The sequence below is a fragment of the Pongo pygmaeus genome, chromosome 3, assembly GCF_028885625.2.
Source record: "Pongo pygmaeus isolate AG05252 chromosome 3, NHGRI_mPonPyg2-v2.0_pri, whole genome shotgun sequence".
NCBI classification, from domain to species: domain Eukaryota; kingdom Metazoa; phylum Chordata; class Mammalia; order Primates; family Hominidae; genus Pongo; species Pongo pygmaeus.
In genome coordinates this window covers 111,389,202-111,461,290 of record NC_072376.2, presented here as the reverse complement: position 1 = coordinate 111,461,290, position 72,089 = coordinate 111,389,202, and the positions used below count along the sequence as shown (strand labels likewise).

Genomic DNA, 72,089 nt, shown 5'->3' with positions numbered 1-72,089 from the left:
AGTTGTATATCTGCAGAAATGTGACAGGCAACAGGTACAAAATTTAAAAAGGAAAACACTAAGTAAAATTAATAGTGATATCCCAGTTTGCATAATGGTTGTAAGCCATGAGCCTATGCTTAAAGGCAACCAATTGAATAAATCAAATGGCCATGGGAAATTGGATGAGACCTGGTTTTTTCGTTGTTGTTGTTGTTTGTTTTTTGAGATGGAGTCTCATTCTGTTGCCCAGGCTGGAGTGCTGTGGCACGATCTCGGCTCACTGCAACCTCCGCCTCCTGGGATCAAGGGACTTTCCTGACTCAGCCTCCTGAGTAGCTGGGATTACAGGTGCATGCCACCACGCCCGGGTAATTTTTATATTTTTAGTAGACTTGGGGTTTCACCATGTTGGCTAGGCTGGTCTCGAACTCCTGAGCTCAAGTGATCTGCCCGCCTCGGCCTCCCTAAGTGCTGAGATTACAGGTGTGAGCCACCGCACCCGGCCATATGAGACCTGCTGTAACCATGGCTTCTTTTCTTATTTTGTGTATTTGGGTCTCAACTTCCCCAGAAGAATTTATCCTGGTACAGCATGTAGTGTTTGTGTTGATACAGATATCTCTGTTTAGCTAGTAGGTAGCAATCCTGTTATTTAGCATTCCATGACTTGGTTGAATTAAAGCAGAGAGAACTAGCTCAAAAAAAAAAAAAAAAAAAAAAAAAAAGAAGAAAAGAAAAGAAAAAAGGACCCTTAGTATAATATGAACAAAAAGTTGTATTACGGATGTTGCCAAAGTTACCCATTAACTAAAGGATTTCTTAGATCAGGTTCTGTCAAGTTACGTGCAATAGCTACTAATTGTGAAATTTCCATTACACCTGTCAAAGACAAAAGGTAGGCATAAGCAAAGAAAAAATAGGGATAAGAGTCTCATTACGATGGAGAATCTTATTCCATTGTCTTGGGAAAACCCATCTACAGTATGAAACTGTCAAATTCACATACTGGTTTTGGTGTAAATGTTTCTGGTCCTGGCACTGGGTGGTCCAGTGAACTTTTGGGGAAGCCTTTACATTAGACATGAGGTTTGTCCCTTAAAAGTTATTCAGTTTCATCTTATAAGGCCTGAAAAACAGAGCAGTTCTTTTTTTTTTTTGAGATGGAGTCTTACTCTGTCACCAGGCTGGAGTGCAGTGGCTCGACCTCGGCTTACTACAATCTCCGCCTCCTGGGTTCAAACAATTCTCCTGCTTCAGCCTCCCAAGTAGCTGGGACTACAGGCACGTGCCACCATGCCCAGCTAATTTTTGTATTTTTAGTAGAGACAGGGTTTCACCATGTTGGCCAGGAAGGTCTCGATCTCTTGACCTCGTGATCCGCCCGCCTCGGCCTCCCAAAGTGCTGGGAGTCACCGCACCCGGCTAAAACAGAGCAGTTCTTATACTTAGTTGAATAATTGTAGCCAGATATTGGTGGGAATGAGGTGAATTCAGGATCTAATCTAGCCTATAAGCAGATATCAAAAACCCAAAACACTGCACAGGGCTACAGTTTTGTTTTTCAAATTAAGCAGAGGTCAACCATGATACAGGGCTACAATCTAGTCACAGGTGTATTATAGCTTTTTTAAAAAACAACAAAAAACAACAACAACAAAAACACATAACTTTCTTTCCAGTCATCCCAATTTCTACTAAAAACAATCAGAAAAAGACAAAATTATTTGTAAAATAATTTAGTGTCATCAATGTTGGTATGATCATTTACAGAAGTGCAGCAAGAGTAGTTATTTTTCACACAGAAATTTTATCTTTTATCTTTTTTGTTTGTTTGTTTGTTTGTTTGTTTTGAGTCAAGGTCTCGCTCTATTACCCAGGCTGGAGTGCAGTGGCATGATCTCAGCTCACTGCAGCCTCGACTTCCCAGGCTTAAGCCATCCTACCAGCTCAGTGTCTCAAGTAGCTGGACCTAAAGGCATGTGCCACCATGCCCGGCTAATTTTTGCATTTTTGTAGAGATAGGTTTCACCATGTTGTCCAGGGTGGCCCCAGACTCCTGGCCTCCAGCGATCCGCCCACCTCAGCCTCCCAAAGTGCTAGGATTACGGGCACGAGCCACTGTGCCTGGCAGAAATCTCATATTTAAAAACCACTTGAGGCTGGGAAGCCAAACCAAAAGAGACTTCAGATTTTGCCTGCAGTACCTATAAATGATTTTTTTTTTTTTTTTTGAGACGTAGTCTCACTCTGTCACCCAGGCTGGAGTGCAGTGGTGCTGTCTCAGCTCACTACAACCTCTGCCTCCTGGGTTCAAGCGATTCTCCTGCCTCAGCCTCCCAAGTAGCTGGGATTACAGGCACGGGCCACCACATCCAGATAATTTTTGTATTTTTAGTAGAGATGGGGTTTCACCATGCTGGCGAGGCTGGTTTCAAACTCCTGACCTCGTGATCCACCTGCTTTGGCTTCTCAAAGTGCTGGGATTACAGGCATGAGCCACCGTGCCCGGCCTAAATTATTTAAATATAACATCCCAGTCAAAATCTTGCTAGTAAAGCCAAAATTTTCAATTGTATCCTGTTATAAAGAGAGCAGATCTTATTGAACTTATGCAAACTATTTTATTTATCTATCATTTATCTGTTTATTTATTTATTTTTTGAGACAGAGTTTCACTCTTGTCGCCCAGGCTGGAGTGCAATGGTGCGATCTCAGCTCACTGCAAACTCCGCCTCCCGGTTCAAGCGATTCTCCTGTCTCAGCCTCCCGAGTAGCTGGGATTACAGAGGCCCACCACCATGCCTAGCTAATTTTTGTATTTTTTTTAGTAGAGATGGGGTTTCACCATGTTGGCCAGGCTGGTCTGGAACTCTTGACCTCAGGTGATGCACTCGCCTTGGCCTCCCAAAGTGCTGGGATTATAGGCGTGAGCCACCACGCCTGGCCAAAACTATTGATTTAAAAAAATTTAAACTAAAATACAAATAGTTTCGGAATTTTGGAGGAATCAAGTAGGAAGACAAAGTAGATTCTTCCAATTTTATTACAAAAGTATATATTATCAAATTTCCATAAACTATAGCTAGTTATGAGAAAAAGTTTCCTTAAATCTGGAAAACAAAACATTTAAGTAAAGAGCCAACAATGTTTCAAATAAAAGTTATAAAAACATTATCCTTTTCAGTTATACAATCTCATGTAATTAATTTTTGTTTTACTTGGTCTTGATTAACAGTTTCATGAACTCATCAGTTTCTTCATTAGGATTCTGTAAATTTTTACTAGAGTCATTGATTTTAAAGTTATCAGAAACCTGTATTCAAGAGCATTTGCTAGAGTCTTTCCATGAATCTGATTGCAGATGCTCTTATTTTTTATTCATTTTATTTTATTTTAAATAGAGGCAGGGTCTTGCCATGTTGCTCAGGCTGATCTTGAACCTATAGTCGCAAGTGATCCTCCTGTCTCAGCCTCCCAAAGTGCTGGCATTACAGGCATGAGCCACCATACCCAAGCTGAATGCAGATGCTTTTAGTGCAAAATCAAAATTGTGGATGACAGAGACTTTGAATAACCATGGGGAGAAATCTGATGAAAGTTTAGCAATTGACAAGGAAATTCAGTTATATTCAGATTTATAAAAATTTCATATATCATTTTAAGATAACCAGAATCATGACTGACAGCAACATATCAGAACCATCAGACTTTCAGAAATTTTACATAATCTTCAGAACAGTCACAGTGTTAATATATAGAATATCAATATTATATTCGTATAAATATAACTTTAACAAAGATTTAATATCATTTATTTGACAATGCTTCCCAAACAATTTAATACATCTAACAAGCCTAATTATTAACATTTCTACCAGATGAGAAATATATTATTGGAGGCTCTCCAGAGGTCCAAGTGGAAAATCTCAAAGTTAATTGTAGGTCAAGAAAACTTAATTTAGAGCTTTGATACGAGGAAGCCTGCCAAAGATGTCAAAAGGCTTAAAACATCTGATCAAAATGGGATCACATGTCATTGTGAAATAATAGTCATTCACTTAACTGGAATGGTAATTAAAATATTTCAAAGGCAAATACAGAATATTATATAGATGCAAAATAGAAACAAAAACAAAAGAAAACAAAACAAATAAAGAAGCTTTAACTCTTTTAAAGCTCAGTTTTCCTACATAATAAAAAACCTAATAAAAACAATATGATATGCAGGAATTATCTTGATAAAACACCAAATCTTTGTTTCCTAGGCCAATTACCAAAGCGTAAAGAAAAACCTCCTGCATTGTGATTGCTTTTCTTTATGGGAAGCACATTCAGATAACCTGGAAGTCAGATTTGATATAAAGGTGCTTGAATTCAATCAGACACTGGAAGAGTATATGTCCAATGTTATGAGTGTACACTGTGTCATAGAAGTAAACAAGAAAACCAGTCCCTTGAGCAGGGAGAATATATGGCTCTTAGAAAAAGCAGAAGCATGTGAAATTGCCTGGTTACATGGAACAATCCAGATACATCAAGAAAAGCCAAGAGTACAGAATCTAGTTATATTGGAGGAAAGCATTGCTCTCCTAGGCCTTCAAGACAAACATATTCGGTGTCAGGTCACAACAGCAGAGTTAGGACTAGAGAAAAAAGTTACAAGAGCTGACAAAAACGCTGAAGGCAAGAGTCATCACCCCAGCCAAACAAAAAGAGTACCTTCTCAAGGAGAAAAAGAGGAGAAGCAGAAGGTAATCATGCCTGACCTGCAAATCACATGCAGTGAGATGTAGCAAAATTTGAACTTCTGAGATATGAATCTGAAAAGCTTCCAAAGAAAAACTCTATTTTGAGAAATTAAATTACTATTCTCAATGAAGAAGATAGCATTTTTAACCTGGAATTATGGAAATTAAATGGAGACTATAAAACAGAAAAAAGCTTAGTTCAGAAGATGGTTAAAAACTTAAACAGATTTCAGAATTGATTTTAGAAATAAAAACCTCTTACAAATTTTATGAAGAGCAGATCAATACTCCAAAAAAAGTGGTTCTTACATAGGGAACTAAAATTTTAGTTTTGTATCCATAACATATTTATATATATGTATACATATGTAGCTATTTTTATTTAATTATACATATAATTAAATCTAAATCTTTAGAAATATTTATAAATAATTCTCTTCTAATTTTAGCCAACTTCATCACTTTTCAGCCTTTTGGCTAAAACCAAGTGTAATTTCAGCCAACTTGATCACACACAAAATTTCTTTCATAAGAGTCATCTTTCACAAACCTTTTACAACTAGCTCAGACCGTCTGTGACCTGCTCAGACCTTTGGTTTTGTCCTATTTATAGTTGCTCTTTCTTTAACAACCAGTCATTTTACTTTAGGACAAAATTTACTTTTTTTCTTTTGATTTTGACCACTTGAGATTCTCTCTCATACCAAAAAAAAAAAAATCTCTTCTCTTTTCAACCTCCCTTTCCAAAAATACATCTTCATACCTATAACTTTCTGTGCAAGCCTCTCTTCTACCTACTGGTTCCTTTCTGTCTTGCTGCTATCTTCTTTCTAAATTTACTTTTAAAATAACCTTAAATAACCTCTGAATTTAGACAAAACTATTCTTTTCTTTAAAAAAATTCTCATCTTCAAAGTTTTTCTCATCAAAAACACAACTTAATTTCTTATACATCTTGCATGCAGAATCACATACATTAATTAGAATTTTTAACTCTCAGTAACCCTAATTTCTAGTGAAAGCCCAGAAAGCAAGCAAACTCTGAATTATCTGACATACATCAACCTCCTATGAATATGTATTTCATAATCTCTAGAAACATGTGCTTTCTCATAGAACAATTTTCCAATGTGAAACAGAACGTATTTATTAATAAGCCCAAATATCTTTTCTCTTTCTTTAAAACTTAAGAAGCCAAAAGTAGGCCAGGTGTAGTGTCTCATGCCTGTAATCCTAGCACTTGGGGAGGCTGAGGTGAGAGGACCGCTTGAGCCCAGGAGTTCAAAACAAGCCTGGGCAACATACAGAGACCCCCATCTCTAAAAAAAAAAAAAAAAAAAATCAAAGGCTGGGCATGGTGGCTCATGCCTATAATCCCAACACTTTGGGAGGCCAAGACCGGCGGATCACCTGAGGTCGGGAGTTCAAGAGCAGCCTGACCAACATGGAGAAATCCCATCTCTACTAAAAATACAAAATTATCTGGGTGTGGTGGCGCATGCCTGTAATTCCAGCTACTCGGGAGGCTGAGGCAGCAGAATCGCCTGAACCCGGGAGGCGAAGAATGCAGTGAGCTGAGATTGCGCCATTACACCCCAACCCGGGTAACAAGAGCACAACTCTGGCTCAAAAAGAAAAAAATCAAAAAATTAGCTGGGCATGGTGGTTCACACCTGTAGATCTAGCTACTGGGGAGGCTAAGCTGGGAGGATCTGCTCGAGCCTGGGAGGTAGAGGTTGCAGTGAGCTGTGATCATGCATTCCAACCTGGGTGAGAATGAGACCCTGTCTCAAAAAAAAAAAAAAAAAAAAAAAAGGCCGGGCACAGTGCTCATGCCTGTAATCTCAGCACTTTGGGAGGCCAAGGCAGGCAGATCACCTGAGGTCAGGAGTTCGAGACCAGCCTGGCCAACATGGTGAAACCCTGTCTACTAAAAATACAAAAATTAGCTGGGTGTGGTGGCAGGTGCCTGTAATCCCAGCTTCTTGGGAGGCTGAGGCAGAATTGCTTGAACCTGTGAGGGGGAGGTTGCAGTGAGCTGAGATTGTGCCATTGCACTCCAGCCTGGGGGACAAGAGTGAAACTTTGTCTCAAAAAAGAAAAAAAAAGCCAAAAGTAAATTAATTTGAATCTATGTTCAGTAATTAATGTTTTCATATTTTATCTTATTTGGCTATGACCCAGACATTTAATGAATAACTATTACTTATTTAACATAACTTTAAGATCTCAAATTATATGAAAAGTTCATTTATAAATGCTTATTCCCTTTTCATTTACCCAATTTATTTTTTAACCATTATACCTAGATTACTTAAAACACATATTACAAGAGCCAATCATTATTTCAAGTTACCTTTCTGTTAGCCATTTTTACAGCATGTGAATGTTAGATGTTCACCTTAAGAACCTTAAAGTACATGGATATTTTATTGATTACTTAGAAGATACAGCTGTTTTCACTAAAGTAACAATATTAAACCAGTCTTATTCATCAAAAAGTTGCACAAAAATAGGTTGGGCAGGATGGTTCATGCCTGCAATCCTGACGCTTTGGGAGGCTAAGGTGGGAGGATCACTTGAGCCCAGGAGGTTGAGACAAGCCTGGGCAACATAGTGAAACCCTATCTCTATAAAAAAATTAAAAAGAAAAAAAAAGTCCCATCTATTTGGGAGGCTGAGGTGAGAGGATTGCTTGAGTCGGAGAGGTTGAGGCTGCAGTGAGTCATGATCGTGTCACTGCACTCCAGACTGGGAAACAGAGCAAGATCCCGTTTTAAAAAAAAAAAAAGTAGGCCGGGTGTGGTGGCTCACGCCTGTAATCCCAGCACTTTGGGAGGCTGAGGTGGGAGGATTACCTGAGGTTGGGAGTTCGAGACCAGTCCGACCAACATGGTGAAACCCTGTCTCTACTAAAAATACAAAATTAGCCAGGCATGGTGGCGCTTGCCTGTAATCCCAGTTACTCAGGAAGCTGAGGCAGGAGAATCACTTGAACCTGGGAGACAAAGGTTACAGTGAGCAGAGATCGTGCCATTGCACTCCAGCCTGGACAAGAGCAAAACTCCGTCTCAAAAAAAAAAAAGTGACATAAACTGTATTAGTCAGGGTTCCCTAGAGGGACAGAGTAATAAGATACATACATACATACATACATACATACATACATACATAACATACATACATATATATATGAGTTTATAGATATATAGGGGAGTTTATTAAGTATTAACTTATATGATCACAAGGTCCAACAATAGGCTGTCTGCAAACTTGAGGAGCAAGGAAACCCAGTCCAGGTCTCAAAACTGAAGAACTTGGAGTCCATTGTTCAAGGACAAGAAGCATCCAGCATGGGAGAAAGATGTAGGCTGGGCAACTAGGCCAGTCTCTCCTTTTCACATTTTTCTGCCTGCTTTATATTAGCTGCAGCTGATTAGATGGTGCCCACCAGATTAAGGGTGGATCTGCCTTCCCCAGCCCACTGACTCAAATGTTAATCTCTTTTGGCAACACCCTCACAGACACACCCAGGATCAATATTTTGTATCCTTCAATCCAATCAAATTGACACTCAGTATTAACCATCACACAAAGATCATTTTGCTTTTAAGGCTGGAATTATAGTTTTATGACCTGTGTGTCGAATCTTGACACTTTAAAACAACTAGAAAAAATATAAAATTGTCTGAACAATAAGTGCAGGCAAAAATGTACGCTGACGATTCTAAAAACATTTCTATTTTACTGATAAATTTAAAACCAGCTTATTTATCAAAGATTCACTTAAGTCACATAAACGAAAAGGCATTTGGGTTAATTACTACATATTTCAACAGTTTTAGATATAATTTTACATGAATACCCATTTATCTCTAAGCCAATCTAAATAGGCTTCCTTAAGGGATTTCTGGTTAATTATGCCAGATTTTACCATGTAGACACAACATATAACATGCATAAACACATATGTTAACAAAGATCTTATAGCTTTCACTTTTACATGTATTCATGAGACTGTAAAATATAGTAACATAAATTCACTGGTTGGATCTGAGTTACATCCCTATAGCAGTTGGTAAAAAGAAAAAAACCTCTCTTACCTTTTTTTTTAAAGCCTCAAATTTAGTGGTTAGTTTCTCAGGTGTTTTTACATTTCAGCTAGGACTCACTGAATTGTATAATGGCTGCTAAGGCATGCAAAAAGAAAAAAAAAAAGAACTCACCAGAAAATACATGAGGTAAATTTTATAGAAATCAGAAGAGTATACTCTCCAGAAAGATAAAATATCTTTGTACCAGAAAGGATTTGTCAGAAAAAATGTATTTTCTAGTCTCAAGAGAGATACAAGGTCCTTTATTAAGGCAGCCATTATCCAAAACAAATCCCAAAGAAACTCAAAAGAACTCACCAAAATGAGGGAGTTCAAGAACCTGAGAGGAGATTCACCATGACAGAAAAGGTGAGCTGTAGGATTGGAGAGCTCAAAGGGGCTCAATGTGGGAACTTCACGTGATTCCAGGGGTCACCGATCCATCAAGGTGAGCTCACTTTGGTCCCACTTCTTGACACCAGATTATGTCAACCTAAATAACAGGCAGAGAGAGACTCTATAAAAGAAAATGATAGTTTTGGGGATTGAGCCTTGCAATGGGAATACAGGGAGCATGTTCTGGGAGGTAAAAGGGTTTTTCAATGAAAAATGAGGGGTATTACATAACTATTTTGAAACAATTATCTTTGACTACAGAGACCAATAACAAGGATGGTGTCGGTCCAAGGTTGGACAGGGAGTTGCTCAGCACATGTGCTCACAGAAGTATTTTTATTTTTCACAGAAGTATTTTTTGTATGAGGTTGAAGTAGCCTCTGTGTAAGGTCATGTTTTTTGCTGTCATTTGTGATAGTTCTTGTTATTAGGCATACATGCGTGACAACCCTCCTTTCAAGGTCTTCCATTTGCCAGGGTTTTACACAAATGATTCCATTTTCATTCTGACAAGTTTTATTATATAAACTGAAATTACATTGCATATAATATTTCATGAAATTACCAAAGCACAAAAAGTTTGATAACTGGCTGGGTGCAGCGGCTCAAGCCTGTAATCTCAGCACTTTGGGAGGCCGAGGCAGGCAGATCGCCTGAGGTCAGTTAGAAACCAGCCTGGCCAACATAGTGAAACCCCATCTCTACTAAAAATACAAAAGTTAGCCGGGCACGGTGGCCCATGCCTATAATCCCAGCTACTTGGGAGGCTGAGGCAGGAGAATCGCTTGAACCCAGGAGGTGAAGGTTGCAGTGAGCCGAAATCACGCCACTGCACCCCAGCCTGGGTGGCAGAGCAAGACTCCATCTCAAAGTTTGATAATTTATGAATCAGAGTATGAGGCTACCATATGTTGATAATGAGAATGTTAATTCAATCTCTTCCCAGGATATTTTATAATATCTATGAAAATCACATATGCACACCTAATAATTCGTCTTTTTTTTTTTTTTTTTTTTGAGACAGAGTCTCACTCTGTCACCCAGGCTGGAGTGCAGTGGCATGATCTCGACTCACTGCAATCTCCTCCTCCTGGGTTCAAGTGATTCTCCTGCCTCAGCCTCCTGAGTAGCTGGGATTACAGGTGTGTGCCATCATGCCCAGCTAATTTTCTTGTGTTTTTAGTAGAGATGGGGTTTCGCCATGTAGGCCAGGCTAGTCTCGAACTCCTGAGCTCAAGTGATCCACCTGCCTCGGGCTCCTAAAGTGTCAGGATTACAGGCATGAGCCATGGCGCCCGTCCTAATAATTCCTCTTCTCAAGTCTATTCCAATGACTTGTGTATAATGGAAAGTTATGGAACTATTCTTTGCATTAGAAAAAATGTTTTTGTTTTGTTTTAAAAAAAACACACACATAAAAGACTCCAAGATACTGGTTAGATGAATTATTCCTTATCTATGAAATGAAATAATTTGCAGTCAATGAAAAGAATTAGGCAGCTTTCTATATACTTATATGAAAGCATCACCTACAAATATGTAAAAAGAAGTAACACAAAGCATGTACAGTACACTCCCATTTGAGCGTATTTTTTTTTTTTAGTACATACATATATACTCAAAAATAAGTGGTAGTACAGAGATAAGATTGTTTTAGGCTCATGCAGGGAAGTCATCGGCTCAATAGTTAAGGAGTAAAATTTATTCTATCTCCTACTTTACATTCCTTATTTCTCCATTTCCCCCTCCATGTTGACTGCAGCCAGTTTAAGTATTCACATAAAAACAACTTCTCTCAAGAAAAGGCTCTTACTTCCAGTCGACTTTCTCAGGATTGTGGAAACCTTCCCAGAAGCCCTCTAGTGGACAAAACTTTAACACCTTACATTGGCCTGTTTTTGGAGACCAATGAAATAAGCAATAGGATTGCCACAAATAGTTTAGACCAGTAGTTCTCAACCTGAGATGATTTCACTGTCTAGGAGTCACTTGGCAATATCTGGAGATATTTTTAGTTGTCACACCTTAGAGAAAGGGTGCACTGGCATCTAAAGGATAGAAGCCAGGGATACTGCTAAACATCTCACAATACATAAAACAACTTCCACAACTAAGAATTATCTGACCCTAAATATCCACAGTATGGTGACTTCTGACTTAGACTAATCATTGTGAGAGACTCTTGTTGAGAAGTCATCCACCATGACCACTACGATAACATTGACTTGTATAAAGTCAAGTGTCTGCATTCACCCTTTCAGTTATAACTCCTAATTTTCCACCCAGGTCATGTGCCTCCAATAATGGTGTAAGGGGAACCATGAGGCAAGTCCCAGTACAACCACATGGTTAGAGTGAGAAGGAATAGGTCCCCAAAAGATAAGAATTGCAATTATTACAAAAAGAAAGCTGAACTATAGATATATAGATGTCCACTACACTAAGACAGTGAGAATGAAGAGGAGAGGGAATACTTGAGAACATAAAAATATGGCCAGGCATGGTGGCTCACATCTGTAATCCCAGCACTTTGGGAGGCTGAAGCGGGTGGATCATTCGAGGTCAGGAGTTCAAGACCATCCTGGGCAACATGGTGAAACCCTGTCTCTAATAAAAATACAAAAATTAGCCGGCATGATGGGGCACGCCTGTAGTCCTAGCTATTAGGGAGGCTGAGGCACAATAACCACTTTAACCCAAGAGGCAGAGGTTGCAGTGAGCCAAGATTGAGCCACTGCACTCCAGCCTGGGCAACAGAGGGAGACTCTGTCTTGAAAAATAATAATAATAATAATTGCTAAACCTTGCTGATTTACTGGATGTGGAGGATGAGTGACCATCATTGGAGAGATGATGACAAGATTTTAGGAAAAGAGTGACTGGAAGATGATTTTATAATTAACCAGGATAAAGAACTCAGGAAAAGAAACATATTTGGTGAGGTAGAAAGGAGATTAGTACTGTTTTTAGACTTCACTTACCTTCATCAGCATTCATCTAGGAGCAATTATCAGGATTAATTTTATAAGGTTGTCCTTGAGGTTATGTATTTATTTATTTATTTTATTTTTAAAAATTTATTTATTTTTAAAAATTATGTTGCCCAGGCTAGTATCAAACCCCTGGGCTCAAGTTATCTTCCTCCCTTGGCCTGCCAGAGTGCTGAGATTACAGGCATGAACCACCACACCTGTCCTGTTCTTGAGTTTTATAACCTATTCAATAATGATAAGTGTCACTAACTTTCCTAGTCTGACATAGGGAGATACTTATCCCATAAATCAGCTACCATATTTGTATTCTAGGGCCCCGAGTAGTGCAGGCAACACACACCCACATCTTTCTGGACTTTCTTTTCAATGTGACAGGGAGACTACTACCAATTTCCTTTCCTCTGTTAAAGCACTTTTTTAGTTCAGGCAGAATATATTGCAACCACATAGTTTTACATTCCTTGGTTAAAATCACAATCCAATTGTTCTTCCCTAAAATTACACCTCAGTTATATTTATTTAATTTTGGTACTTTCCACTCATTATTGGGGAAGTAGTTTCTGTTGTCGCATTTCCCTTTGAATTAATTAAAAAGCCTAGAAACTTACTAGTCCAAGAGGACTATCCTAATACCAAGCTACTTAGCTGCTGAAGAGAGAATTAGAGAAGTGGACCAGTCTACCAGCAGCTCTAGTTTGCAATTATGCTTTTGCCCATACATTTACATAACTAAAAGCAGCCACTACTGTGATTCTTCTCAGAATAAAAATGTGCTAAAGGGAAATTCTGTCTCCACTTAAAGTAGCAGCTGACAGTTTTTAAATTTGTTAAAACAAATATCAAATTCTACATACCCAGGCAACACATTTTACTTACTAGTTCCATTCACACCTTGCATCATGCCTTGCTTTTAGCTCTGTGAACCACTTGTTTACTCACTCCCTTGCCATTTTTGTTATTATGATGTAAATTATTGGCTACAGGTCTATCTCAAGAGACTGGGCCTTAGAAATATTTTAACTATCTCCAGCCAACTTTCTCTTGCCTCAGATTCCTCTGATACCTTATTTTTCTTTCTTATTTATTTAGACTAAAATGCACTTTGTAATTTCATGTCAGTACCAATTTCACCAATTTCTTTTCTCTCCTTCCTTCCTTCCTTCCTTCCTTCCTTTTCTTTCTTTTTTTTGAGGTGAGTCTCGCTCTGTTGCCAGGCTGGAGTGCAGTGACCCTATCTCAGCCTACTGCAACCTCCGCCTCCCGGGTTCAAGCAATTCTCCTGCCTCAGCCTCCCAAGTAGCTCGGACTATAGGCGCACGCCACCAAGCCCAGCTAATTTTTGTATTTTTAGTAGAAACAGGGTTTCACCATGTTGGCCAGAATGGTCTTGTTGGATATAAAAATATTCTGGAAATAAATGCTCGGTGCCACAAAGTGAAACCAGCACTCAGGCAAAAGTTGTCTCAGCAGGGCAATTTACTTGGGAAGAAAGGTGACACTTGTGTCAATCAAGATCGCAAGAGCACAGAGAATAAAGGAGACCAGGGGTTTTTTATATCCTTAATGCAATCCCTACCTCTTTGTCCCTCCCCGACGGGCTGGGGTTGGACTGTACAATCTGAGCTGACCCGATTGGCTACTTGCAAATATTTTTCTAAATATAGAAGGGAAGGGGGACGTGAGGTACAGTGGTAAAGCATGTGAGACTGTTTGAGACGTGTTCGGGGGGAACAATGGATGCAGGTAGCCAAGGGAAAAGATGTGAGTTATTGATTAGAGCTGACAGGAAGGGGGTAGGCTGTTTTACAGTAACTATGGGCAAGGAGGAACAGGAAAGCTGAGTTTGAGAACAAAGGACAAGGAAGTTAGCAGGCTAAACCTTTGAAGAGAAGTTCAAAGAAATTCATTGTATCTTACAGTCTCGATCTCTTGACCTCGTGATCCGCCCGCCTTGGCCTCCCAAAGTGTTAGGATTACAGGCGTGAGCCACCATGCCTGGCCAGTACCTTACCAATTTCATTAGCCTGGATGTTATTTCTCTTACAGATAGTCTTCTCCCAGAGAGTAAAACAGCTATTCCCTCTTCATTTCAAATCTACAAAATTGGTAACCACTACATTCTACAGATTCTGTGTGGTTTTCATTACAGAAGACACATCTCTTGGTTTCCCAGTAGTTGACCCTTAAACAATGTGTGAGATACGGGTGTTCAGCCCCCCATGCAGTTGAAAATTCACATATAACTTTTTTATTTAATTTTTTTAAATTTTAAAACACTTTTTTTTTGAGACAGTGTCTTGCTCTGTTGCTCAGGCTGGAGTGCAGTGGCATGATCTCAGCTCACTGCAACCTCCACCTCCCGGGTTCAAGCGATTCTCGTGCCTGAGGCTCCCAAGTAGCTGGGATTACAGGTCCACGACACCATGCCCAGCTAATTTTTGTATTTTTAGTAAAGACAGGGCTTCGCCATGTTGGCCAGGCTAGTCTTGAACTCCTGGCCTCAAGTGATCCACCCGCCCTGGTCTCCCACAGTGCTGGGATTATAAGTATGAGACGCCCAGCTGAAAATTCACATATAACTTTTGACTCCCCCAAAACTTAACTATTCATAGCCTACTGTTGACCAGAAGCCTTACCAATAACATAGTCTATTAACAGATATATTTTATGCATTCATGACATACCTTTTTCTTAATTTTTTCAGTATTTCTAGGCTATGCAGTTTGTGAGATTTTTCAAATTGTCCTAAATCTCCAAAAAAATTTGCAATATACTTATATTTAAAAAGTCCATGTGTAAATGTACCCAAATAGTTCAAACACGTGTTGTTCAAGGGTCAACTGTATATAATAGTCTCCTATTAATGTTGCTTAAAAGACGTTTAAGGAATTTTGGACCTTCCATTTTTATTTGCTTTTCATGTATTACCTGAACCCCGTATATCCTCACTTAAACAGGAAGGCTAGGATAGTACTTCAGGCTCTGGGTATCAATGTCAAGTCAAACCCGAGTCTGGCAGTATTAGAACTGCTTGGGTGTTCCCCTTTACAAAGTATACAGTTGCACAAGTAAACAGCCATAGATCATTTTGGGGGAAGAACTGGGGAATCAGTTACCCCATTGCTTGCCACAGTTCCTTTCTCCTCGCACCTAACTTCTTCAGTCAATGGATTTTGGGTCTAAAAATTGGCTCAGGTCCAGGAACTTGGCAGGAGATTTTGATGTTTTATTGGTACAACTGCCTATGGCCTCCTTATCATCCATTATTTATTTTTATTTTTATTTTTTAGAGGCTGGGTCTTACCATGTTGCCCAGGTTGGTGGGCTCAGGCAGTCCTCCTGCCTTGGCCTCTCAAAGTGCTGGGATTACAGGCGTGAGTCACTTCACCTGGCCCTAATTTTTACTTATTTATTTTTTTTCGTAGTATAAATTGAATAGTACCCTTCTTGGCTGCCCATCTATATTGCACCTAGAGACTCCATGTTCTATTAACCATTTCCATAACTCTTCCATATGTGACAGGCCCCTTGGCTACTACATACTTTTCAAAATTACATAAGTATTCTTATCAGTCCTTATTTGTTTGTTTGTTTTGAGACAGTCTCACTCTGTCGCCCAGGCTGGAGTGCAGTGGCACGATCTCGGCTCACTGCAAGCTCCGCCTCCCGGGTTTAAGTGATTCTCCTGCCTCAGTCTCCTGAATAGCTGGGACTACAGGTGCACGCCACCATGCGTGGCTAATTTTTGCATTTTTAGTAGAGATGGGGTTTCTCCATGTTGGCCGGCTAGTCTCAAAACTCCTGAGCTCAAGTGATACACCCTCCTTGGCCTCGCGAAGTGTTGGGATTACAGGTGTGAGCCACCACACCCAGCCCTTATCAATCCTTATTGATTCAAAGATTAACAACTAGAGAATCTAGGTGAAGGGTTTATAAGTGTTTGTTGTATTGTTTCAAATTTTTTGTAGATTTCAACATTTCCAAAATAACAGGTAATGGAACAAAGGTAAATTAAAGGCTGTGAATAAGTAAATATTGAAACCAGCAACAAGAATCATTAACAATACATTCTTTTAATTCCTTTAACACCCAACACTGTTAAGTTGGCTGTGACATCTCATGCCGATACCACACTTTTGGAGAGCAACATGAATTCCATTATGTATAATCAGTCAAAAATATGTATCCTATAAACTAATTCTATTGATGAAAAATTATCCTGAGGAAATCATCTAAATAGGAAAACACATTTCTCATAAATGTATGCATTAGAACATTATAATAATATAAGACTGGAAATTACCTGAATATGTAACCATTTGGAACTGATTAAGGGAACTGTGATATTCAGTAGAATATTCTGAAGCCACTAATGTTACCGATGACGTGATGCACCAGGAAGAATGCAATATTATTTTTGTAGTATTTCTGTCAAAATGACTGAAGAAACTGGCAAAATATGAATATTGATTTTATGATTTTTATTTTAGATAAAACTACTATTATATTTCATGATTTCATTATTTGTATTATGGTGCTGTAAGAAAACGTCTTTATTCATAGCAGGAACATGCTGAAGTATTTAGGGTAAAGGATCATCATGCCTGCAACTTCCTCTCAAATGGTTCAGAAGTAATGAGATTAAGAGAGGCAATGCAACAAATTAATAATTGGTGAATTTAGAAGGGCTTAGAAGAAGAGTTGCTATTACAAGTATTCTGTAAGTTTAAAGTTTTTCCAAAAAAAAAAAAGTTTAAAAACTGTTATCCCATCTACAGGTAATGTCCAAAATGTTTGCAATAAGATGTCATGTGGAAAAAATGTAGAATTCAAAATTGTTTGTGCAGGATGGGGGTGGCTCATGCCTATAATCTCAGAGTTTTAGGAGGCCAAAGCCAGAGGATCACTTGAGCCCAGGAGTTCGAGACTAGCCTGGGCAACGTAACAAGATCTTTTCTCTACAAAAAATTAAAAAATGAGCCAGGCATGGTGGCACATGTTTGTAGTCTTAGCCATCATTCAGGAGGCTGAGGTGGGAGGATCGCTTGAGCCCCAGAGTTAGAGGCTGCAGTAAGCCAGGATTGTGCCACTGCACTCCAGCCTAGTAGTACAGGAATACCCTGTCTCTAAACAAACAAACAAAAACTCTTTGCACTCTATAATTGTAAAAACATAAAATGTTGGCACACGGATATATTAGAATAGCAGAAGAGGTTTCCCTTAAAAAATTTTTTTCTTTACTTTTGCTTTTTCTTGATTTTCTTTTAAAAATCAAGGTGCCTTATTAGCCAGTAGGTAGTGCCTCAGTCTCATAAAAATCACCAAGGAGAGAGTAAACAAAAAACTAACTAGAATAATAAAATAATTTTTAAAATTCCAATTCTGCTCCAATCTTTTAATATTCAAAATTCCTTGGTCATGTTTGAGTACATCCCATGTTTTTAAGCAATGTCCTGAGTAGGTAATGGGAATTGGTGTCTCTCAAACTGTAAAATTAAAATAAGGGTTCGCAGTGGCTCAGGCCTGTAATCCCAGCACTTTGGGAGGCCGAGGCGGGCAGATCACGAAGTCAGGAGTTCGAGACCAGGCTGGCCATCTCTACTAAAAATACAAAAATTAGCCGGGCGTAGTGGCAGGTGCCTGTAGTCCCATAGTCCCAGCTACTCGGGAGGCTGAGGCAGGAGAATTGCTTGAACCCAGGAGGCAGAGGTTGTAGTGAGCCGAGACTGCACCACCACACTCCAGCCTAGGTGACAGAGTGACACTCCATCTCAAAAAAAAAAAAAGAAAAAAAGTGTTTAAAGACAGATGAATGAAGCACTAATCATTAATGCAGGTCAAATACTTCAGTGAGCAAGTTTCAGTAGTTTATAACAATTACAAATAAACCTGTTAAATTTTTCTGGACAATGCTAGTATCTGGATTTTACAAAAATAAGTAAATTTATTATTGATGGCAACTAAATGATATTTATAGTGTTTTTATCATTCAATAGATTCTATCCACTCACTTACTTTTCTGGGTTGTCCTACAGCAAGTACATGTTTTTAATGGTGTCTGTCTTTTGTGCAATTCCTGTAAGTTTGCTATTAAAATACATTAAGGCTGAGCATGGTGGCTTACACCTGTAATCCCAGCACTTTTAGGGGCTGAGGAAGGAGAATCACTTGAGGCCAGAAGTTTGACACCAGCCTAGACAATATAGCAAGGCCTCGTCTCTACAAAAACAATTTAAAAATTAGACAGGTGTGGTGGCACGTGCCTTGTAGCCCCAGCTACTTGGAAAGCTGAGGTGGGAGGATCTTTTGAGCCAAAGAGTCCAGTGCTGCAGTGAGTTATAGTCACGCCACTGCATTTCAACCTGGGTGACAGAGCAAGACACCATTTAAACTCTATTTTAAAAGAGTTCCTAATTCACAGGTCTCCAGTGATATAGTTGGAATGCAAAGAGAGGCTCATGGCAATTCCTGGGGAAGGATGGTCAGTTACCCAGACAACACCTATAGTATAGCATTTCCTCAGAGAATCATCACAGTCTCAGGACTCAGAGAAAATCCAGTCCAGAGGGGTATCTTTCCCTTACCCAAACTCATAGAGGGTAATTATAACAAGCCAACAAACCAGAAAACCGAATACTATTTTTAAAATGGACTCTGAGCAATGTAACTATTGTGGTCTGGATATAATGTTTTCTGATCATCCCTAAATGTAAATCAATATGGGAAGATATGTTTATCATATGGTTGCTTGATAAATCTGGAAGTCAAACAAGGTGAATTAGTTGTACGGTTTGTGTCCTCAAGCAACCAACCCCAACAAAGGCCAATGGACCAGAGATTCATATTTTTGTGCCAAGGCACCCTATCCCTGGGACAATGCTGGAGATGGATTACCAAATATTGTCATTCTAGGTTGTTCTTTTATAGATGTCAAGGAGCCAACTCCCACCTATTAACATATTTCTTTCTTTGAGACACGGTCTTGCTTTCTCACCCAGGCTGGAGTGCAGTGGCACGATCATAGCTCATTGCAACTTTGATCCCCTGGGGTGGAGCAATCCTCCCATCTCAGCCTCCCAGGTAACTAGCACTATAGATATGTGCCACCATGCCTGGCTAATTGCTTTTTATTTTTTGTAGAGACGATGTCTCACCACATTGCCCAGGCTCATCCTGAACTCCTGGCTTCAAGCTATCCTCCAGCCTCGGCCTCTCAAAGTGCTGGCATCACAGGTGTGAGACACCGCACCCAGCCTTCAGTTATTTTTAAAGACTATCAATTTATCCCATATATTTTTTCAGAATTTCAGTTTTATAAGATAAATTCATTTTGATAAGTATCTTGTTGTTGGCTCAACATGCTACCTACATAAATTTTTCACATGCTTTGCAGATTATTTCTATTTCAATGATCTTTCTTATTATAGGGTCCAGTTACCATCTAGTTAATAATATATAGTGGTTAAAAGCTCCAACGACAGAATTGCGTTTTTGTGAAAGTTATTTAAGTTTTTTAAGCTTCAGTTTTCTTATCTGAAAAATAAGTGTATCTACCTCAAAATATTGTTTTGAAGATACAATGAGGTACTATAAGTGCATATAAATGACTTAACATAGCAACTAGCATATAGTAATTTTCCTATTAGTTCCATTATTAGTTCTGAGACTAGACTTTAAAAAAAATTACATTTGGCCAGGTGCCTGGTAGCTCACGCCTGTAATCCCAGCACTTTGGGAGGCCGAGGCGGGCAGATCACCTGAGGTCAGGAGTTCGAGACCAGCCTGGCCAACATAGTGAAACCGTGTCTCTACTAAAAATACAAAAGTTAGCCAGGTGTGGTGGCACGCACCTGTAGTCCCAGCTATTTGGGAGGCTGAGGCAGGAGGATCGCTTGAACCCAGGAGGCAGAGGTTGCAGTGAGCCAAGATCTGGGCAACAGAGTGAGACTCCATCTCAGGGGAAAAAAAAATTACATTTGAGTTTTCCCCAAATATTTAATAGCAATCTATCTACAAATCATCAATGAGCTAATATTTTAGTAGTAGAGTGAATCAACAACTAATTAAATAATGTTAACAGCAAGTTTAGAGTTAGGGTTATGAAGTGGCCTAAAGAAAACCAAAGCAGAGTGAGGGGATAAAGAGTAATGGAAACAGTAATTCAGATAGAGTGGTCAAGGAAGCCCTCCTTCAGGAGATCACATTGGAACAGAGGCCTGGATGAAATGAGGGAAGGAAGTATGTGATTCTCTCATTCATTATGTGAATGTGTGCTGGTTATGGTGCTTGTTAACTGCATCCTTTTGGTTCTTAGTCACACCTCTTTATATGGGTACTGAACTATTTATATTTCTATGACTTAGTACGCCAACCAGATTTTACAGTGGGGGAAGGAAGTGCCTGTACTTCCTGTGTCCTTTAAATATCCTCCACTGGTTACATAGTTCCCATTACTAACTTAGTACTTGTTGGATGGTTTCTGGTCAGTTCTGTAAATGAACTTGGAATTACAAGTCCTTTGAAGAGCAATAAAGAATAGTAGAGAATAAATAGAGAAATAAAACATAAAATTTCAGCTCTATATATTTAGGATTGGCAAAAACAAAACAAAACAACCACATACACACATACATAAAAACCTAATCGTTAAATCTTTGACATGGCAGAATCTCAAATAGGCAAAGACACATTAATGGTCATAAAACACATGCAACAAAGTATATACAAAAACGGAGATTTTCCTGAAACTCTGTGCTTGAAAAAAATAAAGAAAAATTGTTAAAAACTGTGTAAAAAATGGAAAGAAACTAAACCATAAAGAATAGAGCATCCATAAGTATTGTAAAAGTATGAGTCTTGGTTGACAAGAGGGAGTTTTTTTTTTTTTTTTGAGACTGAGGGAGTGCAGTGGCGCGATCTCCGCTCGCTACAAGCTCCGCCTCCCGGGTTCACGCCATTCTCCTGCCTCAGCCTGCCGCGTAGCTGGGACTACAGGCGCCTGCCACCACGCCCCGCTAATTTTTGTATTTTTAGTAGAGCCGGGTTTCACCGTGTTAGCCAGGATGGTTACGATCTCCTGACCTCGTAATCTGCCCATCTCGGCCTCCCAAAGTGCTGGGATTACAGGCGTGAGCCACTGCGCCCGGCCCGAGTTTTTTGATTAACAGAAAATTTAATAAAAATGGAAACTGTTGTTTAAAAAAAGTTTTAAGAACATCACTGGCTTTCAGTCCTATAGGTATTTCCTTGCCAATCTCATTGATTTTTTGCTGTTATATAACAGCTTCATGAAAATAGGACATCTGGCCAGGAATGGTGGCTCATGCCTGCAATCCCAGCACTTTGGGAGGCCCAGGTAGGGGAACCGCTTGAGCCCAGGAGTTCGAGACCAGCCTGGGGAACATAGCTAGATGCTCCTGTCTCTGCAAAATATAAAAAAATTAGCTAGGCATGGTGGCCCATGCCTGTAGTCCTAGCTACTTGGGAAGCTAAGGTGGGAGGATCCCTTGAACCCAGAAGGTCAAGGCTGCAGTGAGCCATAATCATGCCACTGCACTCCAGCCTGGGTAACAGAGCAACACCCTGAAAAGAAAGAAAGAAATTAAAGAAGGAAGGAAGGAAGAGAGACAGAGAGAGAGAGAGAGAGAGAAGGGGAGGGGAGGGGAGGGGAAGGGAAGGGAGGGGAAGGGTGGGGAAGGGTGGGGAAGGGTGGGGAAGGGTGGGGAAGGGAGGGGAAGGGTGGGGAAGGGGAAAATAGGACATCTATGCTGTCTTTTTCTCTTCAAAGAAGGTAACCTGACACCACTTTTAACCAGCAGAAAATAACAATGCAATCAACAGAATTATTTTGGATAGCCTAAGTAACAGTAGATAGTCTCTGTAAGTAGAAATCCACTTATCTGTTTATTATCATTTTTTTTTTTTTTTGGAAATGGAATCTCGCTGTGTCACCCAGACTGGAGTGCAGTGGCGGGATCTCAGCTCACTGCAAGCTCCGCCTCCCAGGTTCAAGTGATTCTCCTGCCTCAGCCTCCTGAGTAGCTGAGATTACAGGCAGGTGCCACCATGCCTGGCTAATTTTTGTATTTTTAGTAGAGACAGGGTTTCACCATGTTGGTCAGGCTGGTCTCGAACTCCTGACCTCAGGTGATCCGCCCACCTTGGCCTCCCAAAGTGCTGGGATTACAGGCGTGGGCCACGGCGCCTGGCCTGTTAATTCTATCTACTTTAAAACCTAGTAGAGCTAAGTCCACTAGACAAAAGCTTTCATTAATCACTTCTGATATTCAGGTAAACCAAAACATATGAACAGGCAATGGCTTTGAGTTTTCATACAGCCTCAATTATGTGTTGGTCAACTCAAGCATCCATTATGTACTCAATAATAGGTATGACACAGCTCTGGACCTCATTAACACTATAAGCAGACAGGCACAGGCAGCCTGCATACACTCCTTTTCCTGGTGTCAACATTATTTAAAAGCATGGGAAATAGTAATGAGACAGTGTCTTCTTCATTAGAACCTTAGGAGTCTACTAGATTTCTTCATCTCTATTTGTTGTTATTAGTAGCCAAACTGTGCAAAAAACACGGTCTTGAGAAATGATAGCACAGTATCTTAGAGGGAAAGGAAATGTAGGATGCCAGTTTGGGGACAAATTTCTGATTGCCAGTGATTGTTGTGAGCATAACAATAATTTCATGAACATTAAAGCCTCTATTGAGGGCACCTGCAGTTGTAAAGGAAAAAAAAATGGTCCTGAACATTTAAAACTACACTGGTGTACATCATCATCAAACAAAGTAAACAGAAAAAAATTTAAACTTTGCTAAAAGAAAAAAAGCAGGAGAAGCATTGATCTTTAGGAAGGCACGCAGTTGCTTATTATGAATCATTTCTAGAGTCCGATGCATTTTCAAAGCCGGTTACAGTCATTACAAAGCACACCCTTGTGAGGTAAGTGTATCATCACCTTTGGTTCATAAATAAAAAAGCTGAGACGCCGAGCGATTAAGTCACTCGCCTAAGGAGAATGAGTCAACGTCAAGAGTCATAGTTGACCCGGCCTAACGACTCCAGACCATCAGTCCAGGGCTTAGTCAGCGGGGCCCGGAGTGGCTTCCCTGGCTGGCACCTGGACTTAGGCTATTTCCGTGCACGTAAAAGCAGAATATTGGAACGGTTGCACAGAACTTCCAAATAATTTTTACCGCCACGCAAGATTTAGCCCTGAGGTCTTAATCTCAGGATTTGGGACAGTAAAAGCTGTCTTCCCTCCCCCTCGTCCAGCCGGTGGCAAGCGGGTACTGCGGGCGGTTCCGTCCGTCCCCTTTCGCAGAAATAGCAACGAACGACCACCAGCATTAGCTGAGCCAGGGGACGTGGGAGGGTTGATTGCCTAAACGACTCTGCATCGCCGCCTCTTTTTGAAACTAAGAGAAAATGGTGGGAGATCAAAAGAAAACTAAATAAACACACAGGCAACTTGTCCTGGGACCTCAACTAAGCAAATGAAGCTTTATTGTGTGTGCTGAGCCTGCAGTTCCCAACCTTCCGGGGAAGATGGGAGGACAGGGCGACAAAGGGCACAGTAGGCTTGCCTGGCAGTAAGTGTGACCGCAGCTATCCAGGCGGAAGAGCAGAGGACTGAAACCACCCTCCAGCAAGCGAGTGTCCGCCGCATTGAGAACCGCGCACCCTACCCATCGGCCACGTGACCAGTCCTTTTTAAAAAAAATTTCTTTGCTTTAAAAAAAAAAAAAAAAAAAGGTGGGGGAGAGACTCCACTTCCCAGAAGCCTCTCGTTACTCACGCAGCCGCAGTCTTGCGCAGGCGCCGCCAGGGCCAAACGGACACATCCGTCACGTGGCCAGAAGCTGGCCAATCCGGTTTGAATCTCATTTTTTTCCTCTTACCCCCCCCTTCTGGAGCGGTTGTGCGATCAGATCGATCTAAGATGGCGACTGTCGAACCGGTGAGTATTGCCTTTGGCCCCCACCCCCACGGGTCCCCGCGCTCCGTCTCCCTTCTGACTGGGGGACTCCGCGGGACGGCGTTCCCGGCGCGCACTGTACCCCTTGCCGCCCCCTCCCCCTCATGTTGGACCTGACCTCCCGCGGACAAGTGGGGACGTCTCGGAGGCTGGCCAAGGCGGCGTGTAGCGCACACTTTCTGGTGGGGGCCCGAGAACTGGGGGAGCGGTGTGGGGGAGGGGCGGCGTGGCGCCTCCTGCGGAACCGCGAGGTGTCTACAGGGTGGAGGGTAGCTGGGGTTCTGGGCTGGGTGTGTGGGGATGGTGTCTTCGTGATAGGAAGGCGCGGGGCCGGCTCCCAGCGAGCACTGGGATCCGCAGGCAGGGTGGGCGGCGAGCCGGCCTGGAGTGAGATGGAGGAGGGAGCCCTGGGGCAGCCTTTCCCTCCCTGCAGAGCCCCAGCTCCGGGGCTCGGGTGCGGGTCGCGCGCACGTCTTTCTTAGACCGGTGGACTGGGGAGCTGGTGGGCGAGTGTTGCCGGAGGGTGGGTTAGGCGGGAGTGGTGCCGCGGCACGCGCGGAGGAGCTTCGACCTCGCTTAGGGGAGTTGAGAGTGGCGAGCGACTGTTAATCCAGCGCGCCGGAGAGTTGCCGGTGTTTGCGCCCGTGGAGGCGAGAAAGGTTTGGGGTGGGAAGGAACACTCGTGTGTCACGGTGAAGCTCTCCAGGTAGAATGAGGGATGGTGGTGGTGAGAAGGGGTATCACATTGTCCTCGCCCCTCCATGCTTGGGACTGGGCTGTCATGGAGGAGGGAAGGGGGAGGAGCGAGGCCTACAGATCGCTGTAGCCGGTCGGCTTGCCGGCCGGACCTGCTGCATTTCACACGCGCCGGTCTTCCATTCATTCATCCTTTCCGCGCAGTGCGCACGCCTCAGAGAATGCGAATGGGTCTCAATCCCTCTGTTCTTCCGAGTTTTTATCTCCTGGAAGATTTCTGAGACGCAGTTTATTGGAAATAGAAACTTTTAAATTTACTTTTCCATTTGACTTTTTTTTTCTCTTTATCTATGCTACAGACTTTCATTTCAATTTACGCACCATTTTAAACTTAACTGAAGCAAGCTGGTCCCAGGGTAGGTTTGTAGTTAATCTTTAAGCAGAGGGTATATTTTTCATAATTTGGGTTTGCCAGGACTGGCTCACTGAAACTTCTGGGCCCTGTTGCCTTTTTAGAAACGACACAGCTAAGTGAAGATATCTTGTGTGCATAATAGGGTTTATTAGCAATCAGAAAACCTTTCACACTCTGGAACCAGCTCTAGACCTTGATTGCCAGATACTTTTGTGTATCTTTTCATGGTAGCTTGTGGTTTTGCTAATGGTTTACCAGTTTGCTTTGACTTTTAAAGACTTTTTTTTTTTTTTGAGATGGAGTCTTGCTCTGTCGCCCAGGCCGGAGTGCAGTGGCGTGATCTCGGCTCACTGCAACCTCCGCCTCCCGGGTTCAAGCGATTCTCCTGCTTCAGCCTCCTGAGTAGCTGGGATTACAGGTGCGCACCACCGTGCCTGGCTAATTTTTGTATTTTTAGTAGAGACGGGGTTGCACCATGTTGGCCAGGCTGGTCTGAAACTCCTGACCTCAAGTGATCCTCCCGCCTCAGCCTCCCGAAGTGCTGGGATTACAGGCGTGAGCTACCGCACCCGGCACTTTTAAAGACTTTATAAAACTATTTCAAAAACTCTTATAGACTACACAAAGGCTTACTTTTCATTGCGTTGGTGTAAACTATCCTTACCTTGTCAAAATTCAAGGCAGCTTCTCTGCTTGCTTGCTTGTTTTTTTATTGGCACCAGTTTTCATTTATGTTCCTGGCAATTAAATTGACTGAAAAACTCATAAGTTGTTGCTACAGTTAACTGACTTTAGGACATTAATGTTATATAACACTAATGAAGGATAAGTATGTAAAATATACATTTTAAACCCCTTGACAGGTTCTGATGTCCACTTTTGGCTAGATCTGTTCCTACCCCACTATACTAGTGTCAGTGAAAAGCATTACATCTGGTAATGGAGCAAGGCTACAAGACTGTAAACTATAAAACAATTAGGAGTTCTGTGAGGTTTCTGTCACATTTAGGTCCCTTGAGTTTTGCAGAGTTTATGCAGTTTTGTTTCAGCAGCACATAACAGAACTGCAAAGTGATGAAGGACTATATTTTGAGTTAGTAAATATTAATAGCTCCTGATATAGCCAGGGTGTTGTACCAAGTGTTCTTTAGGATACAGAGTTATACAAGATGTGACTCTTGTTGAATGTAAACCCTTAAGGAACTTAATTCCTAGTGATGTGGTCAGTGATACAGTATTTGTTCTGGTACAGACTTTGGGAGATTTGGATGTTATGTTTAAATTTGGGGAGTAAGGGAACCTAAAAACAAAGTGTGTGAAGGTGGAAACTAAAGTATTTTGAGAATATATGTAAAATAGTATCGAAGTGTTTAGTTTTAGTGAGAATGAATTTTTTTTTTTTCGATACTGACTTTCACGCTTGTTGCCCAGGCTGGAGTGCAATGGCGCGATCTTGGCTCACCGCAACCTCCGCCTCCTGGGTTCAAGCGATTCTCCTCCCTCAGCCTCCCAAGTAGCCAGGATTACAGGCATGTGCCACCACGCCCGGCTAATTTTGTAATTTTAGTAGAGATAGTGTTTCTCCATGTTGGTCAGGCTGGTCTTCAACTCCCGACCTCAGGTGATCCGCCCGTCTTGGCCTCCCAAAGTGCTGGGATTACAGGCGTGAGCCACCGCGCCCGGCCTGAAAATTTTTAGTACTTTTAATATACCCTTGTGCACAGGCTAGTTATGTATAATTATTTTTGACAGTTTTAAATAGTTGGATTTTGTGTGTAGGGGTGCAGGATCTTGCTCTGTTGCTGGGGCTGGAGCGTAGTGGCGCGATCGTAGCTCACTGCAGCCTCAAACTCCTGGGCTCAAGAGATGCTCCCATCTCAGCCTCTGGTGTAGCAAGCACTACAGGCGCGGGCCACCACTCCCGGATAATTTTTAAACTTTTTGTAGAGATGGAATCTCGCGATGGTTACGCAGGCTGGTCTCAAACTCCTGGACTCAAGTGGTCCTCCCACCTTGGCCTCTCAATATGTTGGGTTACAGGCGTGAGCCACCGAGCCTCGCCTGGATTTTTTTTTGAAACAACTGATTAGAATTGGATTGTACTTGAGATACCCCTGCTGAAGGCTGCAAAAGTCATGTTTTTTCTTACTTCAGCTAGTTTGGGAGCTTCCATAATGGTTTTCTGCTGTGCATAATCATAAACACTTAAAAAGAGCCATGGGCTTTTCCTGCTTATCCCATCATTCGTAGGTATCTGGATGATTTTTGTCTATGGACATTACATAAAATATCATTTTCAGTTTGATATTATTGTGTGGTTTTCTCTTTGTATGAGTTGAGTTACATGAAGATGTGGCCCACAAATATTAAATTTGTTGGGAAGCTTTAAAGGGAAAATTAAGGGAAACATTTTACCTCTTAACGGATAATTTGGCAGAAATTTGAACATTAGGGCAAACAGTACTCTGATGTTACTCTATTGGCATTTGAATTGTGGCTGGGTCAAAATTAGTTTTAATATTAGTCTGTGAAAATGGCAAGGCCATCTTACCTCCAGTGGGTCGCTTTATCTTCATTCTACATCCTTCATTATTAGAATTAAAAAAAATTTTTTTTGACTTGTAGTTCCTTTTGAGGTAAGAGATTAATTTTGGTTTTTTTAGCTTAACTGAAAGTATATAATTTTACTTGTTTTTACATTGTAGCTCTTGAATTTTTTAAAACCACACAAATTTCATAAGTGAATCAACTTGGACAATCAGCTGATTTAATGCTTCCTTTTTTATACTTTGGAAACATGCTCTGTACTACACAGCTTATTAATAAGAGTAAACAAGGCTTAAATACATATTGACAAATATATGTTGTGCTATATAATTCATATTAATGAGCAATTGAATGCCAACCAGACTGTGCAAATTAGTGGGCTTTTTGCTTAATGAAATAACCCACTATATCAGAGTTCCTCGATAATCCACGTAAATTTGGCTCTGGTGTTCATATTCCAAATTTCTTCAATTAAAAGAAAAAAATATACTTGCTGAGTGCGGTGGCTCACGCCTGTAATCTCAGCACTTTGGGAGGCCAAGGCAGGTGGGGATCACTTGAGGTCAGGTGTTCAAGACCAGCCTGGCCAACATGGTGAAACCCTGTCTCTACTAAAAATACAAAAATTAGCCAGGCGTGGTGGCAGGCACCTGTAATCCCAGCTACTGGGGAGGCCAAGGCAGGAGAATCGCTTGAACCTGGAGGCGGAGGTTGCAGTGAACCGAGATGGTACCACTGTACTTCAGCCTGGGCGACAGAGCAAGACTCCATCAAAAAGAAAAAAAAAAAACAGAAACAAATTTCACACTTCATTTTATAATCAGAGTTAATGAACATGATTATTAGACTTAGAGAAATTCAATGTAGACACACAATTTATACACAGAAGTTGCAGAAGGGATAATATGCAAAATGAATTATGTAAGCTTATTCTAGTTTGGACAGAAAACTGTAGGCAAAAAACATTTAAGTAAAATATTGTTTAATTTATATAAAGTTAAGAATATGGGCCGGGTGCGGTGGCTCATGCCTGTAATCCCAGCACTTTGAGAGGCCGAGGCGGGTGGATCACCAGGTCAGTAGTTTGAGACCAGCCTGATCAACATGGTGAAACCCCATCTCTACTAAAAATACAAAACTTAGCCAGGCGTGGTGATGCGTGCTTGTAATCCCAAGGTACTCAGGAGGCTGAGGCAGGAGAAGCTCTTGAACCTGGGAGGTGGAGGTTGTAGTGAGCTGAGATTGTGCCACTGCACTCCAACCTGGTGACAGCGAGACTCCGTCTCAAAAAAATAAATAAATAAATAAATGAAGTTTCCTTAATCTATTAGTACCGGTGAGTTGCACCATCTTAGTCATAGAGACTTTTTTGAGAAGTGGAAATGAGCATGGGTTATAGTCTCATCTTAATATCTGAGTGATCTTGAAGACTGAAATTTCTAAGTCAGCTGAAAGTCGGAATAAGATATCTTACAGTGATTTCGATTTTTAAATGCAATATTCAAAGGTGACAGTTTGTCAACTGTAAGGGACTAAAGTTGACATTCCATGAATGTTTTATACTCATGTATATCCATGCATTTACATACTATTTTCCCTCTTTTCTAGGAAATTCACATTGCTGCTTTTTAATTATCAATCCTTAGCCATTAGCAAGAAATGCAAAGCCTGTGATTCACAATCCTCAGATGTTCTTCCCACTCCTATCCCTACCATAAAAATCACTAGTGTTCCTTCAAAAGTCCCTAATCATGTCTCCAGAAGAAGAAAGGGGCTGGGCTTGGTGACTCACACATGTAATCCCAGGCTTTGGGAGACAAAGGCAGGAGGATCACTTGAGCCCAGAGTTTGAGACCAGCCTGGCCAACGTGGCGAGACCCTGTCTCTCCAAAAAATTTAAAAATTAGCTGAATATGGTGGTGTGCACCTGTGTCCTAGCCACTCAGGAGGCTGAAATGGGAGGATCCCTTGAGCCTGGGAGGTCAAAGCTGCAGTGAGCTGTGATCACACCACTGCATTCTAGCCTGGGTGACAGAAAAAGACCCTATCTCACCAAAAAAAAAGAAAAAGAAAATGATTTTGTGTGTGTGTGTGTGTGTCTAAAATACTAATAGTCATTTCTGGGCCCTTCTGGAACCTGAGAATGTGGTCAGAAATATAAGGGGGTTTTTTTTTTGTTTCCCCAGTTGGAATTTTTGATACATTATTCCATAGAAACAATAGGAAAATGGGCCGGGCGTGGTGGCTTACGCCTGTAATCGTGGCACTTTGGGAGGCCGAGGTGGGCGGATCACCTGAGGTCGGGAGTTTGAGACCAGCCTGACCAGCATGGAGAAACCCTGTCTCTACTTAACAAAATTACAAAATTAGCTGGGTATGGTGGCACATGCCTGTAATCCCAGCTTCTTGGGAGACCGAGGCAGAAGAATCGTTTGAACCTGGGAGGTGGAGATTGCGGTGAGCCCAGATCTGCCATTGCACTCCAGCCTGGGCAACAAGACTGAAACTCCATCTCAAAAAAAAAAAGAAAGAAAGAAACAATAGGAAAATGAAGTTTAGTCACACTATATTCAGTAAGTTTCTGTGGAATCATTACAAATCTAACCAGCATTGGATTTATAGGGATATGGAATTAAGGATATGGATTTATAGTTGTAAGCAACTAACTAAAAAAAAAAATCTTATAAACATACCTTGTTTGTAACAGCTATTTTTAATGTAGAAAGATTGGTATTTGTAATTGCTACACATAGCACTTATTCTATGTTAAGTACCACACTGAATGCTTTACATATATTAACTCATTTAATTCTTTTTTTTGAGACAGCGTCTCACTCTTGCCCTGGCTAGAGTACAGTGGTGCGATCTTGGCTCACTGCAACCTCCGCCTCCTGGGTTCAAGCGATTCTCCTGCTTCAGCCTCCTGAGTAGCTGGGACTACAGGCACGTGCCACCACACCTGGCTAATTTTTGTATTTATAGTAGAGATGGGGTTTCACCATATTGGCCAGGTTGGTCTCGAACTCCTGACCTCGTGATCCGCCCACCTCAGCCTCCCAAAGTGCTGGGATTACAGGCGTGAGCCACCGCGCTGGGCTAACTCATTTAATTCTTAACAGTACAGATGAAGTAACATTGTGTGACTAACTTGCTCCAGAATCACACAGCTAATAAGTGGTGGGGTGGAGTTTAAATTAAAGCAGCCAAAGTGCAGAGTGTATATTCTTAACCATTGCACTGTCTTTCCAGTAGGCATGTAATGTGCTTTGCTTGGGTGACTTCAGAAGGGGAGATGAGTTTTTATAAGCTTACTATGTGTTTTGCTACAGCTATAAAATAAAATGTGTGGGCATTTATTTTTAGGCCCTGTTATATTACAGTGTTAGATAACAAAAATATATAATCTTGAGGACTAAACCAAGCAATTACACCAATCGTGTTTTAGTAACTAATTGAGAACTTTGTGGATAGATTTCTAAAGAAAGCGGATGGACACTTAACCTTCTCCCCCTTTCTAACTTGATTTCTGGCATTTGCTAGTTCATATGATTTCCCAGTTAAAATATTTTGCTAGTGAAAAAAGTTTTAGTACATTTTTAAAAGTTTGTGAATTTTGGATTTATTCCAGACTTAACTACCTTAGTACTTCTAGTAATTTTAGTGGTAGGTCTGGGAAAGGGTAAAACAGTTGTTCTGAAAAAGTTTAAGCTAAAATGTACACATACATGTTTCTTGGTGTATTTTAATCTTGTTACTACAAAATGCTATACAGAAATGAGTTGTAATATTTTTTTCTGTGCTCTGCTTATTACTGTCATTGTAATCTCTACTAAAAATAAAAAAATTAGCCAGGCGTGTTCGCGGGTGCCTGTAGTCCCAGCTACTCAGGAGACTGAAGCAAGAGAATTGCTTGAACCTGGGAGGTGGAGGTTGCAGTGAGCCGAGATGATGCCATTTCACTCCATTACTGTCATTGTAATGAGCAGAGCACAGAAAAAAATATTGTAACTAATTTTGATATATGTGTCTACATATATATGTCAACATATTAGTATTGCCATGAAACTTCTTATGGGGCAGTAGCCTATGTTGGCACAAAATCTGGTCAGAAGTATTAACTAAGGCAAGAAAGTTTGATATTTTAATTGATATGTGAAATGTACGTTTTTTCTTATAGTTCTTTTTCTGATGAATAAATGAATATAGGTGAGGAATTCGTATTTCAAGTGATTTTTAACTTTCTACCATGGTCACATAGTTCCTTAAGTGTTACATACAAAGTTTTGGTGCCACAAAAGGAATAGCACTTGAATATAAAATTTTTTTTTTAATTTTTAGCAAGGCAAGTTATTTTTATAGAACTCATATTTAACATAAGTGAGAGAGAACTCAAACCTGAGTCTCTCTTTATTACCATCTTGTGTAAAAAGAGGAACAAATTCAACCAAAACTAAAGTCCATCCTTCAGTAAAACTTGTATGTTAGGGTTGATACTGATGCATAGGTACACAAATAAGTGTAAAATTCTAACTGAAAGAATATGCCAGATGGTTTATGGATGGTGGGATTAGGAGGGTTAAATTTTTTACATTTGGACTTGTTCACTTTGTTACCATGTTGTAGATTGTAAAATCTCTTTTGGATGTTGGTTTATACATCATGGTATTTAGCTTTTCTTTATTTTTTGTTTTTTTTATTTGAGTTAGTTACATACTCATGGTCCAAAATAGCAATTTGGTAAAGCCTATAGCCCCTATCTTAGAGTGTTTTAAAATGTAGGCCAAGCACAGTGGTTCATGCTTGTAATCCCAACACTTTGGAAGGCTGAGACAGGCGAATCACCTGAGGTCAGGAGTTCGAGACCAGCCTGATCTCTATCCAGCCTGGCCAAAATGGTGAAACCTCATCTTTACTAAAAATACAAAAATTAGCCGAGTGTGTTCGTGGGTGCCTGTAGTCCCAGCTAAGGCTGAGGCAAGAGAATTGCTTGAACCTGGGAGGTGGAGGTTGCAGTGAGCCGAGGTGGTGCCATTGTATCCAGCCTGGGCAACAAGAGTGAAACTCCATCTCAAAAAAAAAAAGAAAAAGAAAAAAGAATGTTTTAACATGTATTACATAAAATGCATAGGTTTACAAAGGAAACCAATTTATACTGAAGTACAACAAGGATTGAATTAGCATGAGTCATATTAAGGACATTATCTGGCACAGGCTAAGTTCTGTCTAATGTGGAAAAGCTATCTCCTGCCTATATTCCCCAACCACCTCATTCCCCTTTCCAAATTGCCCAATTACAATTTTTTGAGGATTCTACTAGAAAAAGGCTGTCCAGGAGAACTTTCTGAGATAATGGAAAGGGTCTTTTTTACTGTCCAATACAGTAGCCACTGGCTGTACATGGTAATTGAGCATTTGGATATTGTGGCTTGTGCAATCAAGGAAATAAATTTTAAACTTTAATATTAATAATTAACCACATGTAGGTAATGGCTACCAAATTCTGCAGTATGGCCTCAGAAGCTAGAAATTCTGGCCGGACATGGTGGCTCACGCCTGTAATCCGAGCACTTTGGGAGGCTGTGGCAGGTGGAGCATTTGAGGTCAGGAGTTTGAGACCAGCCTGGCCAACATGGTGAAACCCCATCTCTGCTAAAAATACAAAAATTAGCTGGGTGTGGTGGCACGTGCCTGTAGTCCCAGCTACTCGGGAGGCTGAGACAGGAGAATCACTTGAACCTGGGAGGCGGAGGTTGCAGTAAGCCAAGATTGCACCACTGCACGCCAGCCTGGGTGATAGAGCAAGACTCCATGTCAAAAAAAAAAAAAAAAAAAAGAAAGAATCTAGAAATTCTGGTGTGTGCAAACGTATGTGTACATATTGTATTTAGTTCAACTTTATAAGGTATAACTGGATATGTCCAGTTTGGTTAGATACATGATTCTATCCTAGAAAAGCTTGTTGCTCTGTATTTTAAACTTTGAAAGACAGTTATTTACTCTTGTATAGAATTAGAATTGTTCTGTGGGTTAATTTTTTTTTTTTTTTTTTTTTGCTAGTCTTTTTTTGTTTTTGTTTTGAGATGGAGTCTCACTCTGTTGTCAGGCTGGAGTGCAGTGGCACGATCTCGGGTCACTGCAACCTCCACCTCCCGGGTTCAGGTGACTCCTGCCTCAGCCTCCTGAGTAGCTGGGACTACAGGTGTGCGCCACCACTGCCAACTAATTTTTGTGTTTTTAGTAGAGACAGCATTTCACCATGTTGGCTAGGATGGTCTTGATCTCTTGACCTCGTGATCTGCCTGCCTCAGCCTCCCAAAGTGCTGGGATTACAGGCATGAGCCACCACACCCAGCCTTTTTACTAGTTTTTTAAATGTGTGTGTAAATAGACAGTACTTTACAGTGTTCAAAACTCAAGTTTTATGCAAAAGTACACAGTCTCCTGAAGCTGATCTCTATCCAGGCAGATGACCTAGAGGCAACCAGCATTGTCAGTTGTTTAACTTTTAATAGAGATTTGTGCATATACAGCAAATATGTATATTTATAAAAAGTAAATAGTAGCCAGCTATGTGCACTTTTCTGGCACATTGTGTTTTTTCACTTACTATGTCTTGTAGAGCATTACATATCAACACATAAAGTTTTCACTTCTTTTTTCTGATAGTATATATTACACTATATGGTTTTAACATAATTATTTCTATATTAATATTTAGGTCATTTCCAACCATTTGCTATTTCAAACATTACTGGGATGAATAAACTTTTCCCTGTGTCATTCCATACACGAGATAATATATCTATAAAGTAGATGTTTTGACAACGGATTGAAAAATTTTAAACCCTGTTGGTCAGATAAAACACTTTTGCAAATATAGTTGGTTTTCAGGCCACAATTTTTTTTTTTAGTGCTCCTCCCTTTTTCAAAATAATGAAATGTTTATATGTAAAAACAAAGTATAAAATAGGTATGTAAGTTTTCTTTTATCTTTAATTTTTTTTTCTTTTTTTTTCCAAGACGGAGCTTCGCTCTTGCCCAGGCCGGAGTGCAGTGACAATCTCGGCTCACTGCAACCTCCGCCTCCTGCGTTCAAGCGATTCTCCTGCCTCAGCCTCCCCATTAGCTGGATTACAGGCGCCCACCACCACGTCAAGCTAATTGTTTGTGTTTTTAGTAGAGACAGGGTTTCATCATGTTGGCCAGGCTGGTCTCAAACTCTTGATCTCAGGTAATCCACCTGCTTTGGCCTCCCAAAGTGCTGGGATTACAGGCGTGAGCCACCACGCCTGGCAAAAAAATTTTTTTTTGCGACAGAGTCTCACTGTTGCCCAGACTGGAGTGCAGTGGCTTGTTCTCTGCTCACTGCAACCTCTGCCTCCCACGTTCAAGCTATCATCCTGCCTCAACCTCCTGAGTAGCTAGGAATACAGGTGTGTGCCACCACGCCCAGCTAATTTTTGTATTTTTAGTAAAAACGGAGTTTCATCATGTTGGCCAGGCTGGTCTCAAACTCCTGGGCTCAAGCAGTCCTACTGCCTTGGCCTCCCAAAGTGCTGTGATTACAGGTGTGAGCCATCACGCCTGGCCAGGTTTTAGAGTAGTAAACTGAAGACCCATGTACCATGACCTAGGACAGCACAGCAGCATTTCAGCTTTTTTAATACTCTGTGATCACATTCTTGTATCTTTGGCCCCTCCTCCATCTTCTTTTCTGACTTTTGAGTCGAGCATTCCCTTGGTTTTTGTTTTTACTGCATTAACCTCCCATGTATGTATCTTTCAGCTATGTGTTGTTTAGTTTTGAAAAAACTAAAAAGCTAGATGTTTAAGGGAAAGATGGTATTGCCACTGTTGGATGAAGGCTCATAAAAAATGATAATCTGAACACAGTTTTTGGTTTATAGTTTGGCTTCAGCTTCCTAGAATTTCTACTAGAGCCCTTTTTCGGGAAACCAGTGGGCATGATCATGGACATGTCCTGGGAAACAGGATTTATAGTTGTTATCTGGTGAGGCTGTTTTGTGGGCCAAAGAATCTTCAGTAAGAGAGTGGTCTTTGGGAATATGCTGCTCTGTATCTTGTTTTAAGGTTGGATTAAAGCTGAACTCTTCTGGTGTAAAGTTACCTAATACGGTTAGCAGGGCATAAAGGAGAGAAGAGGAACTTCATGAACACGTGGTCAAGCAGAGTTAAGTAGAGATAAAAGTCTGGGCTGGACACTTGAGCATTTGGGTTTTTTGTGTGTGTGTGTTTAGAAAAGGTAGAATAATAGGCATTTTAATCATAACAGCCATTAAATCACATTGCTCCAGTCACATTCACCTGAATCACATTGCTCCACTCTGGACTGTTGCCCTTTATATATGGTAAACATTTGTCTTCCCTGGATCTTCTTTTACCATGTTCCTGATTCTTTCATTTGACTTTTGTGTTCCACCCTTCCATTTGCTGTGCCCTTTATCTTCCTGTTATTTGGTTTCTTGTCTCACGTTGGTGGGCCAGATCTCCAGCAGTTTTTTGAGAAAAAGTACATAGTAAAAAAATTTTTGAGGCCTTGAATATTAAGTGTCATACCTGTAGTTTGGCTGGACATAGAATTCTTCAGGATTCTGAAGTCAGGTTTTATGGTGGACTTCTGTTGTAGCTGCTGATGAGTCTGAAATTATTCTGGTAGCTAAAGATTATTTTTTAGTGTGACCTGTTGCTCTCTCACCCTCACTCCCTATAATTTGTAGACTCTTTTTCTTGTCCTTATTTCACAATGATATACCTTAGTATAAGTCTGTTTTCATCCATCGTACTGTGTACTCATTGGGCATTTTTAATATGGACACTCATGTCCATCAATTCTCATAGGTTTATTGGTAATTCTCCTCTTTTTTCTCTTTGAAACAGTTACTCAGATATTAGATCTCTTGGACTAGTTCTCTGGGAAATTTCATTTATTTTTCAACCTTCATTTTAAATTTCCATTCATTTTGAATTTCCAGGTATTTATTTTCTCCCTCCCATCCTCCTTCCCTTCTTTTTTTTTTTTTTTTTTGTCCTCTGAATGTTCATTTTTATAGCTTCCTGTAATTGTTACATACATGCAAAATCTTAACTTATTCCTTTGAAGAAGTACGTAGACTTGTTTTTTTGAGACAGAGCCTCACTCTGTTGCCCAGGCTGGAGTGCAGTGGCACCATCTTGGCTCACTGCAACCTCTGTCTCCTAAGTTCAAGCAATTATCCCACCTCAGCCTCTCGAGTAGCTGGGATTACAGGTGCCCACCACCATGCCCAGCTAATTTTTATATTTTTAGTAGAGACGGGTTTTCACCATGTTGGCCAGACTGGTCTCGAACTCCTGACCTCAAGTGATCCGCCCACCTCGGCTTCCCAAAGTGCTGGGATTACAGGTATGAGCAGAAGCAAAGTTTTAAAAAGGAAGAGCAAAGGTGACTGGGGAACTTACCGTACCGTGAAGAAAAATATTATTAAAGGTAACAGCCAGGCGCAGTGGCTCACGTCTGTAATCCTAGCACTTTGGGAGGCTGAGGCAGGTGGATCACCTGAAGTCAGGAGTTCGAGATCAGCCTGGCCAACATGGTGAAACCCCATCTCTACTAAAAATACAAAAAATTAGCTGTGCGTGGTGGCGGGTACCTATAATCCCAGCTACTTGGGAGGCTGAGGCAGGAGAATTGCTTGAACCTGGGAAATGGAGGTTGCAGTGAGCCAAGATTGCGCCATTGCACTTCAGCCTGGGTGACAGAGCAAGACTCTGTCTCAAAAAAAAAAAGTAATTTACAAAAATATGATATTGGCTGTTGGCTCATGAGGGGATGGGCAGATTATTGGAATACACTGAGCAGTCCAGGAGTAGTTTCAGATGTTTATTTGGGCTTTAATATAACTTTGTTATAATACATTTGGAACATTTAGATCATTGTGAAAAAAATAATCTGTAATCTCAACAACTAGGTGTTCTCTGGTAATATTTTGGTTCACTTGTTTGTGAACTTTTTTTTTTTTTTTAAACGATATCCTTCTTTGTACCTTTTCTTTTCCCCTTTTAAATACTTAATTTTCGGCCGGGTGTGTGTGCGTAGCTCATGCCTGAAACCTGAAGCACTTTGGGAGGCTGAGGCAGGTGAATTGCTTAAGCCCAGGAGTTCAAGACCAGCCTAGGCAACATGGTGAAACCCTGTCTCTACTAAAAATATTAATACAAAAAACCAGCTGGATGTGGTGGCATGTGCCTGTAGTCCCAGCTACTCAGAAGGCTGAGGCGGGAGGATTGATTGAGCCCTGGAGGTCGAGACTTCAGTGAGCTGTGATTGTGCCACTGCACTCCAGCCTGGGCATCAGAGCGGGACCCTGTCTCAAAAACTAACTACTTAATTTTCTTAGAGCAGTTTTAGGTTCGGAGCAAAATTGAGCAGAAAATACAGTTCCCGTAACTTACTCCTTGCCCTGGTGCAGGTACAGCTTTCCCAGTGTCAACATCCTACAACAGAATGGCACATTTGTTAGAATTGATGAACCTAAATTGACATTATTGTCACCCAAAGTTCATACTTTACATTAGAGTTCACTCTTGATGTTGTGCATTCTGTGGGTTTTGTCAAATGTAAAATGACATGTATCTACGGTTATAATATCGTACAGAATAATTTTACTGCCCTAAAAATCCTCTCTGTTCTGCTTGTTTATACCCTCCCCACCAACCACTGATCTTTTTGTCTTTTCCAGAGTGTCACAGTTAGAATCATACAGTATGTAGCCTTTTCAGCTTAGCTTCTTTCACTTAGTAATATGCATTTAAGTTCCTTCTACATCTTTTTATGGCTTGATAACTCATTTTATTTTAGCATTCAGTAATGTTTCATTTTCTGGATGCACTACAGTTTATTTAGGACTTCTTAAAATAGGTCAAAAGCAAAAAAAAAAAAGTGCTCTTTTTTTTTTTTTTTTTTTGTTTGTTTGTTTGTTTGAGACAGAGTCTGGCTCTGTTGCCAGGCTGGAGTGCAGTGGCGCGGTCTCAGCTCACTGCAACCTCCTCCTCCTGGGTTCAAGCGATTCTCCTGCCTCAGCCTCCCAAGTAGCTGGGATTACAGGCACGTGCCACCACGCCTGGCTAATTTTTGTATTTTTAGTAGAGATGAAGTTTCACCATGTTGGCCAGGCTGGTCTTAAACTCCTGACCTCGTGATCCGCCCACGTCGGCCTCAAAGTGCTGGGATTACAGGTGTGAGCCACCGCGCCTGGCCTTTTTTTTTTTTTTTTTAAGTGCTCATTTTTATATGGTTCTGTAATCTGCTTTTCTCCACATTTGTATTAGTTTTAAAGTAATTTTTACAAACATGTTTAGTGCTTATACCATATACGCCATGGTTTGTTTATCTGTTACCTTTTGGTTTTATCTGTTGATAGATGTGTTGTCTCTTATAAGTCTAATTACTAGGTTAAAGAATGTAGATCTTATTATTTTAATTTTATTATTTTTCTATTTTCCCATTTAGTTTTGGCTTGGAACTCAGTAGATCCTTTTACGTTTGGAAGCTTGATAGTTCATTAACTTAAACTAAGTAAAACTTAAACTAAGTAAATAGAAGGTTGTATTCCACTCTAATCCTGGGAACATATGAAACTGACTATACCTGGTTTTGTAAAATTTTTTAAGGCATATATTTCTTCAAAATATTTTCTTCTGAAAGGTGATTTTAAAACCTTGGTACATAAAAAGGCAGGTGTGGTGGCTCACGCCTGTAATCCTAGCAACAGTTTCTGTAATCCTAGAAACAGTTGTAGGAGGCCGGGCGCGGTGGCTCACGCCTGCAATCCAGCCTGGGCAACAGGGCAAGACTCTGTCTCAAAGGGAAAAAAAAAGGATTCATCCAAGTTTTAGGCCTGGCGCGGTGGCTCATGCCTATAATCCCAGCACTTTTAGGAGGCCGAGGTGGGCGGATCACTTGAGGTCAGGAGGAGTTCAAGACCAGCTGGGCCAACATGGTGAAACCTCGTCTCTACTTAAAATACAAAAAAATTAGCCAGCTGTGGTGGTGCATGCCTGTAGTCCCAGCTACTCATGAGGCTGAGGCAAGAGAACTGCTTGAACCCCGGAGGTGGAGGTTGCAGTGAGCCGAGATCGTGCCACTGCACTCCAGCCTGTGTGACAGAGTGAGAATCTGTCTCAAAAAAAAAAAAAAAGAATTCATCCAAGTTTTAAAACTGTTTATTTGAAGATCAGAAATGCAAGTGTAGACTGTTGGGATTTTTTTTTAATTAATAAAATGTGTTCAAGTATAGCTTGCTGAGTATCCAGAGATATAAATATTTAGCTATAGCCCAACAAACTTAATCAGCTCTATTCACTCATGAGTTAGTGCTATTTATTAATTTTGATCAAGTAATTAGGTTATTTAAATAAACAGCTATTGAATTTTTATAGTATTTGTGGACACTGCACAATTTGTACACATCATCACAACTCTTTCCTTTAGTAATCCAGCTACCAGTGATTTTTTGTTATTGTTTAGATGCCATTTTATATTAATTGAAAAGCACTTTAAGAAGTACTGTCTTTTGAATCATGATTGATATATGATGTCTCAGGGTCTTTTACATGAAAAAATTTTTTCCATGTGAGCAGTGTTTTAATGTTGAAAGATTTGTATTTTGCTAAATCTCCATGTGTTTTTTTTTATTTCAACTTTCTAGGTTAAGGGAGGAGTATAAAAGTCATGGTTTTGATCCCTTATTACAGATAAGGAAGACTGCAAAATCCACAGCCACACTTTCATGAGTGATGCCATATTAGCTGGTATTCCTTTACTTTAAATAGAGGTTTGAAAGCTAAAAACCAAAACAGTTTAATAGCCTGAGGCAATTTTTCAGTGTTTTCACCAAATTTTTTCTTTCTTACAAGACAGGTGGTAAGACTATAGTTGTTCTTGTGTACTAGTTAATTAATTATATTAATTTACATATGTGAGGGTGCTGTGAGGAAATGCATGGTTTGTTGGAAAGAACTGAGGACTGACAGCCGCCTCCTCCATGGTTACCCTGGCTCTGTCCCACCCTTCTCATGGCGCTTGGGGGACCATGGCTGATCCTGTCCTGAGACAAATTAAGACTCCTGTGGTGAAGCAGTTGGTCGAGAAAAAGTGATGCATGAAAAAGAAGCAAAACAAGAAGGAAAGAAAAAAAATGAGAGCTGAAGATGGTGAAAATGATGCCATTAAAAAGCAGGCAGAAATTCTGTGAGAATCCCAGGTGATAAGCCTTGTTTGCCAGCACAGGTTGGAAGCCGCATATACCGTTCTTTGGCAGATGTTAGAAAGTGAAAAAGACTTGGAAGAAGCTGAGGAATATAAAGAACATTTAGTACTGCATTCAGTGAAGTTAGAAGCCTGAAACTTTTCTGTACAGGGTGTTTTTTGCATTAAATCATGGTGTCTAGTTAACATTTCATTATTTTTGACCACTGCTGTGTGTTCAAGTGTGAGAACATGATTCTTTTTATGTGATTGTATACATTTCTTTGCCTGATTTAATTTGTCAAATGAATGACAAAACTGAGAACTAACAGTGGATACTACAAGGAACAGAAAAGTATGAAGTCTGTTTACATATTTGTATTAAATAATATTCTCATTAAAGTTATTTGTACACATAAAAGACGTTTTTACTTACACTTACTTGTATATGTGAGATATTTGACCAATGGGTATTTAGTGTCCTGTTGTGCATAATAATACAAACTCACTATATAGTTGCTTTTTTTCCTGGTAGTGGGTTTTTTTGTGTGTCTGGGAGGAAGGGTGAGGAGTACCATTCATGCCTTTTTTACTAGTTTATTGGCAGTCACATGCATTGGCAAGATGAGCAAAGGTGTTGAGCCTGAGGCTGTAGAGCAGAGCACAGTATATATTATAGATTTATGTTGCCTAGAAAGAGAATCTTTGTAACCATGTAATTTATTATGCAGTCCTGGCCACCTTTGGGAGTGAATGAGAGTTCTGTTAACAATTATGCTGAAACAACAAACAGGTAGAACTAGGACATGTGGTGTTCTTAGCCCTAAGTAAATCCTGGTAGTCCTGGATTTAAATGACATGTTTACTTTTCCAGGACTTCAGATTTGTCTGAAGAGTGGAGAGAATAATGGTTGTTTCACAGGATTATGAAGATTGACTATATTGAGATGATTTATAGTATGTTGAGATAATATGTATGAAAATAATGTAGCACATGGCCTGGTAGTTACTGCTTAGTGAATGTTCCCTGTCAAGTAAAAACTCATAGTTTGGATGAGGCGTGAGCTTTTCAAAATCACAAAGCACCACCCTTTTCTGTTCTTACTGTGTCTGTCCTTCTGCTCATTATTTCATACCTTTATTTAATATAGTGACTTCAATTTACTAGAACGTTGTATTAGTACCTTATAGAAATAATTGCAGCTGTCTTTGCCATATGTAGCATTTACATTTCTAATATGGACACAGCTGGTTTTCCAGTTCAGCTACAGAAAGTGAAGGAAGGGGGAATATAAGGAAGCACTACTGGATATGGGTCACCAATCATGTTGTTATCCATTATTTGGTGCTGTAGCATTGACCAAACATGTTTATTTTTGTGTCATCAGGAATGGGGAGAGTGTTGGTATCAGAATTATTTAGGTGTGGTAACAGTAATCTGGGTAATTATTTCTAACTTAATCACGAGTTCTTTCTCTTTTCATATCCCCACTTACTGTGTGTATGATTGGGGGTGGGGTGAAGGTGGGGAAGGTCTGGTGTAAGGATCTGAGGATAGATAGAAATTATTGAGCCAGGACAGTAATTTAGAGAGCATACCCTAGGTAGTTTAGGTTACCACTCCTTGTTCAGATATTACTGGGATATGAATGTTAGTGATTTATCTTCTATTGTTCTTAAAATTTTTTCCTCATCTTAAAATTTAAAGGACTGGCTGAACTTCCTCCAGAGTTTGAAGTCTAGTTCAGTATGCCGCATTTACTCAGCTCTTACCTTTCTAAACTCTTACATTAATGTCATCTCAAGTACTGATTGCTCATGGTAGCTGACAGTTATTGATCACTTCAGTGCCAAACTCTTGGATTGTTGATGAAAACCCACATGGCACTTTTTACAAGGGAAGAAACTGATCCTTACAGGGGTTTTAAGGACTTGCCCTAGATCACTTAAATCCCTGTTGTACTCTGAAAGTTTTCTCCTATCATACTCACCTTAAGACTTAAAGGACTCATCAAATTGGGGTTAGAGGTGGATCCAGGCTGTGTTGTTGAGCTACCCATTTTGCAGTATGGCTCTTAGTGCATCAGGGATTGATAAACCTGGGATTGCTTTTCCTGTTATGAGAGGAAAACTGTAGTAGTGAAGTCAGAGCCTGATATATACAGACTGTCAGTTGCAGCATTATTTGGAAGCACAGAAGATGGTATGTGAATAAATGTGCCTGATATAGAATGTCTTTCTCCCTCTAGCCCCCTTTTTTGTGCCGGTTTTGGTGCTTGATTTCAATGTCCTTTATGCTGTTCCTTGGTAATAGATAGTTGCAGCTCAATGCTATATTTTAGCCATTCATGAGGCCAAAGATACAATACCTTCAGTACAGAAAAGGGGAAATAGGGTATCTGGGAGTACCTTTAAAAGTAGGAAAAGTAGGTTTCCTCACTTGAATTTACTTTAAAATGACTTTATATTGCATTAATCATTATTGTTCTGGGAGGAATACCTCTATCTACATATATCAGAAGGAATTTAGGAAGGAGGAAAGTGATAAATATAATTTAAAAAATTTTTTTTCCCTAAAATAAATCATATGAAACAACTCAGCATAGTGTCTGGTCATACAGTTTGCTCTGAATGAATACTTGGAGAATGGCAAGTCAGGTAACCATTCGCTTAAAATTTTTAGCTACTTTATAAAAAGCAACCCTTATTTTGCATTTCCCATGTATCAGACAGTTTAAATGCTTTTATTTTTTAATTCATTTAATCCTCATTGTGATCCTAGGAGATAAATGTCACAATGCCCATTTTAAGATGAGGAAACTGAGGCCACGGAAGTTACTTGCTCTGAATTTTACAGCTGTGAATGGCAGAGCTGGAATTCCAACATGGGGAACATGGCTCTAGAGGGTGTGATCAGAAGCAGTGCATCTCATATTCTGATGACAATCTGGTTTGTGTTTGTTTTTAAAGTTTCATTTAATTTAATTTTTTAGAGACAGAGCCTTACTCTGTCACCCAGGCTGGAATGCAGTGGTGCTATATCATAGCTCACCGCAGCCTTAGAACTCCTGGACTCAAGTGGTGCTCCTCTTTTGGCCTTCTGGGCTCAAGAGATCCTCCTGCTTTGGCCTCCCAAGGTGTTGGGATTACAGGGATGAGCCACCATGCCTGGCCTTTTCTTTTTTTTAAATTTGTGATATAATACTTTTGTAAAATGATAAAGATGAAGACATGCATGCAAAATGTAAGCCTGAATTTGATTAGTTTCAGCAGATACAAAATTGTCAAATTGCTACAGATTTTCGAAGTGTTTACTTTGCATGTCTATACTTAACCTCACTGTCAACCATAACGTTTGTGGACCAGCAGTAGTAGTCTGTGGACTATACTTTGAGTTACTGGTTCAAACCATTATTAGTGCTGAGAGGGACTACTGATTATTCCATACTTCAAATAAGGTGTTGGGTGATTTGTCTTAACCTGGAAAGAAATTTTTTGGAAGTTCCTGTGAGTAAGTAGATATTTGTTTTTGGTTTTTTTTGTTTTTTGTTTTTTTTTGAGACGGAGTCTTGCTCTGTCGCCCAGGCTGGAGTGCAGAGGCGCTATCTCGGCTCACTGCAAGCTCCGCCTCCCGGGTTCACACCATTCTCCTGCCTCAGCCTCCGAAGTAGCTGGGACTACAGGTGCCCACCACCGCGCCTGGCTAATTTTTTGTATTTTTAGTAGAGGCGGCGTTTCACCGTGCTGGCCAGGTTGGTCTCTCCTGACTTGATCCGCCCACCTCGGCCTCCCAAAGTGCTGGGATTACAGGCGTGAGCCACTGCGCCCGTTCATTTGTTGAATGAAGGTAATGGAGGACACAAATGGGGTGTTCTGAGGGGGAAGGCTCATCATTATTTCTAGAAGAAGTGGTTTATATGTATATTTAGGTTGAGAGTTGCTGAGAAATCTTGAATGTTCAAAACTATGGAAAAGCACATCATGGTTTTGGAATTTAAGCAATGTAGACTTGAACATGATGAGGAGAACCTAAAGTTTAGTCAGATTTATTGAAAACACCACAGAATGATGCTAGATTTGGGAAATATTTACCTCTCTAATATTAGGATTGTCCTGTAAGATTAATATTATACTTGTGCTAATTTTTGCAGAATGTAGTAAAAAGCTACCTGACATTCTTTGCAGCCAATTGTTAGACTTTTCTCGCCCTTGCTTGCTTTTTTTCTTCGCTTTCAACTTTCTCTTGTTGCTATGACAGTTTATTCAGCCCTGGGTTTGCTAAATTACAATACTGAACATTTTTATTTGAAGCTGATAAACTCAGCAAATCTTAAACCAGGTTTAATACTTTGCTCTCAAATTGGTTATCTTTTTCTGTTCCCTTACTTGCCATTTGTATTTAATCTCTTTGACCTTCTAGTTAATGGCTTTCATTGCCCCCAAGATGAAAGGTACACTTTTAGCCTGACCTTTGAGGCCTTTAACAGTCTCACTCCAACCTACCATTCTAGCTCTTTGGTTTCATGAACCCCCTCTTTGAGCCACATTGGTTACTACCTGGATGAACACAGCACCATCCCATGGCCTCACTCTTACTCCCTAATCTACCCACCTAAAATTTGTTACAGGATGCTTTTTCAAGGGAAGATTGCCTATTTTAGGGTAAAAGTGTGTTTGACTACTTTGAGATTAGCCATAATCTGCTAAATTAGCCTTTACTTTTTTGTCCAGGTAGTTTATAAACCTAGAAATATTGGTCATTTAATTTTTTTTTCCTTTTTTTTTTTAAATTCCCTAATAGAACCTGAGATTGGTCATTTAGGATGTAATTTCCAGTGAAATTTGCTCATTGAGAGAACACCAGCCTAAGAGAGTAGAGAGAGGAATATGGTAGGATTTTGCAGTAGAGTTTTGTTTTTAAACTGAATGTAAACTTAAAACTATTTAGTGTCTATAGGAAGCAACCTTAAAAATAAGGTTAGATATCTTAAAATAGAACTTGTTTCTTGAAATATTTTTTAGTTCCCATATAGATCATACGAAAAGATGACTGTCTATGCCCAATAAAAATTTTTATGGTATTTCACATCGTTCGTTTTAAAACCTAGTATGTTTAAAAGTGAAGACTGAAGATTTTAAATTAGTATACTTACTGATTCATACATACACACATATTTAAAAATGTGTAGCTCCTTTTTTAAGTTGTTGGAAAAGTACAAAATCATGTGTCCTTTTTTGTTTTGTTTTGAGACTGAGTTTTGCTCTTGTCACCCAGGCTGGAGTGCAGTGGCACGATCTCTGCTCACTGCAATCTCCGCCTCCTGGGTTCAAGCAATTCTCTTGCCTTAGCCTCCCCAGTAGCTGGGATTACAGGCGCGCGCTACCACGCCCAGCTAATTTTTGCATTTTTAGTAGAGATGGGGTTTCACCATGTCGGCCAGGCCGGTCTTGAACTCCTGAGCTCAGGTGATCCACTTGCCTCGACCTCCCAAAGTGCTGGGATTACAGGCGTGAGCCACCATGCCTGGCCAATTATGTGTTCTTGATATGAAGACTGTAGTATCAGTTACTTACAGTGGGACTTTTATTTTAATTCAAAATAACACTTTAAAATTCTAGGAACTGAATATGTTTTTCCTGAGTGATAACTTGCTTTTAATTCCTGTATGTCCAAAGACTTGAGAGAGAGAGAGAAAGAGGATTGTTTCTTTTTCTTTCTTCCCCTTTCTTCACTGGGTCTCACTTGCTGAGGCTGTTTTCGAACTCCTGGACTCAAGCAGTCCTCTCTCCTTGGCCTCTCAAAGTGCTGGAATTACAGACATAAGTCCCTGCACCCGTTCTGCTTATGTTTCACAAATACTGGGCAGTCTCAGGTTTTGGCTCAGCTATTCTTCTCTGTTAGGCCAACCAGAGTTACACTCTGAAAGTGCCAGTTTAGGAGTCAGCCAAAAACCTGTGAGGGATGTTTACATATATTGAGGAGCCCACTTCTCATCTACATCAGTTTTTCTCTGGTACCCTGTCCCCCAAAGCCTACCTGCCTGCCAGTCTCTCATTGTTTTCATCAAGACTCTCACTGTCTGCCTGGAAACCCATCATTAATTGTAAGCTAGTGGGATAGGAAATGGCATTCAGTAATTATCTGTTTGAACACTTAAATTTACTGGTAAGTAAATGTTGATAAATGTTTGGTTTTAAGGCATTACTTACTGTATGTCAATTTTCAGGCCTTAATCATTCTGTGTAAACATTTAAATTTATTCAGTTAAGTAATCAAGTTAATAAGTTCCTATTGGGTTAAGTACTGTGATTATTGAGTAAAATCAAGACATGGTCTCTGTTCTGGGTGACTTTATAGGCTAATAGAAATTCTTGTACATGTCATATGTTGATAAGAAAAAACATATCCCTTGGGAGGCCGAGGTGGGAGGATCGCTTGAGCTCAGGAGTTTGAGACCAGCCTGGCCAACGTGGTGAGACTTTGTCTCTGCTAAAAATGAAAAAGAATTAGCCAGGTATCATGATGCCTATCTGTAGTCCCAGTTACCCTGGAAGCTGAGGCAAGAAGATGGCTTGAGCCAGGGAGATTGAGGCTGCAGTGAGCTATGAGTGAGACCCCATCTCTAAGAAAAATAAAATACCAAAAAAAAACCCCATATTCTTTCAAATAAATATTTACCACCTTTCTGCTCTGAGTTCTTTTAGATAATAAATATTTGACTTACATATCTTGTTATGTTAACATAGATCTCTATTGTTTGCTGCTTCAGTCTGATATGCAAACACTTGTTGCATTGCCCTTTATTTGGTATCAGTCTTTGTCCTAGTGCCTTTCTTTAGCTCTCTTCTTTTGTTGACAACAATTTATGATAGTATGAAGAGCTACATGGAAGAATGTGGTGAACACCTATTTTAAATTACTGTACCTAGACTCCTTTTCTTTCTGATATTTTTAGATGACAGTGTTAATTTTGTCTAGCCTAAAAGAAGATTTAAGTTCAAGCCAATGTCCATCTTGTTAGGGTCCATTGAAAATATTAAGTTGCCGAACTTTTAGGTTACCATAGGGTAAACAGTATGCCATGAAGGTAAGACTTGCGTATCATTGGCTTGATCACTTTACAAAGCTTTTTTGTCATCATAATGTTGTTTTGTTTTGTTTGTTTTTGAGACAGGGTCTTGCCGTGTTGCCCAGGCTGGTCTCAAACTTCTGGGCTCAAGCAATCCTCCTATTAATCCTCCTATTAATCTCCCGAGTAGCTGGGATTATAGAGACGCACCACAGTGCCCAGTGATATAGTTGTTATACTCTTGAAACTTTAGTTTCCATCCTCTATCCTTCCTGATACCCCCTTCAGTACCATATGCAGTATCTTAATATGATGGTATGTTAAGAAAGATAGAAGATTTTCCCAACTTTGTTGCATAGTCTGTGACAGTCTTCCTGCTATTTAAAAAAAAAAAGTGCAAGTGGAAGGATAACTATAAATACTGTTATATTTTCAAATTTGAGAAACCATTTGCTCTTTGCTCTTAATGAAGAGATATGAGAATAGAGAATGGTTCCTTAGAGGTTGGTCTGTGGTCTGTTTTATGAAGCAATCTGCTTTAATTCCTTCTTAAAAAATATTATCAGTGCCGGGTGTGGTGGCTCACGCCTGTAATCCCAGCACTTTGGGAGGCCAAGGTGGGTGGATCACGAGGTCAGGAGTTCAAGACCAGCCTGACCAATGGGGTGAAACCCCGTCTCTACTAAAAATACAAAAATTAGCCAGGCATGGTGGCACACATCTGTAATCCCAGCTACTCAGGAGGCTGAGGCAGGAGAACTGCTTGAACCTGGGAGGAGGAGGTTGCAGTGAGCCAAGATCACACGACTGCACTCCAGCCTGGGCAACAGAGAGAGACTCCGTCTCAAAAAAAAAAAATAATCAGCATATCAGTTCAGGTTTAGTTAGAATATTGCTGTCATAGATGTGTTAAGACATTTAAAATAATGTTTTATATTATTTTCCACTAGGAAACCACCCCTACTCCTAATCCCCCGACTACAGAAGAGGAGAAAACGGAATCTAATCAGGAGGTTGCTAACCCAGAACACTATATTAAACATCCCCTACAGAACAGGTAAGCTTTCTGACACCTAGGTTTTCTGAGTTAGGCCACAAGGTAAATGGTGAATGGGGCAAGTTTGAAGGGAAAGTTAGATTATGAGACTAGTTTTAGATATGCTAAGGTTGAGGGTTCTATTTTCACTTGGATGACCCATGACCAGCAGACAGTTTTATGTGTGAGTCTTGAGTTCAAAAGGAACTATGTGAGAGATTAGTTTGAAAAGTATTGGTCGTAATGGAAGCCACATTAGTAAATAAGTTCCCTTAAGGAGAAGTGAACTTGACTCAGGACAAAGACCTGGGATACTAGCATCATATAGGAGGCTTTCGTTGAAGAAGAATGCCTATGAAGGATGGACATATAAAGACAGTGGTGGTCGCCCAGCGCGGTGGCTCACGCCTGTAAACCCAGCACTTTAGGAGGCGGAGGCGGAGGCGGGCGGATCACCTGAGGTCAGGAGTTTGAGACCAACCTGGCCAACATGGTGAAACTCCGTCTCTACTAAAAATACAAAAATTAGCTCGGTGTGGTGGCAGACGCCTGTAATCCCAGCTGCTTAGGAGGCTGAGGTGAGATAATTGCTTGAACCCAGGAGGTGCAGGTTGCAGTGAACTGAGATCGTGCCATTGCCCTCCAGCCTGGGCAACGAGCAAAACTCCATCTCAAAAAAAAAAAGAGACAGTGGTGGTCATGGAAACCAAGAAGGTGGTTTATTCTAAGATAGGGTGGTTTACAGCACATGTGCTAAAAAGGTCAAATGAAGCAAGATGTCAAAATATCCATTGGATTGAACACTTTTAAAAAAGTCCCTGCTGACTTGGGAAAAAGTCTTTTAGTAAGGTTCCATAGAGTAGTTCCATAAAACATGAAAAAAGAGATTAGGGCAGTTTGAAGAGTGAATAGGAGATATACAGATGTATAGAGTAAGAACAGGTGACTTGAAGTTGGACTGAGAATGAGAAATGAGAGCCAGGGAATGTGGAGTTTGAAGGTTGGTTTGTAAGTGAGAGACTAGAAAAGGGGACAGATTAAAATTAGTTAAGTTTTCATAGTTAACAGTGTAGCAGGAAATTGAGTATTAGTTCATTATATGGCTTTTCCCAACTCTTCCCACTCCTTTCCAGTAGGTTTGTTTTTATTTATTTTCTGGGGTATATGAGAATTAACTTGAGTTCACTGAATGCCCATGGTGGGAAGAAAATGGCAGTTTAGAAACATTGTAACAATCTAGAGGAAAGTAAATTGGAATTAACTTCTGAGGTTCTTGAAGTATTTCAATTCATTTCGTTGTCTTTTTTTCTTTTTATTTACTTTTTTTAGGGCAGACCGACCATTCACTCTCTACTTAAAAGAGTCCACAAGTCTATTTATAATTTAGTTTCATTTATTAAAACTTTTTTATGATCTTAATTTTTTTAAATGTTTCCTTTATTCATCATGGAAGACCTACTGAAATAAGTAGTTCAAATATGCTGTATGCAGTTTTCTCATAGGAGACCCTTTGGTTCAGTATATCCTCCAGTGAGGAACAAATCAGTTTTTTAGACAATGGAGATTGTCAGCTAGTGGGACATCAGAAGTCAAACAGTCTATAAAGGATAAAATCCTTCCTCAGGAAAGCAGTGTACCACATGTATTAGGTTGAACAATTCACTAGTGGCAGTTTTATATAGTTTAACCTAATAGTAGCACCAAAACCCACATTTTTTTTTCATTTTTTTCAGTGATATAAAACAAACTGTATATCTTCTAGCTGTCTGTGAACCCAGTTCTTGGTGTCGCTTTTATCGTGGGGAGAAGTAAACAAGGCATATATCCCTCACAGCTTGAATGGAGTCTAAGAAGGGATTCTTAAGTGTCCTCATCAGTTAAAAAAAAAAAAAAAAGTTTTAAATCTTAAAATGAAGTCTCTGGGGACTTCAGTTTCTCTATAAATTCTACTTTTTGTGTAAAATAGCAAGTATCATTTGGAAAAATACTATGTTTTATGGCTCCAATTTTGGCAGTTTTCTCATTATTTACTTGTTGCATTTTACCTTCTTCACTCCCCAGAGTAGTCAATGTTAAATTTGGTTTGTATTCCAGAAGTATTAAATGCACATATGTATACTTTTTAATACATATGTCTGTACAGTTGACTTTTCTGTTTGTATGTGCAGATTTTACCTCATTGTTTTAAACCACCATCTTGTATTATATTAATATACAGCCATGTATTTTATTAGGTTTACATTAATGGCTGTATAGATTTTTCTTTTTACACACAGTGCTGTAATTTACATCCTTACATACTTGTGCACTTGTGTGAATATATTTATAGGGTAAAATTTCAGATCTCCTAGAACAAAGATTACCCTTTAACAACCTTTGTGCAGATACTGCCACATTATTCTGTTTTATTGGCTTAGACTTAGTAGTTTGAGAGTTCCTGGTTTCTATATCCTTGGCCAACTCGTGTGATTAGTCTTTTAAGTTGTTGCCAATCAGATCGGTCCCAGTCTGATTTGGGAAAACAATTTCAGTATTTTCAATTTGCATTTTAAAATTGAAATTTCAAAATATTTTCATATTGATGATTTGTGGTTTTTATCTAAGGACAGATTATTCAATTCTTCTATTTTTTTTCTTTTGGATTATCTTTTTTTCCCCTACTTTCAAGCTAACAAGTTATGGAATATCTTTTCAAGTTTATTTCCAAGCATTTTATATTAGAGTGCTAACTCACTCAAGGCAGGGAAGTTGGAGAGGAGTATTAAGTCAGAAACAGGTTGTCCAAATAATTTGTGTTCTAACATTGTCTGTGGAATTGTATAGTTTTTTTTTAGAGGTCTTTTATTTTCATGTAGGCGAATACTGCTTTTCCTCAGTGGTTTCTGGGTTTCACATCAATTTTAGGAAAACTTTACCACACAATTAAGCTTTTTTTTTTTTTTTAAACTTTTTAATAGTTGCATAGTAGTCACTTGCATGGATGTATGATATTTTATTTAAATCAGCAGTACTCAAGTATTTGGTCTCACAATTCCTTTACACTCTTAAAAATTATTGGTGACTCTACAGAGCTTTATGTGGATTTTTATCTATTGTTATTTTCTATATTTTTACAGTAAATAATGCTAAGATGTTATTTTATTTTTCACATTTAAAGATGAATATATAATTTCACTTGAAAAACTTGAGAAATGTAAAATTATTCGTTTAGAAAATCTATCACATGTTAACATAAGTGACATTTTGTAATGAAAATAATTATTTGAAATAAAAAATATATAATGGGAAGAACAGCATTTTTGCCATCTGTTTTTTTTTTTTTTTTTCGGAGTCTCGCCCTGTCGCCCAGGCTGGACCTCCACCTCGCGGGTTCAAGCGATTCTTCTGCCTCAGCCTCCCTAGTAGCCGGAACCACAGGTGTGTGCCACCACGCCCGGCTAATTTTTGTAGTTTCTAATAGAGATGGGGTTTCACCATGTTGGCCAGGCTGATCTTGAACTCCTGACCTCGTGATCCACCCACCTCGGCCTCCCGAAGTGCTGGCATTACAGGCATGAGCCACCGCGCCTGGCCGCATTTTTGCCATCTTAGAAGTCAACTGGATTTTCATAGCTGTTTCTGCCTTCAGTCTATGGAATTAAGATGTTTCATTGGAAGTACAAGAAGACAATACAGCCTCACACAGGTATTTGGTTGGAAAAGGGAGAATAGTTTTTAACAGCCTTTAAAAATAATTGTTGATATGCTCCTTTGATACACTACTAGGTTTCTTTTTTCCCCCTCCTTTTTCCTAGGACACATGCTCAAAGAGATACTAGGTTTCTTAGAGGCTATTTGCAATGTGGAATCTGAAACCATATCCAAGAATTTTTTTCTACTTTGTTACATTAAAATGCATTGGTCTGTTGTCTTGCATCTGGAATGGATCTCTTACCTGTGTAAGATTTTTAACATCATACATTGCTTATTTGGAAAATAATGGTTCAGTGAGTTATGCAGATCTTCCAAATGTTGACACATTTTCTTATATAGTATCAAACAATAATAATTCATTAATATTACCTCTAAACTCATTAAGCATCTTTGATTTTTAGGAAGTTGTCAGGCTTACAGTGGTAGATGAAATCTTTCTAAAATTCTGATTTTTCTACTGAAAGCTTAAATTTTAAGCAACATTCTTAAGTTCAGACAATTGCCTAAATATTATATTTTGTTGTACAGTAGTAGAAGTGGTTTTTGTGCAGATTATGAAAAATATGGAAATGGAATGAAATTTAATGAAACTGGTAATGTTTATTGCCTCATCAAAGTCATTCCTTTTTTTTTGTTCTCGAGATGGAGTTTCACTTTGTTGCCTAGGCTGGAGTGCAATGGTGCGATCTTGGCTCACTGCAACCTCCGCCTCCTGGGTTCATTCTCATGCGTCTGCCTCCCAAGTAGCTGGGATTGCAGGCACCTGCCACCATGCCCATCTAATTTTTGTATTTTTAGTAGAGACAGGGTTTCACCATGATGGCCAAGCTGGTCTTGAACTCCTGACCTCAGGTGATCCACCCACCTCAGCCTCCCAAAGTGCTAGGATTACAGGTGTGAGCCACCGTGCCCAGCCCAAAGGCATTCTTATATGAAACTCACATTATTAGTACTGTGAGAGTTGGTAGTAATAAATGTACAGTGACTACTCGTATAGTTTTGTGTCACCGTCTTGGTTCTTGCTAAGGCACCAGCAGATTTAACTACTGTTGCTTTTGCACCATTAGTGCAAATGTGAGTACTGAAAAGCAAAGTGACTTCTTAGCATTATTATGAAAATGGATCTTAGGGCCTCCTGCCTGTCTGCAAACCACATTTTGAGAACTGCTGATTTAAATAATTCCTTGTTGATAAGCACTTAGGATGTTTTCAAATTTTCCAAAACAAAAAACGTCATTTGTTTGTTTTTGGAGACAGGGTCTCACTCTGTCACCCAGGCTGGGGTGGTGTAATCTCAACTCACTGCAGCCTTCACCTTCCTTACTCAAGCCATCTTTCCACCCCAGCTGGGGCCCCACAGGCATGCACCACCACCATTTTAGTATTTTTTGTAGAGTTGGAGTTTTTGCTATTTCCCAGGCTGGCCTTGAACTCGTATTCTTAAGCAATTCATCCACCTCGGCCTCGCAAAATGCTGGGATTACAGGCATGAGCCAACATGCCTGGCTTTTTTTTTTTTTGAAGAGACATGGTCCCATTCTGTCGCCCAGACTGGGGAGCAGTGGCATGATGATAGCTCACTGTAGCCTCAAATTTCTGGGCTCAAATGACCTTCCCACATCAGCTTTCTAAGTAGCTAGGTCCATAGGTGTGCACCACCATGCCTAGCTAAGATTTTCTTTTTTTTTTTTTTTTTGAGAGATACGGGGTCTTGCTATGTTGCTCAGGCTGTTCTCAAACTCCTGACCTCAAGCAGTCCTTTCCCCTTCCCCTTCCATTCCCTGTCCCTGTCCCCATCCCTGTCCTGTTCCTTGACAGGGTCTTGCTCTGTCACTCACGTTGGAGTGCAGTGGCATGATCATAGCTCACTGCAACCTCGAACTCTTTGGCTCAAGCGATCCTCCTGCCATGGCCTCCAGAGTGGCAGGGACTATAGACACATGCCATCATGCCTAGCTAATTTTTTTTTTTTTTTTGAGTTGGAGCCTCGCTCTGTCACCAGGCTGGAGTGCAGTGGTGCGATCTTGGCTCACTGCAACCTCCGCCTCCCAGGTTCAAGCGATTCTCCTGCCTCAGCCTCCTGAGTAGCTGGGACTACAGGCGCATGCCACCACACCCAGCCAGTTTTTGTATTTTTAGTAGAGACGGGGTTTCACCGTGTTGGCCAGGATGGTCTCTATCACTTGACCTCATGATCCACCCACCTTGGCCTCCCAAAGTGTTGGGATTACAGGTGTGAGCCACCGTGCCCAGCCCATGCCTGGCTAATTTTTTAAATGTCTAGTAGAGATGAGGTCTCACTTTGTTGTCCAGGCTGGTCTTGAGCTCCTGGGCTCAAGTGATCCTCCTGCCTCAGCCTCCTAAAGTGCTGTTATTACAGGTGTGATCCATCTTGCCTGGCCTCATAGATCTTTGTGTGTTTAAATGGCTGGGTGCAGAGTTTTTTTGTTTTGAAAAAAGATTGAATTATTTTTAAAAATCCAGCGCGTAGTACTTGACCTTGTTGGTGGTTTTCTTGCCTTTTCTTTTTCTTTTTTATTGATAATGGGGTGGCAGTTGCTGACAAATTATCAAGTACATGTTGAAATGCATCTCATTTTTCTGTCTAGGTGAAGTTACCAAGCATTAATTATAGGATTATGAAATATATATTCAATTTGGAAGGCTCTTCAGACAACATTTGTGTTGATGAGAAAATGAAATTTCCCTTTGACTTTCCTTTGGTATTGTAATTCAGAGAATATTCAGTTTAATTCTTCTAAAGGAGAATCATCTTGGGATAATAACTTTTAAGTGTAACTTTAATGTTCCACGAGTTTATCTTCAAGGCATTAGAGAAAATATACAGGCGTACCTCATTTACTGTGCTTCACAAATCATGCCTTTTCTATAAATTGAAGGTTTGTGGAAATCCTTTGTCAAGCAGTTCTGTTGATGCCATGTTTCCAATGGCATGTGCTCACTTGGTGTCTCTGTGTCACATTTCGGTAATTCTCCCGATATTTCAAACTTTTATTGTATCTGTTATGATCTGTGATCAGTGATCCTTGATGTTGCTATTATAATTGTTTTGGGGCGCAATGAACATTGGCCATATAAGACGGCAAACTTAATTGATAAATGTTGTATGTGTTCTGACTGCTCCACTGACTGGCCATTCCCATCTCCTTGTCCTTGGGTCTGCCTGTTCCCTGAGACACAACAATGTTGAAATTAAGCCAATTAATAATAGCCCTACAGTGGCCTCTACATGTTATAGTGAAAGGAAGAGTTGCATGTCTCTCACTTTAAATCAAAAGCTTGAAATGATTACGCTTAATGAGGAGGACATGTCAAAAGCCAACACAGGCCAAAAGCTAGGTCTGTTGTACCAAATAAGTTAGCCAGGTTGTGAAAGCAAAGGAAAAATTCTTGAAGGAGATCGAAAGTCCTCCTCCAGCAAACACATGAATGATAAGAAAACAAAACAGCCTTATTGCTGATATAGAGAAAGTTCAAGTGGTCTGGGTAGTAAATAAAACCAGCTACAACATTCCCTTATGACAAAGCCTAATCCATAGCAAGGCCCTAACTCTGTTCAGTGTTATGAAGGCTGAGAGAGGTGGGGATGCTGCAGAATAAAAGTTGAAAGCTGGCAGAGGTCAGTTATAAGGTATAAGGAAAGTCAGCCCCATAAAAGTACAAGGTGAAGCAGCAAGGGCTGATATAGAAATTGCAGCAAAATCTCCAGATCTAGCTAAGGTAATTGATGAAGGAAGTTTACACTAAAAACAGATTTTCAATGTAAACAAAACAGCCTTCTACTGGAAGAAGATGCCATCTTCTAGGACTTTGCTAGCTAGAGAGAAGTCAGTGCCTAGCTTCAAAGCTACAAAGGACAGGCTGACTCTTGTTGGGGATCTTGCAGCCAGTGACTTTAAGTTGAAGCCAGTGCTCATTTGTCATTCCCAAAATCTTAAGAATCCTTAAGAATGATGCTAAATCCACTCTGCCCATGCTCTAGAAATGGAGCAACAAAGCCTGGATGACAGTGCATCGATTTATAGCATGGTTTACTGAATACTTTAAGCCTACTGTTGAAACCTACTGCCCAGAAAAAAGTTTCCATTCAAAATATCACTGCTCCTTGATGATGCTCCTAGTCGCCCAAGAGCTCTGACGGAGATTAATTGTTTTCATGCCGCTTAACACAGTGTACTTTCTGCAGCCTATGGAGCAGCAAAGAGGAATTTTGACTTTCAAGCCTTATTATTTATTAATAAGAACTATATTTCATAAGGCTATAAATGCCGTAGATAGTGATTCCTTTGATGGATCTGGACAAAGTAAATTGAAAACCTTCTGAAAGGATTCAGCATTCTGGATGTCATTAAGAACATTCATGATTCATGGGAGGTCAGAATATCAACATGAACAAGAGTTAGGAAGAATGTGATTCCAACCCGTATTGATGACTTTGAAGGGTTCAGGACTTTAGTGGAAGAAGTAACTGCAGATGTGCAGAGTGCAAGAGACCAACAGTAAGAAATAGAGCCTGAAGATGTTACTGAATTGCTGCAGTCTCATGAGAAAACTTGAATGGATAAGGTGTTGCTTCTTATGGGTGAGCAGAAAAAAAGGTTTCTTGAGATGGAATCTATTCCTGGTGAAGATGCTGTGAACATTGTTGAAGTGACAACAAAGGATTTGAATATTACATAAACCAAATTGATAAAGCAACTGCAGGGTTTGGGAGGATTGACTCCAATTTTGAAAGAAATTCTACAGTGTAAAATGCTTACAAACAGCATTGCATGCTACAGAGAAATCTTTTGTGAAATGAAGAGTCAATCAGTGTGACAAACTTAGTTGTTGTTTTAAGAAATTGCCACAGCCACCCCAATCTTCAGCAACCACTACTGTGATCAGTCAGCAGCAAACAAGGGAAGACCCTGCATCAGCAAGATTACCACTCTTTGTAGGCTCAGATGATCGTTAGCATTTTTAGCAATAGAATTTTTAATTAAGGTATGTACTTTTTTTTTTAGACATAATGCTATTTCATACATAATGTAGACTACAGTATAGTGTAAACATAACTTTTATATGTACCGGGAAACCAAAAAATTTGTGTGACTCTCCTTAAAGATAGTTCCTTTGTTGTGACACTCACTTTATTATGATGATCTAGAACTGAACTCACAATATATCCAAGGTATGCCTCTATATATAATATGTTAGGTATATATAAGCTATTATATATTATGTAGGAATAAAACTATTTTAAGAGAAGTATATACAGATATATTAAAACTGGTATACATTATTTCAGAACATATCTATGCAGCATTACTCAATCTTTATTATTTTTTCCCAGTTAGATATTTGATTAAATATAGAATCACATTTAATAGTTTCTCCACTCCTGGTACTCTCATTTCTTCTTGGCTAATTTGTTCCTCTGAGAAATATCAGCCATCCTGTTTCTCGCCTTCTTTTTTGTTTTGAAACAGAGTTTCCCTCTGTTGCCCTGGCTGGAGTGCTGTGGCACAATCTCAGCTTACGGCAACCTCTGCCACTTGGATTCAAGTGATTCTTGTGCTTCAGCTTCCCGAGTAGCTGGAATTACAGGCACATACCACCATGCCTGGCTAAATTTTTTTGTATTTTTAGTAGAAACCAGGTTTCACCATGTTGGCCAGGCTGGTCTCGAACTCCTGACCTCACGTGATCCGCCCACCTCAGCCTCCCAAAGTGTTGAGATTACAGGCTTGAGCCACCGCACCTGGCCCCTTGTCTTCTTTTATAGTTTAAGTGTTTCTGCTGTGGGTTTTTTGTTTGTTTGTTTGTTTGTTTTGAGATGGAATTTCGCTCTTGTTGCCCAGGCTGGAGTGCAGTGGTGTGATCTCAGCTCACCGTAGCCTCCTGCTTCAGCCTCCCAAGTAGCTGGGAATACAGGCACGCACCACCATGCCTGGCTAGTTTTGTATTTTTCATAGAGACAGAGTTTCTCCATGTTGGTCAGGCTGGTCTCGAACTCCCAACCTCAGGTGATCCGCCCACCTCAGCCTCCCAGAGTGCTGGGATTTGGGTGGGATTTGGGAGCCACGGCTCCCGGCTCTGCTGCGTTTTTCTTAAATAACTGTGCTTGCTTATCTCTGTCAGAGCACTTAGCACACTGTAGTTGTCTCTCTGCGTCGTTTCTGTGAATTCTGTTGAATGATGAGTTTCAGTGTGTCTTGGGTCTCTAGGTATAGCAGAGAATCTGTTATGTAGTAGACATAACATACATATTTTTTAAATGAAAGAAATGGAGAACTCTCATTATTTGCCACTGTAATAACAACTAGCATTTTGCTTTTTTCCCTAAATTTTTGTGATAAACATAAAAATTTACAGTATTAACTATTTTTAAGTGTACAGTCAGTTAATGTTAAGTACTTTCTGCAACCAATTATTGTGCAACTAATCTCCAGAACTCTTGTTCATCTTCCAAAACTCTGTAAACTCTATAACCCTAAACTCCCTTCTCTTTGGCTAGTGGCAATCACCATTCTTTTTGTTTCTATGAATTTGACTTCTTATACCTCATATAAGTGGAATCATATAGTATTTATCTTTTTTGGAGGGGGCTGGCTTATTCACTTAATGTCCTTAGCTTCCCCTCATGTTTTATCAAGTGTTAGAATTTCCTTCATCAGGGCTTTTTAGTATTCCATTGTGTGTATATATACATTTTTCATTCATTTGTTGATGGACAGTTGGGTTGCTTCTACCTTTTGACTTTTGTGAATAATGTTGCTTTTAACATGGGTGTGCAGCTACCATTTTTTGACATTGACTTTTTATTTTTAGATGGGCACTCTGGTTTTTTAAAAATGATAAAAGCAAAACTTGGCAAGCAAACCTGCGGCTGATCTCCAAGTTTGATACTGTTGAAGACTTTTGGGCGTAAGTAACCGTTTGTTTTAGTATGTTTGTTGTTTTATTAGTTGTGTAGTTTTTTTAATTTTTAAGTCGAATTCACAAAATGAAGCGTGAGGTAAACAGTTAATGAATGTTCATCTATTTTTTATCTCCTTACAAAAGTTTGAATTGGTGATTATGCTTTATTAGTTTTACAGAGCTTCAATCTTGTCATCCCCCAGCCCCGATTATTCTGTTTCTTGTCCTGAGATACCCTTAGCTCAAGAATCCTTACATTTGCCTCATAACTGGGTATTCCAGTGCGTTGTTGGGTCCTCATTTCTGCAAACTGTTTTCAGTGCAATATGTGGAATTTCCTGTACCAGAGATTTTAAGATATCAAAGGCTGAAGTGTTCAGAATTCAGGGTTTGTCAAGGGAATGCCAGTATCTATCATGATACTTTATTCATTTCATTATGCTTTGATCAACCTCAAGAAGAATAGTTGAAATATTTTTGAAAATTTGTTTCTGTGTAGCATAAAGTTAAGAATTGGGATCATCAACTTTTGCATGACCTCAAAACAAAATTTAAGGCTGGGCTCAGTGACTCATGCCTGTAATACTAATACTTTGGGATGCTGAGGCAGGAAGATCACTTGCAGCCAGGAGTTCAAGACCAACCTGGTCAACATGAGTCCCTGTTTATAAAATAAATAAAATTAAAAATTGTAAAGTCTATTTCAAGAAGTTTTGATAATTGATTCTCTTAAAGACAAAGTTAATCCAGTGTGTCTAATTTACTTGGAGAATGACTAGGGAGGTACTATTTGAGACCATGAAAGGCAAAACTCTTTAATAAGCACTTTAAATTACCTAGCAGTTATCTAAATATTCTGACTTGTGCATCTTTTTTTAGGATCATATACATGCTGAATTAGTGATGCTACTCTTATGTTTTAATGTAACCCCCTCAAGATATTCTGCTCATACAAAGAAATAGATTGTGGTATAAAATTTATACATATATATGCACATCTTCAACAGCAGAAACAATATTTTTCTGTATATTTCCAGTGCTTGGCTTCTAATAGATATTTTGTATTCATTTATGTTGCTGAAAAAAGCAAAGCATACGATTAAAACCATAACTTCATTGAGAGTATTTGAGAACATTCATTTGAGAGTAAACTTTGAGAGTATTTATTTTTTATTAAAAGCATGGACACTTCATAATAACTACATTTAAGGCCTAATAATTTATAGGTCTAGTTGTCTAGTTAAACTAGGATTATTCTTCTTTGCCCGTTGTCAAAACACCAAGTAGTTTTTCTTCTCTAGTTTTGTTTATTCAGGACTCTTAAATAACTCCAGTCTTCTGCACCCCCCCAAAAAAAAAGCTTTTCATTCTCCTACAGAGAAAAAGGAAGCCTTGAGCCATCTTCCCCAATCAGATTTGCATTTATCTAGTTTGTTTGACTTTTACCAGTTTACATAATTCTACCTTCTAATTAGAACAGTTCCTCCAAGCTTCAGTTACGTGTAGTCAATGTCATTGCATAGTAGATTTTTATACCATAGTTTAGAGATATGAAGGATTTTTCAGTTTTCTGTAAATGTGTGGGCCACTTCCTAATTTCTGTTTTTTTCTAGCAAATTTATTGCAAATAACCATTGAGTCCTTTTATACTTACCCAGACTGCATAGTCTTAGGATTCTGTTTAGATGTGCCATTATAAATTCTCATTATGGACTTACTTGAGAGACCTTTGAGCACCACGGAAGAGAAAGGAGGCAGCAAAAAGGAAAAAGTATTTTATTGAAGGTCATTCCCACAATATCCATTTATTTTATGAAATTAGTAGCGCTAATTTTATAGTCACTTAGTATCCAGGCTTTTTTTGTTGCCTAGTGGAGGCTGTCATTGATGTGTAGTTGGGAGTTAACATTAGGTAGTGACTCAGCAAACCTTATGTGGTCTTAGGTTGTCTCACCTAAACTATATTTGTGTGTTATACTATGGAATTTGATTTAAAGATGCCAACTTCTTTCTTAAATCTTTTTTTTTTTTTTGAAATGGAGTCTAGTTCTGTCACCAGGCTGAAGTGCAATGGGGTGATCTCGGCTCACTGCAACCTCCGCCTCCTGGGTTCAAACGATTTTCCTGCCTCAGCCTCTCTAGTAGCTGGGATTACAGGCACATGCCACCACGCCTGGCTAATTTTTGTATTTTTAGTAGAGACGGGGTTTCATCATCTTGGTCAGGCTGGTCTCAAACTCCTGACCTCGTGATCCACCTGCCAAAGCCTCCCAAAGTGCTGGGATTACAGGGGTGAGCCACCGCGCCCGGCCCTTAAATCTTTACCTGAAATATTCCTAGATGGGGTTAACATAGCACCAGGAGAACCAGACTAAGGATAATAGAATTGTCCATGGTCTGTAGACACAGCTAAGATCATTATTTCAGCCATCTAATATTGGAGACAAGCAAAAGATTCTTAAGAGTTGCCAATTTTTTAATCAATTTTGCTGTAAAAGACTACAGGAGATCAAATGATCTAAGCCTCCTACCTTCAGGCAAGCAACTAAGTCATTGCAAATGTTATTCTGTTATTTTGATATTTGAGAAACAGTTTAGAAATACAGACTGCAGGGTTCCATCTCATATTTAGGTGATTATAATCCCAAGATGTAGGGCTTGGAACTATATTTATTTATTTATTTTTCTAAAATCATTTTTAAAATGATTATTATGTTGACTAACCAGTGACAATTTGTGGTGTTTGGGAACCATTGATCTATTCTACTCTTGGATACCCTCAAGGATAATGACTGTTTCAGTCATGCAGTCCTGATGGTCAGGAAGTTCATTGTTTCTGGTTTGTTGTTTTTTTGTTTTGTTTTTTTATGTTTTTGAAAAAACTGTTTTATTAACTTCAGAAATTATTTCATCTACTTAAAGCCACCTTATACCTCTCTTCTCAGTTTCTTATATATATACATATGTATGCACTAAGTAACATAAAATATATTTTTGTCAGAGCAGTCACTAGAAATTTTTTTGAAAATTATACCTGTCATCTGAAGTTGATTATTTAACTGCTTTTAAGATCTGTTTTGTCCATTTTAGAAATTGACTCCTTAGAAACAAGTAAACATGAACTTTTTTCTGTTTATTTTCATCATATGTTCTAAATGTATATATATGTAAGCACCTAAACTCTACGTATTCTGTGTTTTTAATTGTTATTTTCTTTTACCTAGTCTGTACAACCATATCCAGTTGTCTAGTAATTTAATGCCTGGCTGTGACTACTCACTTTTTAAGGTATGCTTAATTGGTGATTTGATATATTTATTATAGGACTGGGCCATTTGGTATTCATTAAGAAATCGTGCCATAAACTTAGGAATATTTGAATAGACTGATAATTTAATTGGCTGTAGTATGCTTTAGTATCAATATATCTTACTCTATTTGTTTATAAAAATTGAGAGAGAGTTACTCTGTGGGCACATACTGAGATGGATTTTGATGAGAGCTTTGATTATCCAGTCTACTCCTTCCTTTATATATTTGAGCAGACTGAGTTTATCAAGCATTCTTAACCTTAGGAGCATGGGTCCTTGGAATACTTATTATTGGGCTTTGTCAGGTGGTAGGGCGACGGGACATTCATTAACTGAAATTGCATAGTTTTTGCATGTATTTTCTAGCTATAGAAATGTACAGAGCTTCTAAAATATGTTTGCTTCTCAGAAAGTTTAAGAACCTTCAAATTAAGTGAAACCCAAGATTTGATAGCTAATAAGTGACAAAGTCAGGACTCTAATTCTATAATGTCATGCCTCTGGCTTTAAGTTTTATGTGCTGTTTAAAAACTACATCAATGGCAGTTCTCTGGGCAATAAAGTAAGAAGTTGGCAGTGTTGTTGCTTAACTGTTTCTAATGATTATCTCTCAAAGTCAAGGTAACAATGTTGTGTAATACTGTTGTCTTCTAACCCTGTAGGATGGTATTGAGCCTATGTGGGAAGATGAGAAAAACAAACGGGGAGGACGATGGCTAATTACATTGAACAAACAGCAGAGACGAAGTGACCTCGATCGCTTTTGGCTAGAGACAGTAAGGTTTTAAAAGTGTAAAGCAGTTTTAGAGGTAGTTTAAGTCAGATATTTTAAGTGATTGGCAGTTGACTCTCACCACAATAAGCTCACTGTGGTCATTTCATTAATCTCAAAATTATAGAACCTTAGATTTTGTATGATTGAAGTTTTTGCAACCCTCTTACAGCATTGCTATATGTATACTAAACTTTTAAATATTTATATTTTTAGAGCAAGGGTCTTGCTCTGTTGCCCAGGCTGGAGTGCGGATATTTATTTATATGGCTCACTTCAGCCTCACCCTCTGGGTTCAAGCGATCCTCCCACTTCAGCCTCTTAAGTAGCTGGGACTACAGGTGCATGCCACCATGCCCAGCTAATTTTCTAATTTTTTTCCTAGAGATGGGATCTTGCTATGTTGCCCAGGTTGGTCTCAAACTTCTGGCCTCAAGTGATCCTCCCACTTCAGCCTCCCAAAGTGCTGGAATTAGAGGTGTGAGTCATTGTGCCTGTCCCACTAAACTTTTTAGATCAGTGAAGCAAATAATAAAATTGTTGTGTACTACCATTTGACCTACATGTTGTGATATTAACTGGAACTTCTGGCTTTACAAGACAAATTAAATATGAGATAATAGGCATTTTCTGTAGACAGAGGTTCCAAACCCCAAGCTTATAGGAGCGGGGTTTGTAGTCTCTTTTGTATCCCTAGCACTTGAAACCGTGCCTGGTTTATAGTTAGCACTTGTTAAGTTAATCACTTTAAATGTTTGAATAAGTGACTATTTTGCTTTTTTTTAGAGACAAGGTCTTGTTCTGTCACCCAGGCTAGAGTGCAGTGGGGCCATCATAGCTCACTGTAGCCTCCTGGGTTCAAGCAATCATCCTGCCTTAGCCTCTCAAGTAGCTGGGACTACAGCTGCATGCCAGCACACCCAGCTAATGAATGAATGACTTTTTAAGAAGAAAATTCTGTTTTTGAGGGGGAAGATCATGAGCAAATATCATTTTGGAATTCCACATTAAAAAGTCAGGACATTTCCATTTTGCAGTTAAAAAAAAATGTTCTGGAGATGGATGGTAGTAGGGATGGTTGTACAACAATGTTGAATGTACTTAACACCACTGAACTGTACACTTAAAAGTGGTTAAAATGGCAAATTTTATGTTATTTGTATTTTACCACAATTAAGAAACCTGTTAGGGCCGGGCTCACACCTGTGATCTCAACACTTCAGGAGGCCGAGGCAGGCATTTCACTTAAACTCAGGAGTTCAAGACCAGCTTGGGCAACATGGCAAAACCCTGTCTCTATAAAAAATACAAAAATTAACCAGGTATGGTGACATGTCCCTGTATGTATGCCCACCTACTCAGGAGGCTGAGGTGGGAGGATCATTTGAGCCCAGGAGGTTGAGGCTGCAGTGAGCTGTGATGATCCCACTGCACTCCAGCCATGGTGACAGAGCAAGACCCTGTCTCAAACAACAACAACAACAAAAAACCAAACCATTAACAAATATTCGTAAAAAATAAGAACAAGAGGAAATTAACCATGAATAGCTATTTTTGTTATACTATTAATATTTGCTCGTAAATATAAGCAGCAGCAGAGCAAATGAATATTAATAAAATCAGCTTTTATGTCTGCCATGATATTAACTGCCAAATTTGCTGAAAAAGGCTGATTTGATAGTAAATAAATGAATGAGTATTTAAAAGTCAGGACAGATCTATATATGCAAATAAAATTTACACATTTAAAAAATTAACTCTTGATTTAAAAACTTCTTTAGTTATCTATGCAAATACAGAAGAGACATTTGCAGTGTAATGAGCTTGTTTATAATCTATTAAATGTAATTTGGGATTTCTTTTTAAGCTTCTGTGCCTTATTGGAGAATCTTTTGATGACTACAGTGATGACGTATGTGGCGCTGTTGTTAATGTTAGAGCTAAAGGTGATAAGATAGCAATATGGACTACTGAATGTGAAAACAGAGAAGCTGTTACACATATAGGGTAAGTTTTGCTCTTTGCCTACTTATTTTACAATATTAAGATGACTAAAACCAGAAGTTATTTTATTTGTAGCTTTAGAAATACTTCGGTTTGTAGATCCTGTTTTCCTTGTATTGTTTTCGTGAACACTTTTATAATTTTGAACGGCTCAATTGGTGCGCAACGTCTTGTTTTTTTGGGTTTTTTCACAGCTATTTATTTAGAGACAGAGTCTCACTCTGTTGTCCAGGCTGTAGTACAGTGGCATGATCTAGGCTCACTGCAACCTCCACCTCCTGGGTTCAGGAGGTTGTTATGTCTCAGCCTCCCGAGTAGCTGGGAATACAGGCACATGCCACCACGCTTGGGTAATTTTTGGATTTTTAGTAGAGACCAGGTTTCGCCATGTTGGCCAGGCTAGTCTTTTAACTCTTGGTCTCAAGTGATCCGTCCACCTCAGCCTCCCAAAGTGCTATCGTTACAGGCATGAGCCACTGCGCCTGGCCTTGTTCATATGTTTTTTATTTCTGTAAAATTGCTTTTTCTTAGCAGTGAAGTATATAACCACTAGAGCACTCTCCTTTGGCATGTAGCATTTTTTATTCATTCACAAATGAGAATGTATTATTTCCTACTTTGAAAGTGCTGTTTGAAAAAAAGTACTACTTTGAAAAGAGCTAATGTATGCTCATAATAATAATTCAGTGATTATTGGCAAATAGTATATGTGCATTTAAAGCATGTGTGTTTACTAATAATTTTCATTAAAATTTATATAACATATCTTGGGTTTTGTTCCATGTTTAAAACCCACATATGTAGGGTTTTATTAAACCTTTTTTTGTAAATTTTATTCTTTGCAAAAGTGGCTTTTTTTTTTTTTGAGACAGGGTCTCACTGTGTTATTCAGGCAAGAGTGCAATGGTGCAGTCATGGCTCACTGCAGCCTCAACCTCCTGGGCTCAGGTGATCCTCCCACCTCAGCCACCCAATTAGCTGCAACTACAGGTGTGTATGACCACACCTGGCTATTTTCTTGTATTTTTTGTAGAAAAGAGGTTTTGCCATGTTGCCCAGACTGGTCATGAACTCCTGGACTTGATCAAGCCACCTCAGCCTTTCAAAGTGCTGAGATTACAGGCATGAGCCACAACGCTAAACCAGCTGACATTTTTTTTCTAACTAGGATTTCTTTTTACCTCAATTATATTAGTAATATTTGACACCAGGTGCAGTGGCTCACACCTGTAATCCCAGCACTTTAGGAGATCAAGACCATCCTGGCCAACACAGTGAAACCCCGTCTCTACTAAAAATACAAAAAAAAAAAATTAGCTGGGCGTGGTGGCGGGCACCTGTAGTCCCAGCTACTTGGGAGACTGAGGCAGGAGAATGGCGTGAACCCGGGAGGTGGAGCTTGCAGTGAGCCAAGATTGGGTCACTGCGCTCCAGCCTGGGAGACAGAGCGAGACTCCGTCTCACCAAAAAAAAAAAAAATTTTGACTTACAATTTTATGTTAAAATTAAGTGCTGGTCAGTCAGTGGTCAAAATGTTTGGTTTGCCCCTTTGTGATTTTTCAAATACTATTAATTTTTCTTTTTAAAATTAATTAATTTTTTGAGACAGAGTCACACTCTGTTGCCCAGGCTGGGGTGCAGTAGCGCGATCTCAGCTCACTGCAACCTCCACTTCTTGGGTTCAAGTGATTCTCTTGCCTCAGCCTCCTGAATAGCTGGGACCACAGGCCTGAGCCACTACAGTGTTTTTTGTAGAGACAGGGTTTCGCCATGTTGGCCAGGCTGGTGTCAAACTCCTAGCCTCAAGTCATCCACCTGCCTCAGCGTCCCAAAGTGCTGGGATTTCAGGCGTGATCCATTGCTCTCAGCCATGTAAATTTTTCTGTGAACATAATTTATTTCTGGATCAAAAGGTATAGGGATTTTCTACGTTTCATGCTATATGGGGTTCCATAAGAGAAAGGAGTTGATTTGTCATCATATTTTAATGTTTCTTCCAGCATCAAAACCTAATTTTGGAGGATTTACTTTTTTTTTTTTTTAAACAAGAGTTAGATTAATTAAGAATTTTTTTCCTACAGAAGTTTTGTATTTTTGTCAATAATAAATGTTTTTGAGTGTATATTAAGACTTCAGATTTTCAAATGAAGATTTTCTTTTTTAACCCTTCCAATTTGCATGACTCAATGGTCTTGCTTTTTGGCATTTTTAATAATTAAGTATAATTGAAAGGAATGCATTGCATTATAATGCAAATTTGATAATTAACACTTTAGTTACCATAAAATTACTTTTTAATACCTTATTTTAGGGGGAAGGTAGTAAATCTTCTGGAAGGTATAAAAAAACCTATCCTAGTATCATGTTGGAGGATTTAACTCCATTAATATGTTTATTCCTTTATTTTTATTTGATTTTTGCTTATTTTTGAATTTTTACTATTTTTTTCCTAAAGATTCTTTTTTTGTTGTTTTTTGTTTTGTTTTGTTTTTGTTTTTTTTGAGACAGAGTCTTGCTCTGTCACCCAGGCTGGAGTGCAGTGGCACAGTCTCACTCAAGCTCACTGCAAGCTCCGCCTGCCAGGTTCACGCCATTCTCCTGCCTCAGCCTCCCGAGTTGCTGGGACTACAGGCACCTGCCACCACACCCGGCTAATTTGTTGTATTTTTAGTAGAGGCGGGGTTTCACCATGTTAGCCAGGATGGTCTCGATCTCCTGACCTCGTGATCCACCCGCCTCGGCCTCCCAAAGTGCTGGGATTACAGGCATGAGCCACCATGCCTGGCCAAAGATTCAGATTTTTAAGATGACCTGTGAAGCTCTCTGTGATCTTCCTCTGAAACCTTGTCAGCTTTATCTCATGTTCACTTTACTTATGAGCCATAGCCACACAGCCTCATTTTTATTTCTCAGCTTTCAGATGTGCTCATTCTCTTAACATTATCCTTTTGAGCTCATGATATTTAAAGGGGAAGACTTCTCTAATTTTGTAGATGAGATTAGAATCTCCTTGTTATACAGTATCACAGCCCTTATATTTACTCTTTGGTACTCATGACAAGTGCCATTTTATTCTTGCAATAGAGTCATGTCTTACTTGAAAATTAGGTTGTATAGTATGTAAAGCAGAAATTACATTCTCCCTCGAAGTGTTTCATTCACTCCCTCAAAGTGTTTAATCTCCCTCAGTGTTTAGTTTTTGTTTGTGCAATCTTATAACAGGTATGGTTAATATAATTTGTGTAGTAATATACAATATTTGCTAGGGTTCAGACGTGAAATGTAACATTTTAGATCAAAGAATGAAAATAAACATGCTTGTTTTACAGATTTCTGTTTTTAAGTATGCATGTGATACAGATCTGTCATATGTATTTGTGATTATTCAATTATGTTTTCTCTACTAGACTATAAATGCAGTCAGCTCAGGGACTGTCCTTGCTTTGTTCACTGTTGATTTAGTAATAATTATAGTATCATAATAACAGTATAATAATATAGTAATGCTCCTGTAATTTAGTAGTAACACACCTGACTGGCTCTCAAATATTTTAAAAGTAACCAAGAATATCGCAAAAATGAAGAGTAAATTGTGCTAAAAAGAAAAGGGTGTATAATTAATTTCCTATTTTACTCTTGTCTATATTTTTTAATATAAAGACTAATAACCCTAAATTTTTAGATGTATTTCTTGTGAGTAAAAGTTAATGGCTACTTTTTTCTTTTCTTTTAGGAGGGTATACAAGGAAAGGTTAGGACTTCCTCCAAAGATAGTGATTGGTTATCAGTCCCACGCAGACACAGCTACTAAGAGCGGCTCCACCACTAAAAATAGGTTTGTTGTTTAAGAAGACACCTGAGTATTCTCATAGGAGACTGCGTCAAGCAATCGAGATTTGGGAGCTGAACCAAAGCCTCTTCAAAAAGCAGAGTGGACTGCATTTAAATTTGATTTCCATCTAAATGTTACTAAGATATAAGAGAAGTCTCATTCGCCTTTGTCTTGTACTTCTGTGTTCATTTTTTTTTTTTTTTGGCTAGAGTTTCCACTATCTCAATCAAAGAATTACAGTACACATCCCCAGAATCCATAAATGTGTTCCTGGCCCACTCTGTAATAGTTCAGTAGAATTACCATTAATTACATACAGATTTTACCTATCCACAATAGTCAAAAAACAACTTGGCATTTCTATACTTTACAGGAAAAAAAATTCTGTTGTTCCATTTTATGCAGGAGCATATTTTGCTGGTTTGAAAGATTATGATGCATACAGTTTTCTAGCAATTTTCTTTGTTTCTTTTTACAGCATTGTCTCTGCTGTACTCTTGCTGATGGCTGCTAGATTTTAATTTATTTGTTTCCCTACTTGATAATATTAGTGATTCTGATTTCAGTTTTTCATTTGTTTTGCTTTTGTTTTTTTCCTCATGTAACATTGGTGAAGGATCCAGGAATATGACACAAAGGTGGAATAAACATTAATTTTGTGCATTCTTTGGTAATTTTTTTTGTTTTTTGTAACTACAAAGCTTTGCTACAAATTTATGCATTTCATTCAAATCAGTGATCTATGTTTGTGTGATTTCCTAAACATAATTGTGGATTATAAAAAATGTAACATCATAATTACATTCCTAACTAGAATTAGTATGTCTGTTTTTGTATCTTTACGCTGTATTTTAACACTTTGTATTACTTAGGTTATTTTGCTTTGGTTAAAAATGGCTCAAGTAGAAAAGCAGTCCCATTCATATTAAGACAGTGTACAAAACTGTAAATAAAATGTGTACAGTGAATTGTCTTTTAGACAACTAGATTTGTCCTTTTATTTCTCCATCTTTATAGAAGGAATTTGTACTTCTTATTGCAAGGCAGTCTCTATATTATGTCTTCTTTTGTGGTGTCTTCCATGTGAACAGCATAAGTTTGGAGCACTAGTTTGATTATTATGTTTATTACAATTTTTAATAAATTGAATAGGTAGTATCATATATATGGAAGTAAATTGATGTGGCTATCTTTGTTTTTTTATAAAGTAAGGCACAGTCCTTCAGTCTTAGGTAAATAATGTACTCTCAATATGTTAATACTCATGAGAATTGGGATCTGATGCATCACCATTTGATTGGTAGCAACAGTGGTTGTAAAACTTGGTTGCTGAATTGAGTTGTTTCTATGTAAGTGTCAAAATGATAGTGTAGGGAAAGTACAGGTGGTGGGGACATATGCATTAAGAATTTTGTTAGTGTTGCAATCTAAATAGAATGGAATAAACAGGTATTAAGACATATTTATAGTGGTAAATTGTTGTAGTATGGTATTCTGTAAACTTGAAAACTTGATCTACTCTTTGTAGGTATCATTTGAAAGCAAACTTGAAAATGTTTTGTACATAGTACATACTTGTATAGTCCTGTGAAATGAAGTATGGCTATCAGACCAAAGGATAAGCCAAACTGTAGGTAGCAGAATGGAAATTACTAGTTTGAGAGGAAAATTTGTCTTTGAATGGTGATTATGACTTAATCATTTTAAAACTGATAAACTTGACAAAAACCCTGTATGAAATAAACATGAAATTAATAGCACTGATTTCATTGTAAAATTTTAAAGCAGTTTAAAGGGTACCACAGGTTATCACAGTACTCTCAATGCCACAAACACCTCTTCAGTATTCTAGAAATACTGAATCTTCTGTGTTTATTATAATCTCAGCATACTGTACATAATATCTGCTAGTTAAACTTGGGTAATTGGTTAAGGTGACTTACTGTCTATATCAATATGTATAGTTTTGAGTACTTCAAGAGTTTACTTAAAAGTGATGATGTTAGTGATATGTTGGCAATGGGTGGGACTGAAGTAGTATATCTATTATAAATTAATGATCTATTTTCTTAATTCTAAGATGAAGTCCAGTTTTAAGAAGCATCAGCTTTTAGGTGCAAAGGAGGAATTAACACATTAAATGTATACAGTTCTAAATTTTTGAAATAACTGATTTGTAGCATTTGATTATTGTTATTACCATTTTAGAATCATGATTTTATTTTAAACCTTTTTCCTGGGGACAAGAAAGGATAATAAATTACTCTGAATCACTTCTGGCAGTTGCCACTTAAATAGTACAGTGACTTGCAACTTTTATAACTTTATTAGCACCT

The 72,089-nt window shown here is 39.3% G+C and overlaps 1 protein-coding gene across 2 annotated transcripts; it reads left to right on the top strand.

Moving 5' to 3' along the window:
• Nucleotides 1-22,644: 22,644 nt before the first annotated feature.
• On the top strand, nucleotides 22,645-70,736 carry EIF4E (eukaryotic translation initiation factor 4E). Of its 2 annotated transcripts, XM_054485392.2 has the most exons (8): nucleotides 43,894-44,061; nucleotides 44,838-44,958; nucleotides 49,132-49,238; nucleotides 59,745-59,840; nucleotides 63,059-63,122; nucleotides 63,808-63,921; nucleotides 65,785-65,924; nucleotides 69,655-70,736. In XM_054485392.2, the coding sequence occupies exons 2-8, from the start codon at nucleotides 44,953-44,955 to the stop codon at nucleotides 69,767-69,769; spliced, it is 642 nt and encodes a 213-aa protein (XP_054341367.1). In that variant the 5' UTR covers nucleotides 43,894-44,061; nucleotides 44,838-44,952; the 3' UTR covers nucleotides 69,770-70,736. The 2 variants fall into 2 exon arrangements, with proteins under 2 accessions (XP_054341366.1, XP_054341367.1); XM_054485391.2 differs by lacking the exons at nucleotides 43,894-44,061; nucleotides 44,838-44,958 and adding an exon at nucleotides 22,645-24,189.
• Nucleotides 70,737-72,089: the final 1,353 nt, after the last annotated feature.

What these genes read in the sequence shown, in the direction of transcription:
- EIF4E (XM_054485391.2), top strand. An exon ending in ACTGTTGAAGACTTTTGGGC is followed by an intron (nt 59,841 to 63,058) that starts GTAAGTAACCGT and finishes TCTTTTACCTAG; the next exon opens with TCTGTACAACCATATCCAGT. An exon ending in ATCGCTTTTGGCTAGAGACA is followed by an intron (nt 63,922 to 65,784) that starts GTAAGGTTTTAA and finishes TTTCTTTTTAAG; the next exon opens with CTTCTGTGCCTTATTGGAGA.